A 72,089-nucleotide genomic window follows, 5' to 3' on the forward strand; every position below is an offset into this window, starting at 1 on the left:
TTTAATTCATGTGGAAGTCCTGTAGCTGAGTTTGGGAGAGACTATGAGCCTCGGCAGCAGAGGGGAGAAAGGCCGGCTGTAACACCACCACGTTATTCTTTTCTAACTGTCACATCATTTATCAGAAAACATATGTACTCATGTTTTTAGTATGTTTGGCTTGAAAAGCTAAAATATAAGAAGATCAAATGGTGCTCTTTATTATTGTGTTGGTTTAGTTTCCCGTGTCTTGGATGGAGCCCAGCTGTATGTGGCCCTGGGCCTGTGGTCAGAGTGTGTGTTGGATAATCCGGCCCAGGATGAGGCCAAACTGACATGGGATTAAATGTCTGTCACATATTGAGCCTAATTTAGAACATCATCCATAAATATTGAATAATAACAATAATAATAAGGGTCAGAAGATGACTTGTTGGAATGAAAATGAGCTTGTAGTTTGTCTGCTTTAATAATGTGACTGGAAAAGGTGAACTTCAAATATGTCCATTTCTTTCATTCACCTTTAAAAGTGAAGCCATGTTGTTCCTGAAGGAAAACACGACTTTTTCATGTTTTATGATAATGTACAACTTTAATGTGAAACATTCAGAGTTTTTTCTCTTGTTTGTTTGAAGCTGCTTCCTTTGGCTTCAGCTGTTTGGAGTTTCCATTTTCTAAACTTCTACATTCTGAACCTTCTTCAGCTCTGAACAGATGATGAAACACTGAATGATTCAAGCTCACACTTTGTCTAATAAACTTACATCTTTCATTCTTTATACAGATTGAAGGGCTGTGGTTTGTCAGAGATCAGCTGTGATTATCTGGCAGCAGCTCTGAAGTCCAACCCCTCGTATCCCAGAGTGCTGGACCTGAGTTGTAGACTACAACAACCTGCAGGATTCAGGAGTGAGCAGCTGTGTGTTCTTCTGGAGAATTCACGATGTCGATTTGAATTCTGAGGTCAGTCACATGTTTTAGTTGGCTGAGATGAATATGACGTGAAAGTTGTGCTGACACTATGGATCAGTAGGCCCACACACCTCTATACAGGAAGTCCTGTTAGGCTTTTTTGTAGAACTTCTGATCCCTGATCCTCTGAGTCTGTCTCAGTAATAATGCAGAGTTCTGAGCTGATGTGGGTGAGCGGACTCAGGCAGCCTGACAGAGTTGATGTCTTCCCTGCTTGTCCTGATACACATAAACATGAGTATCTTGTCAGTGGTTGTTGATCATGGTCATGAGAATTTGCATAATTATGATTAAGGAACTGACCTCCCAGCCCATTGTTCCTTCAGTGGGCTGGTTTCAGTCATTATGCAAATGTACTGTTTATAAGATTGGGGAAACCTGCAGTCAGCTGAGACTGAAGAAGTCACCTGGATGATGACGAAACATTTCTCCACAAAACGCTACGTCCAGATGAACAGAATCAACTTTTGGAGTCACACCTGTTAGTGCAGCTCTCCTCTAGATTTTAGTGCTTGTTAAACTATTGATTAACCAATAATTGTGATTTTAGAAGCCTGGACTGCAGATCCAAGGTAAGATATTACTTGGAAAGGCCAAAGCAACCTATTAGAGGTATTTGCACTAACATAGAATAATACTCAGATTTACATCTTTATTGTCTCACAAAGGGTTAAAAAGTGAATGTACACAGAGAGGTTGGTGGTGAGATGGGCACTTCCAGCACTGTAGATGTGTTCCAGCTCAGTGTTCATGGAAATAATCCGGAGAGCAGGATTCCTTGATGAATGTCACATCTTCTTAAAGTTATAATCCACAAGGAAAACTGTGAAACTGTCCATCTGATATCTACTCATCCAATCAGGTGTTTGATCTCCAGCCCCACCTTATTATCACTTTCTCTCTCTTTCACATCTGAATAATCTTCACTTCACATTTCAGTCAGTTCAGATTTCATTAGCACATTAACTTTAGCATAATCCATTTTAATCCAAACACCTTTCTCTTTAAACTTTGTTTGTCAGTAACAGTATATCCAGTACAATCCTCTTTTTCACTGAGTCACACACATTCTGAGATCAGAGTGTCCTGTGTGTGCTCTCATTCACTCACACTCACTCTCATATGGCTGAAGTCTGTTTGTACACAGGCTGTCAGCTGGCCTGAGTTAGGCCTGTTTCTAAAATCATTATTTTATTACTTTTATTCTGATTCATCAAAGCCAAACTCAAACATCTTTATATTTACTGATTATCTCATCAATAATTAACAGTCAGTACATTCAGATATGAATCATAATTCAGTGTTTAACATATTATCACAGATGGACTCCACAGGAGATCTGCTTTATGAAGAAACTGTGAAAGTTTGTCCAACAGTGGGAAACATTTCAGAGAACATCTCAGAGAATATCTGTGAAGCAGAAACTAAACATAATAATAGAAGAAAAGCCAAATAATGATCCAAATCCTGCTCTGAGACTATCAGACAGTAAAGGCTTCCAAAGACTGCTCAGCTCTCAGACTTACTTAAAGATGCTGGTGCTGTCCACAGATCAGCTGACCTGCTGGGTCTCCATGATCAGCTTTGTTTCTTGGAGATAAAGGCTGAGCCCTTTAGAGCTTCAGTTCTCCAGAGCAGCAGGATGTCTGAGGTCTGCAGAAACACAAAAACACAGCAGCTAAAAATAGTTGTTCAAAGAAAACGAGGTGGGAGCTGCTGATTCCTGAGCTTTGATACTGGATTAGCTTCAGTAGTTATTCCCATCACTGCTGTAGGAGCTGCATTTAGTCACAGCTGATTGTCTTCTTTGAACAATCACAATGACTACTGTTCTAAAAAACAAGCACACAAAGAACCAATGAGAGTGAAGAACAGGATAAAGAGCTCCTGTGATGGTGGCAAAGAAATGAGCAGCAGACGGTCGTCTACATGTTGTAGCAGTTTAAAGTCACCAGGGGGCGCTGTCACGGCCACGCAGTCAGTGGGCTGCTCTGCTTATGCTATTGTTGGTGAAGCTGAAGTGAAAGCGAGTGTTAAAACAATGAAAAGTGTCCACTGCAGCCTCCATCTGAGCTTCTCATGTTCTTCGTCTTTGATCCTCCATGTTTGGGCTAAATGCTGCTGTTGCTCTCTTCCTGTTCCCGCCCACTTTATAACCAATCAGCATTGGAGCGTGCACAGTGTCGTCCACACTGAGCTTTGTTGTGAGCGCGTGGACTTGTCTGCAGAACATTTCCAGTACAATAACCAGCTGTGCATGTGCCCCAAGCAGCAGCTTCAAGCTCACCTCAAAGAAGTTTAACAGGAAGGACGACTCGTCCATCACGCGTCCAGCTGTGACCGTGTCCTCAGCAGAGTGTGACCGAGGCTTCATGCTAACACGCACACATGAAGCTAATACCACCACGAGCAGCTGCTCAGTGGATTTGGAGGAGAAATGTCTCCAGCTTCTCACAGGCAGTATGCAGAATGTGGACCTCCACAAAGACTGTGGAGAGCTCGTCCCAGACTCTAAATCCACACTTGTCTGCACAAAACTTCTCACACGTTCCCGTCACAAGTGTCTTCTAAGTGAAGCTACCAGGTTCACGTCCAGCTCTGTTTATCTGGGGCTGCAGTAGATGATCCATCCTCACAAAGCAACACAGACACCAGATATGCAAACACAGCATCATACAACACAACCAGGAGATCCAAATAATTTTCTCTGCATTTCTGTGGCTGCTGGAACGAAGCTGTTTAAAACCTTGTTGTTCTGCACTTTGGAACCTGAAGAGGAAACTGAACCTCTGTACAGAGGGTTCAACTCTGAGGATTCCTGTTCAGTTTTTTTTATTTCACACGGCAAAACTTGACAACTTTATGATAAATGTACAGCTTCAATGTGAAAAATTCATTTTTTTTCTCTTGTTTGTTTTTGTTTGAAGCTGCTTCCTGTTGGCTTCAGCTGTTTGGAGTTTCCATTTTCTAAAATTCTACATTCTGAACCTTCTTTCATTTTTTATTCAGATTGAAGGGCTGTGATTTGTCAGAGATCAGCTGTGATTATCTGGCAGCAGCGCTGAAGTCCAACCCCTCGTATCCCAGAGTGCTGGACCTGAGTGGAACCTACAACAACCTGCAGGATTCAGGAGTGAAGCAGCTGTGTGTTCTTCTGGAGAATCCACAATGTCGATTTGAAACTCTGAGGTCAGTCACCATGTTTTAGTTGTGTTGAGATGAATATGACGTGAAAGTTGTGCTGACACTATGGATCAGTAGGCCCGCAGACCTCTATACAGGAAGTCTGGTTCTGCTTTTTGTAGAACTTCTGATCCCTAAACCTCTGAGTCTTTCTCAGTAGATAATGCAGAGTTCTGAACTGATATGGATGAGCGGACTCAGGCAGCCTGACAGATTTGATGTCCATGTCTTCCCTGCTTGTCCTGATACACATAAACCTGAGTATCCTTGCAGGTCAGATCTTATCAGTCACACCTGTTAGTGCAGCTCTCCTCTAGACTGTAGTCCTTGTTAAACTAGGATGATTTAAGAAGCCTGGACCGCAGATCCAAGGTAAGATATTACTTGGAAAGGCTAAAGCAACCTATTAGAGGTATTTGCACTAACATAGAATAATACTCAGATTTACATCTTTATTGTTTCACAAAGGGTTAAAAAGTGAATGTGCACAGAGAGGTTGGTGGTGAGATGGGCACTTCCAGCACTGTAGATGTGTTCCAGATCAGTGTTCATGGAAATAATCCGGAGAGCAGGATTCCTTGATGAATGTCACATCTTCTTAAAGTTATAATCCACAAGGAAAACTGTGAAACTGTCGATCTGATATCTACTCAGCCAATCAGGTATTTACATGCCCTTTACTGATCTTCAGCCCCATCTTATTATCACCCCCTCTCTGTTTTACATCTGAATTATCTTCACTCCACATTTCAGTCAGTTCAGATTTCATTAGCACGTTCACTTTAGCATAATCCATTTTAATCCAAACACCTTACTCTTTAAACTTTGTTTGTCAGTCACAGTATATCCAGTACAATCCTCTTTTTCACTGAGTCACACACATTCAGAGATCAGAGTCTCCTGTGTGTGCTCTCATTCACTCACACTCACTCTCATATGGCTGAAGTCTGTTTGTACAGAGGCTAACCTCAAGAAATCACATGATAGGGTGGGGCTAGGTTTCACAATGGGCTCTCCGCAACCTTGGCTGATTGTGACCTACACCCATTTTCACACCTTGGCTCGTGTGATTAGGTAGAGGATCAACAAGGGGGTTCGTGACCCCCTTGGCTGACTCTCCCACAGGGCTTAAATCTGGGACTCTCCACCATTTGACCCTAGAATAAAGAAGCTTCTTGGATGAGAGGTGAAACGTCTTCAAGAAATTTAAAGAAGTCCAGATGCCTTTTTTTCTAAGCTCTTTAGATGACTGTGAACCTTCACAGACACCTTATCAGTGTCACTCTCAGAGCTACCAGCCCTTTCCTAAAATCACAAAGCCCTTCATTGAAATCAATGATATCAAAGCTGGAATTAAATTAGTCCAACTCTTCTGCTGATTCAGCATCACATTCATCTTTTGTCCTTGCTCTGCATCCCCACCATGGACTTCATTCCTTTCCAAGCCAGCCTTGAGTGTCCTTTATTCAACTTATGCTCGGGTCACTTGGTGTTCGCTCGCTCTGTGGTAGAGTATCACTTCCTGTTCCTGCTCAAACACAGTGGTGTTTCTGAGTAGCTTATCTGCTTAGCAATTTAATTAAAAACTTTTAGATACATTCCATTTTCATAGTATAATCTTAACGTGCTTCATCTGAAGCACCCTTTCTGTGTACTCACTACCTAATTTATAGCCAAAGTATTCACTCACTGTCTCTGTACTGTTTCGCTAGCTTAGCTCGTAGCCGACTCGTTAGCACCATGGCTACTTCACCTGTCCCTCCTGCACTTTCTTGCTCATTGTGTCAGATGTTTAGCTACTCCTCGGCCTCCTTTAGCAGTAATGATACCTGTAACAAATGTAGCATATTTGCAGCTCTGGAGGCCAGGATTACTGAATTGGAGACTCGGCTTCGCACCCTTCATTCACCCGTAGCTAGCCAGGCCCCTGTAGCTGGTGCAGCCGAAGATAGCGTAGGCCCCGCTAGCTGTTCCCCGGCAGACCCCAAGCAGCTGGGGAAAGAGGGCGGCTGGGTGACGGTGAGGAGGAAGCATAGTCTTAAACAGAAGCCCCAGGTACACCACCAACCTGTTCATGTGTCTAACCGTTTTTCCCCACTCGGCGAAACACCCGCCGGGGGTCAAACTCTGGTAATTGGTGATTCTGTTCTCAGACATGTGAAGCTAGAGACACCGGCAACCATAGTCAATTGTCTTCCAGGGGCCAGAGCAGGCGACATTGAAGGAAATTTAAAACTGCTGGCTAAGGGTAAACGTAAATACAGTAAGATCATAATTCACGTCGGCAGTAATGACACCCGGTTACGCCAATCGGAGGTCACTAAAATCAATATTGAATCGGTGTGTAACTTTGCCAAAACAATGTCGGACTCTGTAGTTTTCTCTGGTCCCCTCCCCAATCAGACCAGGAGTGACATGTTTAGCCGCATGTTCTCCTTAAATTGCTGGCTGTCTGAGTGGTGTCCCAGAAACGATGTGGGCTTCATAGATAATTGGCAAACCTTCTGGAGGAAACCTGGTCTTGTTAGGAGAGACGGCATCCATCCCACTTTGGATGGAGCAGCTCTCATTTCTAGAAATATGGACCAATTTATTAAATCCCCCAAAATATGACTATCCAGAGTTGGGACCAGGAAGCAGAGTTGCAGTCTTACACGCCTCTCTGCAGCTTCTCTCCTCCTGCTACCCCCCCAAAAACCCATCTCCATAGAGACTGTGTCAGCTCCCAAACAGACAAAAAACAAACTAAAAACCTGCAACAAACAACTTAAACATAAAAAATCACAAAGAAAGAACAATACAGTATCCACATCTGAACCAAAGAGTAAAACAGTGAAATGTGGATTATTAAATATTAGGTCTCTCTCCTCCAAGTCTCTGTTAGTACATGACTTAATAATTGATCAACAAATCGATTTACTCTGCCTTACAGAAACCTGGTTGCAGCAGGATGATTATGTTAGTTTAAATGAATCAACACCCCCGAGTCATTCTAACTACCAGAAACCTCGAAGCACAGGCCGAGGGGGCGGTGTGGCAGCAACTTTTCACACCAGCCTATTAATTAACGAAAGACCAAGAAAGACTTGTAATTCATTTGAAAGCCTGATGCTTAGCCTCGTCCACCCCAGCTGTAAAACTCAGAAACCAGTCTTACTTGTTATCATCTATCGTCCACCTGGCCCATACATTGGAGCACAAATTGTCCACATTTCTGAAATATTTCTGGGTGTAACTGTTACCAAAGTGCAATTTAGACCTGGTCTGTGGTTGTTATCTAAGTGATGTCAAGGTTCAGAATATTGAGGGGAAATCCAAAAATAACCACAGATCCAGCCGGGTGCAAATTAGACGGCATTTTAATGAATACACATGTGTGAGTCCGACCGCTGTGCAGATTTCAGCGTCGAACTAACTACTTTAGTCAGAACAAAGACTTTATAGGGTTGGCAGTCTTCCTGTTACCAGGCAGACTCAAACAAAGCATACGTCACTCCAAAACCACAATGACTTTTAACATAGTCTAAAACAGAACATCTTCTTCGGGTCGAAGCCAGGTGCTTCCTCTCAGCTGTCTTCGCTGTCGCTTATCTTCTGGGACATCTGGTGTACTTCCTGGAACAGACTACCACGTACGCACCCAAACTTTGCAGTTATAAACTCTTACCTAAATGAGTCTATCTAATATGTGTGTGCGTGCATGTGCGGGGGCGCGTGCGTGCTGTGTACTGCGTACGTGTCATGACCTCTCTCACTATATGTGTCTGTATGTGTGTTTATGGGTGTCTCGCCCTTACATGCTCTCACATCTCACCCGTTGCACTTCTGACCTTTCACCAGAACAGAGGCTCATCCTTACATATAATAACCTAACTGGAACTATATATGTAATCTACTGAATAAATGTTTTAATCAAAAGCCTCTACTAAAAGCTTCATACAGTTTCATATCCTACTCACAGTACTTGCATTCAGAGTCTGCTTTCAGTTTCACCTCTGCAAAAGCATGCCTTGCAGACGTGTTTCCTGTCAGCCTGCAACTCCGTCTCTCACCCACTGAAGACTATGTGTAAGAATATAAAAACATTCAAAAGCCTTTAAAATTATAGATTCAACTCAACAATTTAAAGTGGTTCTTCTGGACTTGTAATAAAGACTAATATAATACCCATATATTTGAACATCTGAATGCATCTAAATGCAACATCACTATTAATAATGAAATGGTAATGATGATTATACTAACAGCAGCAAATAATAACAGTAAAATATTCCTACTCCTCTCAGTGATAATCATCAATTCTACTAAAACAAATACAAAATAAAGAAATTTGACACATTTTGTTGATATCAAAAGCACACTGAACAATTCAGTGTTGTTTTACTGCTGTTCTCTCTTCACTTCTTCTCCTCTGATTCTCTCCACATGTTGCTCTGCATCAGTGCTCAGTTTCCTGACAAAAACAAGATTAAATATTGCTAAATATAATAGTATGTCATTACACTTCAACATAAGTGTTTTATCTGTTATTTTTCAGACTGAGTCACTGTGACCTGTCAGAGAGAAGCTGTGAAGCTCTGTCCTCAGGTCTCTGCTCTCAGACCTCTAATCTGAGACAGCTGGACCTGAGTAACATTAACCTGAAGGATTCAGGCGTGAAGCTTCTGTCTGAAGGACTGAAGAGTCCATACTGTACACTGGAAACTCTCAGGTGAGATCAAGCATTTTTCTTTCATCAACTGACAGAATTAGCAGATTAATAATAAGGCAGCCCTGTAATAAGAGGAGAAGTGGAGGTGTTTTGAAGGGCAACATACTCTTATGTTAACAAGACAGGAAGTAGTTCCTGGGAACTGCTTCCTTTGTTATTGTCTAAGTAGAAACATGATGGTAAAACAGTGATGAGTTTGCAGAGGTGAATCCACAGCACACAACACAACAATGCTGTTGCGTGCTGAAAGCAGACTTCTCACAGATTCTGAGACTGCAGGTTTCATCACTGTCCAACCAAAATTCACTGAACCAGCAGCAAATGAACGTCCAAAACTACGCTTCATGTTTTAAAAAAACAGATGAGTGTGTGTCTATATGTCAGGTTGGGTATCAGACGCCACCTCTCTGGGGACATCTCAGGCCCTCCAAGGTTTGGAGGCCTATCTCCCCCCACCACTTCCCCTGCCGGTGGCGGATGCCCTCAGACATCGGTGCATTGGTGGTTCTTTGTGTCCGGGGATGGGCGCCCAGGTACACACCGGCTCACTCCTTGGCGGCTGCTTATCAGGGCCTGGAGCCTGGGGCTCGCTCGGGCCACTTCGGAGGCGGGGTGCCCTCGGCCTCTCGGCCCAGGGCTCGGTCACTCAGGCACAGCTGGCTGCCGGCGGAGCTCACGGGCACGTCACTGCAACCCCCCCTGGCCTCTGCTCCGCGGCTGCTGAGTGACCCCTCATCTGGGACTCTCCTCAGCTCTTTCTGGGATAGTGGCGCGGCTGCCCCTCTGTTGGTCTTCCTTGGTCTCTTGTGTTCTGAGGGCCTCTGGACCAATGTTCCCTCTAAGCTGCGCACGTGCGCAATTGCGCACTGCTGGCACGGTCTCTGCGCACAGAAAATCTGCGTTGCGCACAAAAAAAATCTAACCTGAATTGAAAGTAAAATTAAAACTTTAACAATTCTGTTTTGCAGTGTTAGTCAGTAAGTGACTGGCTGCTCCCGTATGGGATTAGAACGATGCCACCTTATCCTATAGTCCAGCCAATAATGCGATTCACATTCGTATATACGCAGCCAATCAACGTGGTTGACAGGCTATGACAGCGTCCTTATGTGCCGACACCGGTGTTTTAGCTAGCAAAGCGGCGTGGTTGATGTGGACTGAAGCCACATTAATGACAACGTGTACAACCATTGGAGATGTGAGCAGGACAGACGGAACAATTGACGGAAAAAGTCTGGACTTTATACCAGTTTTTAAATTGTGTTGATAGGACACGTGAAACCAGAGTTATGATAAAAATATCTGCAATGTTTGGTTTTCTTCCTGAATACTATCGTTGTTTATATTTACTGCGGGAAGAAATGGTAAAAACGGCGTTTTATAAAGAAAACGCTCGAAAGCACTCTCCGCCTGTGAGCAAAAACAAAACCAAAAACCCCCCCACCCTTTCCTATTGGTCGAAAAAACTACCGTGTCGACCAATCAAAAAATGATATGGCAACGTGGCATCTAGTTGTTAAGAAACGGGGGGAAGTTTTAGGAGTGACCGCGGTGTTTTGAGATGTGAGAGATTTGAGACGTTTAGCGCAAATCTTGTGTAGTTAGTGTGTAGTTAGTGTGTAGTTAGTGTGTAGTGTAGTCAATAGTTTTGTTGTGTGTGTCAGAACAATGAGGCGGCTGCTGAATGTTACAGGTGTTACAGCAGTGATACATCTCCTGTTGTCAGGCCTGCAGGTATCAGGCTGGTGTTCTCCTTCATCTCATAGTGGACAGAAATTATTTTTTGGAGTGGCACAAATAATGTGTGTCGCATCAGATCTGATGCAGAACAGCTGATTGTTCTGTAAATAGTTTGAAATGTTTATTTAAAAAAACGCCTTGGCTGCATTAAAAAAAAAATAGCTGCAAAAAACTTTGTTGTTTGCCAAACTGAGTTACTTTTTTGAAGAAGTAACTATATAATTAATTGCCCAGTATTGGTCATTATATGCTGTATTTGGCAGACAGAGAGTTGCAGACTCTCTCCCAGACCACAGACTCATTATACAAGTCAGAGCTTTATGAAAAAAAGAAAGAAAGAAAGAAAGAAAGTTGTGTTTTCAAAATTGGAGTTAAAGTTATTTTTACTTCCAATAGTGTTAACATACTACACAGGTCATGAACAAGATTTTTTACATTTTCATTGTAAGTGGGCTAAAGCGGTTAATTAAAAGTAGTCTAACATAAATGTAAATGCTGTAATTTGATTATTTTAATAAACCATGTAACTTGGATGGATTCGATGCTGGCGTGACCACAGTGCACACGTCTGATGTCGCTCACAGTGGTCCAAGGGACGCTCAGGGAGTTTGTGTGTTCGCTCAGACACATGGAAAATTAGAGGGAACATTGCTCTGGACGTCTGGAGTTTTGATCTCCTCCATACCTGCGTCATGCCCTGGAGGACGGGGCAGTGGCCCCCCACACCCTCTAGCAGATCATTACATGAAGGAACCTTTTAAAAACAAGCGCGTCCATGCTCACAGGTGTACACACAGGTGATCACACACACAAACTACACCCTTTTTGGCTCTTACCTCAAAGCACACTGTGTGCTGTCGATCTTACGTGCTGCACAATAATGTTTAATATTTAGTATTTACTGTCATATTCCCATAGATCATTGTGATGTTGTTTATTACTGCTTGCTTTCTTCTTTCTTTCTCAACAGGTGATCCAGGTGATCAATATATGTATTTTTTTTGTCTGCTTATTCTGTTGGTTTTTGGTTTTTTGCCCTTTTTTCCCCGTCCCTCTTCCCCGCTGTTTTTCTTTCCCTCTTTCTTTCTCCCCTTTCTTTCCCCCAGTCAAGTCTGTCCCGTATTCAGCAAGTGAAAATAAAATAAACAATAAAAGGTGAATCAGATGGACCATTACGGCAAGGCTGGGATGGTCCATTTGGTAAAGTAAATCCGTTGGGCATCTTTCTTCGCCTTTAGACAATAATTCTGATGGCAAAAGAACCAAACGGGACAGGTTTAAAAAAAAAAAAAACAAAAAAAAAAAAAAAACAGATGATCAGGGGGATTTGTGTTTACATCTTTTTTGTGTAATCTGTTCACCTGCTGTTTCAGCTGTTTGGTGGTTGTTGAGATGGTTTTGTGAACTTTTAGCTGAGATTCTGACATTTCTGTAGATACCACACATGTCTAATTACTTTGTATAGCATGAATGGCCATAACGAGGTTTTTAACAGTAACAAAAGTTGTAAAACTTAAGAAAATATAGTTAAAAGTCCAAAACCTTCTACGTCTGGTCGCTTGTGGTAAGGAGCAGATCAAACGAGTAAAGAATTAGGTTATAATTATAAATGGGTTCAACAGCACATTCAGGTCTGTGAGACTCATTCAGACACTGAGCCGTGGCTCTGTGCTACATGCACATATTTCTGCATCTCTGCCATTCAGACACACTTTATATATAGTTTATTTTATGTAGTATTCAATACTGAACTGTACATTTAGTCTTTTTAAAGACAGCAATTATTATTCAGTGTTTTCATAAAAGCCTTATTTTTGTCCATTTACTGCTGTTAGGAAGAACACGTGAGGTTTAAGACCTGGACCAGTTTGAAACATTTTGTCCTCCACAGTGGAAAATGGGTGGAAATAAAAATGGGTCTCACTTTAGCCAGCTCCTACTTTTATCAGTTCTACTCTCAGCGTCTCCTGTATATCTCCTATATAAATGTTGCACTCAGCTTTGTGGTCTCCAATATCACTGAAATGCAGCCAGATGCTGCTCGTTTTGCCTTTTCACTCTTTCCTGACACGCTTGCATTTCAATACAGCTCCCCGTTTCTCTGTGTACCTGGTCTCTACCACTACCCTGCTGTCTATGGGACATTTTCGTCTTCTTTCACATAATGGTATGATCCCAGTCTGTCTCTTAGAGTGTTTGGCCACATGGTTTGCTCATCAGAATAAAATCTCAGCCGTGCTCACATTGATTATCAGCAAGCCTGAAAATTCATCAATATTTGACATATGAAATTATCTCAAGGGCTGGATTTGGCCCACGGGCCATATGTTTGACACCCCTGGTTTACATAGTTTGGTATTCAATGTACAAGTGAGTTAACTCTCAGCTAACTAGCAGACAAGCTAACTGCTGGGACTGCGTCTTTCTAACCAGAGCGTCAGACACTCAGACTGGTTTCCTTTGTGGATGATGATTTGTTCTCACACTGATCCTTCATGCTGATGCTGCCATCCACCCACTGCTCCTGGATTCCTCATCATCATCTCCATCAGCCCTCACAATACTCCACCTTCATCAGCTTCATGTTGAGGAGCCTGGATGGACAGTAATTCGTTCCATGGGTTATGGTGGGACATTGAGAGCTGAAGTCAAACAGCAGTGAGAAATGAAAGACTGATTCATTTCTATTTAGTCTTGTGATGTGCAGCTTTGTTCAGAGCATTAAGGCCCAGCAAAGATTACTGAGGTCACAGAGTCACTGATGAAACCTGTGTGCTTATAGAAACTGAAACCAGATGAACCAGAATAGAAGGACATTAAAATGAAGTGTCAGCTGCACAAAGGCAAAGCTGTTCAGTTGTTGGTGTGAGTTATTTAAATGGAGGATGGAGTCAGACTTTAAGCTGCTGGACTCAGTCACTATATCCTGTTCTCCTCATAGAACCTGGATACACAGACTCACCTGTGACACAGTGACACACAGTGTGGGCTACACACACATTAGAAAGTGGATCAGTCACACTTGTACAGTCATTTGTAGTGCTGGGCAACCATGAACACTTTGAATCACCATTAATGGCTTTGTTACAGCAACATTCAATCATGAATTCAAAAGTAGTGTATTGTATACTTATTTTAATAGTACTGCAGTATGAGAAGTGCAACATTCAGTGTGCAGATGTGAAACAAATCAGGTGCTTTCTAACAGCAGTATTCCCTTTAACACAGCAGCAGTTCAAATATTTCTGTCAATCTGAGCTGAAACATGAATCTAATCGAATCAAATATCAAATCAAAGTTCTTTGCCTCTGCCAGGACGTCAACATTTGATCTAGTTTGTTCCAAACAAAGTTCCCCTCAGAGTCCAGAGCCACCATCATAACATTATAACAGACACCTTTGATCAACAGCAAGTGAACATTTACAAATGTGTGTTTTCAGAACAGGAACCAGTAGAACTATTTTTCTGCTATCAGGCAGCAGCACAAACGCTCATCAGCTCATTTACTGTGCAGGACTTTGAGTGTGTGAAGTGTGTGTTTGTACTCATTTAGTATATACACAAACATGTCCTCTACATATTCATGCTGTATTTACACACACATACAGAGGCTGTTTGTCTCTCACACACAGACAGGACACTGAGAAATACATCATGTTACCATGTTATCATGTCACCTACAGCTGCTCAGTGTCTGAATATGAAGGATGGAGAAATTCATGCTAACTGCTGTTTCCTTTGACAGACTCCATGTTTCTGTTCACTCACTGAATCATCAGGTTGGAACCGACCAGACAGATCAGTGGCTTAAAGTCAGAGTTTACCTGTTTGATCACCATGGCAACAGAGTGTGGGTTCAGACTGGTTCTATGTTTGCAGTCTGGTCTCTGTGCTGAAGGACATCCTGAGTGGCCTCTTTATGGCCTCTGATCAGACTGACTGGAGCATGTGGAGCTCAGCTGCTCTGCTTTTGTTGTTTGGTTTGAAACATCAAAAAAAACCATTTTGATGGAGGCGTCATTTTCAGGACAGCATGCCGACAGTAGTTGGTTGACTTTTGAAACTTCAGCAGCACTGCTCTCATAACTGGTGCCATGATGGTCCTTTTAAACTGTGAGCCCTCCTCTAGGATTTTGGATGCTCACCTCTTCTTGATTGAATTTTAGTTTTAAAGTAGCTACGTTCCAACATTCCTTTTTAAAGTATTTTCTAAAAGGATTTTTGGCCTTTTAATAGATTGATTCATAATTAAAAATGAGTGAGGTTATTCATATAGTCCAATCAATTCATTCACCTTTGTGGTTTTTGGTCATATAGTTAATATTGAAGTCGGCTTTAAGGGACGATCGTGGCTCAAGAGTTGGGAGTTCGCCTTGTAATCGGAAGGTTGCTGTAATCAGAGTTCATTATGGTGTTCGTCCATACAGTAAAATGCATTTTTGTGATTTAGTCACGTCATAAAAGTGATGTATGTGGATGAAAGGCCAAACTGAACTCTGGGCTTCAAAGAGATTTATCAATTTTACGTAGAATTTATTGAATGTGAATTGAGTTTATTGAAAGTTTACCAAGACTCATTTTGGTCAGCTCTTCAGTAAAGTTGGTGGCTTAAATGTTCTTATCACAGACTTTGATGTTAACAGCTTCCAGTTCTATTGTACTTGAAAACAAACCACAGAAACTATATGCTACTCTAAATCAGAATCAGAATCTTTATTGTCATTGTCACATATAGAACGAAATTAAAAAGCTGAACTAAAAAATCAGATTTCGATACCTGAGATAAAATAGATCTCCCCTTGGGTTCCTTTTTTCAGCTCTGCATTCGTGGCATTTAATTTAGTGTTACATCTTTGCCATATTTGTATGAAAGATAATAATAATAATAATAAAAAAAGTTTTCCATGCTAAAACACACCTCCACCTGATGCAGTTCTCTCTCTGAACCACTAGATGTCTCTGTTATCCAAATGATTGAAGACATGCAGCACAGCAACCACAGCAGCGATCAGATCACACGTGTTCTGTTATTATGTATAAAGATCATCAGTGTATCTGGACTGCTCTGCTGCTGCTCTGTCCTTCTACAGTCTCTGTCTGACTCTGGCTTCAGACCCTCCTGGATTAAACTCACCTGGAAAGACTTTCAAACATCTCTGAATATATTTGAATATAGAATATATTTGATATATACTGTAGATATACTTATGAGTTAGATATTGCAGTTTGTCTCTTGTAAATACAGTCTGTGAGCAGCTATGAGGTGAATTATCTTTCTAGAAACTCTAAATGTTTTCACTCTTCTGTTGGTTTTTCATATATTTACACAACCTTAATATTGACACCACCTATCTCGCCTGCTTCATTTCTATAGAGCAGTTGAACAAGTAAAATTATTCAGCACATAAAAAAAAAGTGACATGTGGACTATCAGATCCAGAGGGACACACAGGGATGATGCTGGACTCTACATTGTGTCTGACAGTGGAGCTGTTCTCAGAGTTCACTCTGCAGCACTGACAGTCATCTGCACTTCATTCCTCTGTCAGTCACTGCTGGATGAAGCTCTCCTCTCCACCTCCCAGTAACATGGCCCAGTCAGAGCGTCTCTACACACAAGCTGCTGCTGCTTCAACCTCTCTGGATCATCAGGACACAGCTGCTCCTCTCTCAGCACACACACCGTCCTGTTACCATCATCACCTCCACCTGCAGAGAGAAGGAGGAAGAGCAGAGGAGATAAACGAGTGTTTCCAGACACTCTTCATCAGGTGTCAGTCAGTGATGCAGCACATCCAGTATAAAGAGCAGCAGGGACTTCAGTGCTGGGACTGTACTAGGACTCATTGTTGCTTCACTTTTTCTAATCTTTGGATTTTTATTGAAGTTGATGAAAATGTTTTTCCCTCCTAGTTTGAGTTTGGACTTTCATTCATTAGAAGAACCTTGGTGTGTCCACTCTGAGCTCTGTAGGAACCCCAACAACAAGCCCAACAATCCAGATGGACGCTTCCAGCTGTTAACTGGAGGAATTCCATCCAAACATCTGCTCTCACTAAATTCTTCCTCACCTACAGACTGTGTTCTTCACTGCTTTAAACTTGGAAATGAATGCAGTCATTGGTCCGCATGCTGCTTTGTTCAGAGAGCTGATTGGCTGTTGACAGTGTTACGTGTTCGAAATTGAGGACGAGAGTAAAACAATGATGGTCCAGAAGAGGTCGATCAAACAATTGATTTTTAATGAATACACACAGCGTGGGGAGACGTACACTGCAACACATCAGTTGTAAATCCCCACCCAAAAATACACTTCAGATTGCTTTTATAACATCAGGGTATTATGACGCCCCCTCATGCGTTTACAAGCACATAATTTGCATCTTAAGAACATTATTTGTCTCCTCTACAGATAATGATCTATTCTAAGAGATAAGTGCAGACACAGAAGTTCCCCTTTCTGGCATCCTCTTTCCAAATATGGTGATGATCTCAGGCCTTTGCTCAGCCTAAACATGTTAATATGTGATTCTGATAACCCCTGTAATACAAATTATAACATAATGCCAACAACTTCAATAAATACTTGGATGAAATGATAATTGATGCAATGATAAAGATGATGGTTATATACAGTTCAGCAGTAAACTAATTTCTTTAAATCTTACAACAGTGTTTGATCAGAGCGTGTCAGCCGTTACTATGGTGACCGTAAAGGTCAGAAACAGGAAGTGTTTGTGTCCAATCCTGAAGCCTGTCACCATTCTCCTCTCACAGCTTCACTGAGAAGCTGCAGCTTTACAGGAAACACTGGATCTTTGTTTCATACTGACTGTGTTTAGTACAATACTGCTGACAGCACCACCCACTCACTCCATCACTCTACTTACAGCAGATACTCCAGTCTGCAGTCTGGACTCTCCTTAAGATAAAAAAAATGCGTCACATCTGGAAGTTTCAGGTTGTTTCTCCACAGCTCCAGCTCTCTCAGATGGGAGGGGTTGGACTTCAGTGCTGCTGCCAGATAATCACAGCTGATCTTTGACAAACCACAGCTGGTCAATCTGTATAAAGAATGAAAGATGTAAGTTTATTAGACAAAGTGTGAGCTTGAAATCATTCAGTGTTTCATCATCTGTTCAGAGCTGAAGAAGGTTCAGAATGTAGAAGTTTAGAAAATGGAAACTCCAAACAGCTGAAGCCAACAGGAAGCAGCTTCAAACAGGAAACTGTGCAGAGTTTCAGACTATGTGTCCTGATGCAGCCAGTTGGATTTTGGAGATTTGAATCTCTGTTCTGTGACTAAGTCCTTGAATCATTTCTTCCAGTTGGTCCAACAAGACAGACTAAGTATTGGACATGTGTTGTGGCTCCATTAGGGGAGCTTCTACATGTGATGTGATGGCCCCTCTGGGTCTGTCAGATCACAGGACTGAAGAGAGCTCAAACTGGGCACACAGTTGTTCCAGTCTGGACCAAAGACTCTATACTGGAACTGAGGGACTGCTTTGACTGCACCCACTGGGACTTTTTAAAAGCAGGGTTCACACGCCTTTTTCAGGGTCAAATCCAAGCACTTTTTAAGCACTTTCCAGGTCCTTTTTCAAGCTTTTCCAGCACATCCACCCCCGCCAAAAAAAAAGCATGCATGTTTCAATTCGCATCACCTCAGTAAGACCATGTGAAAATTAAATCAAATCATCCTAGGTGAACTTAAACACCTTTGCTCCCCTTTTGTTAAGACATAGAAAAACGCACCACACATAAATACTGCAAAAGGAAACTGTTTCCTTATATACGCACATAGTGTATAAACTCAAAATGCATGATTCACTTAAAAATTAAGATGTGCAAATGTGAACAAATCAACTTGTTAGAGATATTCTTCTCCTGTTGAAAAAAGAAAAACGAAAAATAAAGAAATAAGTCTAGATATTGATGCTTCTTTCCTGTGTGACAAAAAAATAGGAGACAGATGTTTGTTTTTTAAGTTATTTCCCAATAAAACTGTTTTATTGCTAACTACATTGGTGTATGTATTAATGCTGAAGTCCTAAATGATCACCTTTAAAGTGTTTGTGCTAATAACATCATGCACAGTTAGACAGGCATGGAGAACAGCACTGACTGGGAAAGGCTTTGAACAGATCACATAGTTCAATTCAACATATAAGACTTTAAGAATGCACAAGCATCTACTTAAAATCTATTTAATTTATCATCTGTGATATTATTATGTACAAGTCCAGTGTATTTTGTTCATCTGCTTTAAATAAACAGGCAGCCTTAAAGTATGAAATATTCATATACAAATACACATAAATGTGTGTACTGTCTCAGTGGCTGATAGTGCCCCACAGGCCTCAGTGTGAGCTTGAAGACATTTATAATGTTTAAGTAGTTTAATGTGTAGGTGCTGACGATAAACACATTTTGAATGAAAGCCGGGGAACTTTGGTAGCACAGAAACAAGTGGCTATTCTTTGTGACCATATGGATCACTCATATTACCATTGTTTCACCCAAAGGCACCAAGTTAATACTCAAAAAAGCTGCAGCAATACACACAAATATAAACAGTACTTGGTGACAACTTTGCTTTTAGCCGTTAACCCTCTGGGGTCCAGGGTATAATTGGTCGTTTTTGACTACTTTTTATTTGGCCTCTATATTTCACCTTTAAAAACTGTTTATCTTGATAATCTGTTATTTACTCATTTTGACAGAATTTATCTAAATTCAGACAAAATTTAAAATACGAGTAAAAAGTGATATTTTTGACTGTAAAACCCACAAGCATGTTTAACAAATCATTTTCATAACTTGAAATGCAAATAGAAATTGTACATTTTTTAAAAATATGCACAAGTTTTGCAAACAACAAAGTTATATGGTACTATTTACCTAACAATGCAGCCAAGGCTCAGACGTTTTTCATATAACCATTCAAAAATATTTACAGAACAATCAGGTGCTCTGCATCAAATAAGAAGGCACACAAATTATTTATGCAACTCCAAAAAATAGCTTGTGTCACTATAACACAGATGAGAACAGCACAGGGATAAACCTGCAGGTCTGACAGCAGGTGTGTCACTCAGCGTTTACACTGCAAACTGCTTTGGTGGCTTTTTTGCAGCAACTGTGACGTTCACCAGTAGAACTGACACACAAAACAAAACAACAACTACACACTAACTACACAAGACAACACACTAACTTGAGACTCCAAACACGGGAAACGTCACAAATCTCTCAAGTATCAAAACTCTCTCTCTCTCTTTCGCTCTTTCTCTCTCGCCGGTCACTCCTAAAACTTCCCCTCTCTTCCCTAACAACCAAATACCACATGTTGCCGTATCATTTTTTGATTGGTCGACATGGTACATTTTCCACCAATAGGGAAGGAGTGCTTGTTTTCTTTTTCTTTTTTCACTCACAAGCAAAGCGTGTTTGCTAGCACTATAGGGCTTTGGAGCGTGAAATCACGGGAGGGGGGCCACGCCCCCTCGCGCCATCACAGTAGGCCAAAGAAAGCACACGGAAGCGTCAGCTATGGTTCGTACGTGCTGTGTTGCAACAATAGATCACATGATAGGGAAGGCAAGAAGCTAGAAAATGGGCTCTCTTTTCATCGTTTCCCTTCCTGGAGGCAACGGGAGGGATCTCATGTATCTGATATTACTAAACGAAGACGTCAGGCTTGGATTGCAGCGGTCAGATGAGCGGATATCGAGTTCTCTGCCATCCCCAATTTTTTGTTGGTTTGCTCGCGGCATTTTCTTTCCGGTGAGTTCTAAATAAATTCATATCTCTCTTAATAGGCTTTTAGTGTATTTCGAATGCACTGAGGTCATAGATAATTAGATAAAACATCGTAATGTGTGATGCTATAGAACCACGTCATGTTGACGGAGTAGCTGATTATTTGGCATTATTGCAGGCAAACCAGCATATGAAATATGAAACAGAAAATAAAAGTATGTTTATTTTTTTTATTCAAGATCTGTTCACATGTACTTAGCAAGTACATACACATGAAATGCAAACTATCTACATGGCAACGCACAGCTGGCAACCTCTGGCTGTATCTTGGTCATATGGTCAACATACTCACAAATTGGAGGCTTAAAAACGGCCAAATCTTGTACCCAACCATTTGTGAATTAGATGTGTGCCTCTAGGAATTTATAATTCTGAAAACGATTCGCCGTGTATGCGCTGACTCCACAGACAAGGTACGCGAAGATATCGGGATAGGACAACGGCGGCGGGCCGTCTAGGTTACCGCTCCACTGCCTTTTTTCATACGGGTCCACATTACCGATGCACGCTATTTTTTCCATGTACCGTCTCTTGGCGTCTGGGCGCAATCGTTCGCGATACAGCCCTTTGTCTTTTGCGCTGATTTTAAGCGTGGTTCTGGCAGTCCTGCTATCAACACAGTGTGTTTGTTTTGATTTGTGGCCTTCTGACATGGCGCCGCGATCCCACAATGCACTGCGGCGTGACGTCAACTCCAAAGCCCTATCCTTAGAAAATACCGTTTTTATCGTTTCTTCCTGGAGTAAACGCCACTGTTTTATTCAGAAAAAAACAAAACACCGGTTTTACGTGACCTATCAACACAATTTAAAAACTGGTATATAGCTTGAAATCCGCATGTTCGACCCAAGTTGAAATGGAGACTCTGGGTCGACCCCAGAGGGTTAATCAGAAAGCCTTAAGTTAGCTAGTTATGTATCGGGCTAATGTTTAAAGCTTTCACTTGAGTAAATTAACTCATATTACTGCTAAGTAATGTTAGCTAAGTTCACAGCATATTCCATAATAGCGCTGCCATACTGCATCACAATCAGTGCATTTCAATCATTTCTCCAGCGAGTTTGATAGCAAAATAATAATCATAATTTTAAAAAATAGCATGTGTAACGTACACGTACTGGAAAATTATTTACTAGGACTCACCTATCATGCGACTGGAGAGCGCAAACTCCGCCATTGTTGTTTTCCATCAAACACTCATTAAAACAGCAACCTACAGGTATGTTAGCGCACTCATCGGGCCAAGGGAGGGGCGGGGCCAGATGAGGCTTCCAGGGCACAGGCTGCAGCCCTGTGAGCCTAAGCTGAATAAACAGTTAGCAAAAATGATCCATAGATGGCCTGAAATCCCCCAGTTAGCAGTTTGGTAGATAGCTATGACATGCTAATCCCATCCAGCAGCTGTATTCTACCTGTAAGCTGATCCCTGCTGAGCCAAAGCACTTTTTCAGATACAAATTACAACCTTTAATAGAAACCTATTGGTCAGCATCTTATTAGCCTGCTGTTAGTTTCATTCCACAGAAAACTGAGAGAAACTAACAGAGTTGATAAAGAATAAAGAGAAATGTGCTGATTTAAAGCCTTTGAAGTGCTTCAGATGATCTGTGTCCACTTCTGTCCACTCATTCATTCATGTAAGCTTCTAATGCAGCTTTGATCTTCACAGTCTGCTTCATGAAACTCATTCTAACCCTGAATGTCAGAGTCTTCCTCCTTCTCTTTCCCATCATTCATGCTGGCAGTGGAGGAGATTTGGATGTTGGACTGTGTTTTGGATGATGTGTGTATGTTTGTGTTGGACTGCTGTCTGTAAAGCAAACGCACATTTTGCTTTGGATTTCAGTGTCAGACAGACTTTAAGGTGGAATGAAGAGTTGGAGAGTTTCACAGTGAATTATCCAGTGGAGGATTTTTCTTCTTCTTTGAAGGTTTGAAATGTGAACATTGTTCTGCTACAGTCAATGGACTAAACCAGAGAAGAAGAAAACAGACTTTACCATGAAGATCCTCAGTGTGGATCAGTATAATATCAGCCTGATGTCTGCAGTTTAGTGTCACATATTCATCTCAGATGAACAACTTTCACATCATATTCATCTCAGCACAACTAAAACATGCTGACTGACCTCAGAGTTTCAAGTCCACATCCGGGACTCTCCAGGAAACCACACAGATGCTTCACTCCTGAAGCCTGCAGCTTGTTCCAGCTCAGGCTCAGCTCTCTCAGATGGGAGGGGTTGGACTTCAGCGCTGCTGCCAGATAATCACAGCTGATCTTTGACAAGCCACAGTCCCCCAATCTGTATAAAGAATGAAAGATGTACGTTTATTAGACAAAGTGTGAGCTTGAAATCATTCAGTGTTTCATCATCTGTTCAGAGCTGAAGAAGGTTCAGAATGTAGAAGTTTAGAAAATGGAAACTCCAAACAGCTGAAGCCAACAGGAAGCAGCTTCAAACAAACAAGAGAAAAAACTCTGAATGTTTCACATTAAAGTCAAGTCATGTTTTTCATTCAAGGAACCACATGACTTCACTTTTAAAGGTGAAGTGTGAAAGAAAGAATTTTCATATTAATGATCAAGGAACTGACCTCACAGCCCATTGTTCCTTCAGTGGGCTGGTTTCAGTCATTATGCAAATGTACTGTTTCTAAGATTGGGGAAACCTGCAGTCAGCTGAGACTGAAGAAGTCACTTGGATGAGTGACGAAGCGTTTCTCCCACTGAAAATGCTACGTACAGATGAACAGAATCAACCTTTTGGGATTTAACCTGGATATTAATATCAGCTTTTCTGAGATCAGAGCTGATCCACACAGCCTCTGTGCTGCTTTCATTGGGCCCTGATGGAATATGTCTGATGTGTCATGTAATTAATATATCCTTAGTGCTTATTTTCTTATTATATTGTTTTATGTACTTTAATAATGAAGGTTTGTAAAGCAAGGCCACTTTTGACTCACAAACTAAGTGCTCAGCCCAACTGAAAAACAGGAAGTTAGTGTAGAGCTGTACAAGCATATTAATAAATACAGGAAGTGTGGAGATACAGAATTTCTTTTATTGCTGCCTGCATTGCTATAATTGCATTAATAACATTCTTTTACAGCATCATCCCATTTAATAATATTTCTTTATAGTATTGATATTGCCTTAAAGTTGTTTAGTGAGGATGTTCATTTAAGGGTCCTTTTACTATGATGACTTTTATTACAGGTATAACCGGAAGTAGTTCATACACATTGCATAGTGCTTAGTTAGAGTTGATGTTCTCTTCATTAAAGGTTTCAAGCCTCACTGGCGCGATGTCCATGTGATACATGCTGAGGAAGATGAGAGCATAGAAGGATAACTGCAATACATGCTTACAATACACATAATCTAGGAATGTGCCAGGCCTCTGAGGCCTTAACTCATTTTTGTGTCTCACTGTACTTTTGTTCTCCTTGGCAACAGATGATTAGAGGTAATAATTAGACCTTAGAGACTTTGCAGACGTAAGGTTATTGCCTTATATGGTAGGTGTTAGTAAAATGAGAAATTCTATGTCTGATTATAGCCATTAAAGATGTACAAGATGTACCATTGACTGTAAACGATGTATTTTTAATCTGTAATTGACGTACGTGGGGGCGTGAACCCCAATGCTATAAAATCATTCACAAAGTGTATTTTTGTCAGAAGACATGGGCTGATGTTTTCTCCTGGCTGTTAATAAACTCACGTTTGATTGCACGTTTCTGGGGCCTCCGTGGTTTGTTCGCACCGTTCTACACTGATTTGAATCCCGACAGAAGCCAGACAGAAAAGAGGAACTTGTGCCATATAAGGAATGTTTGTATCAAAACTGTGTGACATGTAAAGTACCAAAATAATACCTATATGAGACACAGTTTATGATTCTAATGTTAGAGCTCTTGCAACTGACGTTTGGGCTGTGCAGGGCTCTCTCTCTTCCGGAAGATGATTGAATAAAAAGAAATATAAATGTTTTAACACACTATAAGTCGGTTTTCTCTGTTCTGTCATGGGGACAAAAGAATCGGGGTTTAATAGTTACTGATGTCAGTGATCTCTCTGTGCACAGTCTGTCTCACATCTGGAGACCCCCTCGTTACACATGTTGGTCCATAATTCAGTCTAGTATAATATAATCATTGAAATCACAGTTATCTCCTTTTTTTATATCAGAAGCACACAAGTCCACGGTGAAAGGAGTGGCACAGAACACCGTCCTTCAGACCTCGATAACAAACCGAGGTCAAAGGTCAAAAATGTCATCCAGGCACAGTTTCTAACAGTCAGCTGGCAGCCGTCAGGGCCTGGAGGTTCATCACTGTTTAGGTGATGATGCTGTGATGACCTAATCTCTCCTGGTTGGAGCTCAAAGGATCAAAGATTTGTAAAAGGACCTGATGGCGTCACCATCTCATGGCAGACTGCTGAACATGAGCGAGCAGCTCTTTGATGGAGCCTTTAACGCACCACACTAAACTACTGCCACACCTCCTCTGATTGGTGGAGCCAACATTCCCACTGACATCACTTCCTGTCAGTTTCACTCAATAATAATTCATTCTTAACGGTTTTACTTTGTAGGTTTTCTTCTTCCTGTGTCCGTCAGCTCTTTGTTTCTGTAAACGTCCTTGTTAGACTTTGTTTTTAATGGATTTCATTCACCACATTTGAATTTAAACTCTTCCACTGGCTTTTAACCGATTCCCACACTTCACGTTTCGGTTTCAGCTGAACTCTTAAGTGTAGCATGTTTTTATTGTCACTGTTGAATCCATTCAGCAGATCCAGATCACTGAGATGTGATGCTGCTGACTGATAACTGCTTCATGAACAAACACACAGTTACTCTCACAGCTTCAGATTTTAGGTTTCAAGCCTCCATCTTCATCTCCATAGTTTAGACTTCGGGGCTCCTGCATAACCCCTCTCACGGCTGGGAATCCATTCAGCCGTCATTTGCCATCAGAGTCCAATCACTGAACAGCTGGACTGAATTCTGTTCATCAATGAATCCTGTTCAGTTATGATCATAATTATTTGTTAGGCTGGATATCTCTGGATGGTTTGATAGCTCCTTCAAGGACAGGGACTCCAGTCAGAGAGTAGGCACAGAGAGTTAGTTCCAGATCTACTTTAATGGCTCTTAATGGTGTGAACCAGAGGTAAGTATCATGGCAAATTACACACCAGCTGAAGGTAGTCAACAGTGATCACACAATTACCCCGAGACACACTGAACCATCTGCTGAAGTTTGATCTGCTGATGTAGAACAAACTGGGATCCAATGATAACTGTATTTATTTCACAGAGCAGTGGTGGCTGCCTCAACACACTGAGGAGACAGAAGGAAAATCCACTCACAGACAGATTTTATGTCACATTATGTGGCTCCTTATCTTGCTTTTTAATGATCAACACAAACTTCAGGAGAAAAACAAACACTGACTGTGGCACAGTGGTGCAGTGGTTAGCACTGTGGCCTCACAGCAGGTACTGGGTTTGAATCAGGCTGACTGAAGCTCTGAGTCATTTCCTCATTCATAAAGTCAAAGCTCAGAGGAGAGAATTCATTTGCAGACGTTTACATTTACAAAAACTAAAATCCCAGTTTGACATTAGTAAGAATTACCCAGGATGCCGTGCAGCAGTGTCAGTTTGTAAATGTGGAATAATTCCTTCTCCGAACTGTTTCTGTTTCACAGATTTCTGTATGCTGTGACCTTTGACCTACTAAAGAGAGTCAGCTGTGGACTATTCATTGTTGTATTTGATACTTAGAACTGTGAGGAAGAATGCTTCACAGTTAATCAGGGTCTCCTCTCTCTGAATTAGGAAAGGTAGTCAGGCCACTTGGCACCCCATGGAGGGCTGCGGTGGGCCACGGGCCATACGTTGAGTATCACTGTTTGAAATGTGTATATTGTTCTGCTGCAGAAGAAAACAGACTTTACCATGAAGATCCTCAGTGTGGATCAGTATAATATCAGCCTTATGTCTTGTGATGGCCAAACCCATGGCCACACTCTAAAAGTCGGTAACTCTTATGTATTCTATATTTCTTCATTTAAAATAATTTTTGGTTTGCAGTATTATTCATTGGTTGTATTTGTAAGCGCACACATTTAGTTAACTTATACCAATTCATTTCTTTGCTTTGTGATTATGACTAATCTTTGTTTCTTACCATTTCTCACCTACCATGATCTTCTGAGTCTTCTGACAAAAGATGGTGGCCAGGGTTTAAAGCAGTTAAATACAAAGACGGGATAATTGGACCACAACACCACTTCCTGCTGAAGGGGGAAAATGTGTATATCTTACCCTTGTGTGTCATTTCCTGTTTAGGTCAGTTATGTTTGTTTGGGCAGTTGTTTGGTTTGTTAAGTTCACAGTTTTGTGCCTGAGTTTAGTTGTTTCTTTGACCTCTTTTATGAAGTCAAACATTTATTGGTTTGTAAATATAATTTTTGTGGGTTAAATAAACGAAAACCCAAATTTTTCTAATAATTCCTGTGACTCCTCCTGCTTTTATAACTCGGTCCATCACATGTCTGCAGTTTAGTGTCAGCACAACTTTCACATCATATTCATCTCAGCACAACTAAAACATGCTGACTGACCTCAGAGTTTCAAGTCCACATCCTGGACTCTCCAGGAAACCACACAGATGCTTCACTCCTGAATCCTGCAGGTTCGGGTTCTTACTCAGGTCCAGCTGTCTCAGATGGGAGGGGTTGGACTTCAGTGCTGCTGCCAAATAATCACAGCTGAACTTGGACAAACCACAGCCCTTAAATCTGAATAAAGAATGAAAGATGTAAGTTTATTAGACAAAGTGGTTGAAATCATTCAGTGTTTCATCATCTGTTCAGAGCTGAAGAAGGTTCAGAATGTAGAAGTTTAGAAAATGGAAACTCCAAACAGCTGAAGCCAACAGGAAGCAGCTTCAAACAAACACAACAAGAGAAAAAACTCTGAATATTGTGAGATTATTCTGTTATCATATGTTACCTTATATATGTAATCAAAGTAGTTGAATTATAATACTGCTGTAGATCATATTATACCCCTTAATATAGAGTGTGTGATCAGTATGTAGTTTTAGTTTGCATTATACTTCTGACTTAAAAGAGTGTGAAAATCATTAGATCTATTGGACTGACCTGTATTACTCGACACTGTTGAATGTGTTACATGGTTTCTTGACATCTCATACTGCTGAATCATGAAGAGAATGTTGGGTGCAGAGGGCCTTGTACTGATAAATGGGAGAAACAGACTACATTCCATGCCCCCACCTTTACCGAGAGCATAAAAACAGGGAGGCGAGGTTATAACTTAGGCGCCGTGTGAGAGAAAGAATGTGAATGTTTAGGGTTTTTACGACTAGGTGGGGGCTACTAGAGGCTATAAAAGGCTGAGTAACCCGTCACCATTTTGAGACTTGCTGTGACCCTCTGCAGGCAGGTCTCCCCATCATGATGGTTCTTATGCTCTTAAGTGTTGAATTATATGGAAATAAAATATTGTTGATTGAGCATTTATACACCGAGTATTGTCCTTCCTTCAGCCCAAAGATCAAAAGAACTGGGAGATTTTAACAATATATGTATAATAAAAACATGAAAAAGACATGAAAAAGTCGTGTTTTTCATTCAGTGAACCACATGGCTTCACTTTTAAAGGTGAAGTGTGAAAGAAACGGACATATTTGAAGTCCAACACCTTTTTCCAGTCACATGATTAAAGCAGACAAACTACAAGCTCATTTTCATTCCAACAAGTCATCTTCTGACCTGGACTAACAACACTGGTCTCTATGTGCAGCTGGCTGTGAGAACAGTGCTCAGGGAGCGTCTACAAAGTGCAACAATGGAAGAACATCACACACTAATTTGCTTCCAGCACTTTCACACAAAACACAGGCCAGCTGTCTCTGTTCCGTGTTTTCATTGTTGGATAATGGAACAAGTCGATGCTTAAAGAAGAATGAATTCACATGTCAATAAACATTTTCATCAGCATGAGCAGGACAATGAAAGCAGGAAATACCCCAAAACTGCCATTTCTCATTCTACAAAATCAACAACTGCACATGAATTATACTTCATACACAGACCCTGATTGCTCTGAAATCTCACTGACAGCAAATAGGTAAAAAGGAAAGTCCAGACTGACAGTCTCTGTGGGGTTAGGCAGTGAACTGCTCACGCTGCGTTCAAGTGCATCACAAACTAATGGAATTGGATCCAACTTTGTGAAGCAGATTTCTTCTCAGCTGCTGTTTTGAACATTTCTCATTTCTTCATGAACTGTATTAAACTCTGTAAATGAACTGAGAACTATTTCTACATTTGAAACTATGGATTCATTTTCCTATTCACCTCTGTACGTTAGTGTATAAATGAATGTTAGACTGGCCTCATGGAAACACTTGGACTGGTCTCAGCTGCCTTCTTTCTGTAGTCAGTCCAACAGAGTCCTTTCTCTTCTCCTGCTTCTGTTTAAAATCCTGTCACAGAGCCTGAATCCTGCTTTGTTGTCATGTTTGGGCCTGTGTTAGGCTGCTCTGTGTTCCTCTGCTTTAACACACACCTCACCACAGCAGCTGTGTGGGTCGTCTCTGTAGCAGCCATATACCATTAACATCACCACAGCTCCTAACTTCACTTTTATTAGCTTTGACATTCATGTCTTTCTTTTCTCTCTGTTTCCACAGAAGCTCAAAGTCTCTGCAGCCTGTTTTTATCTGTTATCATCAGATCTTTAACAGCCTCATTCACATCCCTCACACACTCTGCAGCCTCATCAGTACTGACTTCATCTTCACTGACTGATGGAGCACAACATGAACCTGTGGAGGCTGAAACACTGTCCTGTCAAACATCTCCCCGTCACCACTCCACTTCTGTCAGCCTGTAAATGAACCCTGCTCAAGTCTGTCACTTCTGTTTGGAGCCAAAAGGAAAAACTGTTGTTGAGTCGTTTGGAAAGACACAACATTTCTGAAAGCACTCAAACTTCTTCACATTTGTCTTCAGACACATCCTGAACATTTATGAACTAAAGAAAGTTTCAAACATCAACCAAAGATCTGAAATATAGAAAAACAACAACAGCCACAGTCAGTGAACTCACCTCAGAGTCTCCAGTCGACAGTTTGGACTCTCCAGTCCAGCACACAGAAGCTTCACTGCTGAATCCTGCAGGTTGTTTCCACTCATGTCCAGCTCTGTCAGATGGGAGGGGTTGGACTTCAGAGCTGAGGCCACAACTTCACAGTGAGTCCCTGAGAGATCACACTGAGTCAGTCTGTGATGATAGAAAATATAAAATGTGTTATTATAAAATCAGAAAATCTGCATTATAAACACAGACTGAATGTATATGAAGACAAAACAGAGTGACGTCATAATCTGATGAACATCTGTATGGGCTCAAAATGTGGTCATAAATATTTTGTACTTGTAAATCAGGATTTGTATGTGTAAAAAGAATTTGTGTGTGTGTAAAAAAGATTTGTATGTGTAAAAAGAATTTGTATGTGTGTAAAAAAGATTTGTTTGTGTAAAAAGAATTTGTATGTGTGTAAAAAAGATTTGTTTGTGTAAAAAGAATTTGTGTGTGTGTAAAAAAGATTTGTTTGTGTAAAAAGAATTTGTGTGTGGACTTGGCCAAAAAAAAAACGTGTGAATCTCTGAAAGTTACAAGTACGAATTTTGACCCTATTTTTCTTCCTTTCATCTGATTGTGATTGACATGACATTGACCAAATGTAACAATCCAATCAGAGAACAGATGGGTTTGGCTGTCGCAGGGGCACTTTTTTGAACTGCAGGTCCTTGAAGGGTGATACAGTTTGAAGCTGGAGGATCTCTATATAAATATCCGATAGCAGCTAGGTCCCCTAACTTTCAGCAGCTGTTGAAAGGATAAAGTTGTGGTATGTCAGTGGTTAGAAATACCATTATCACTTTAGGATTAGTTTAACACAAAGTCAGGGCTGACCCGGGACCATTGCTGTGAGTCACAGTGCGCAGCATAAAAGTCCTTTCACATCGGACGCAGGATGTGCTGCTAATGCTAATTGCTAACTAAAAGCAAAGGATCCAGAATTTGTTGCGCTGGCTGCTGAGCTCTGTGGGTTTTTGCAGCAGCTCTACCTGTACTAGATGCACCTGCTCCTTGTCGTTTCTATCTCTGACTTTATGTCCTCTACAAGAGTCTCTGTCTTTTTTGCTAGTTCGTCAAATGTTCAATAAAAACGTGTATGGTAATTCATAACGAAGAAAGCTTTGTAGTGAAGACTGCCATTTTCAAAACACTGCCCCCCCGCGGTCCGCAGCGCTGTTGAAAAGGCTGTGGAAGTCCTGTATTAAGCACATAGACCTTTGACACAAAAATCACCAAACTCGGACGACCACAGACTGTTTTCCTTCGTGGTGATGAAGGAAAACGCTGGGTTGGCATGTAAAAGGGCATTTATTCCCTTCAAGGACCTGCAGTTCAAAAAAGTGCCCCTCCGACAGCCAAACCCATCTGTTCTCTGATTGGATTGTTACATTTGTGATTGACATGACATTGGCCAATCAGATGAAAGGAAGAAAAATAGGGTCAAAATTCGTACTTGTAACTTGCAGAGATTCACACGTTTTTTGGGCTAAATCCACACACAAATCTTTTTTACGCACACACAAATTCTTTTTACACAAACACAAATTCCTTTGCTTACAATAAAAGAAAGAAAACCAAAGTTTCACAGAGTTTAAGCACACCCACGCACACACCTGCATCCTGAGGTTTGTCATGCAGGATTAAAGGAGCCAGGCTTTGTTCACACAGCTAGGATTGTATTTTACACTGACCCTGGGTCAGTATAAGTATCATACAGTTTAAACGAAGCACTGAAACTTGCACATATTTATTACAGATGCACTGAAGCTAATCGGGATATTTACTGTTAATCTGTGGCTGCGATTAATCACTTTACTGGAAACTTTATTAACTAGTAACTTCATCAGTCATGACAGAAGCTAATATTTCTGTCCCAACATCGTTTAAACAGTAACAGCTTTACTACAATATAAGCTAACGTTTACACCGTAACTTTAAGCTAGCACCATAAAGACGGTAAAACACGTAATAATATCTACAAATACATCTTAAAGCTGTTATATTAGCACTCGGTGTATTACTAACATAACCACATTAACATTATTGACACTCGCTGACTTTTAATAGTCATTCTATAAATGCTGTCCGTTTAAATGGTCTTACCTGTAAACACTGCTGTATCCACCGGATTCCAGCCAGAGTGGATCCTGGAGTCTTCCCACGCTCCTGTTAGTGATCCTTTTTACACACACACACACACAAATTCTTTTTACACATACAAAACTGATTTACAAGTACAAAATATTTATGACCACATTTTGAGCCCATACATCTGCTCTTCACATCTGTGCTTCAGCTCCTCTTACTGTGTTTGACATGACACAACGATTGAGTTCCTCTCAGACCTGCAGACTTTTAATGAGAATCTTTGTTTGGCTTTAATCTGCAGATGAAGGAGGAAGATGGTGTCACATTTAGGCTTCCATAATGTCCACAGTCTGTCACTGAGATCTGATCCAAAGTCAGAGTGAAGACACACATTTGGACTGTTTCCTGTTTTGACTCCAGAACATTTTGAATGAGTTCAGCTCAGTGAAGAGTTCCAGCTGGAAAGATGATCTCTGTTTGCTACCTGCTGTCAGGTACGACTGTTCACGTCCACACGCAGGAAAAACCTGCTGACTGTTACCAAACGGAGCAGAAATCTCATCACTGGACAATAATGATGAATGAACTCAGAGCTGCTGATATCAGATCTGATTTCAGGGGAACTAAACACAGAAATGATTGGCTCATTTTAGCTTTCTGAGCCATTATCTGCTGGTGTGTCGCTAGTTGGCAGAAAATGATTTGTATTCCTGTTCAGGGCTTCAGTGTTTATGAGTCCAGATCCAGGTGACAGCAAGTCAAACTGATGTTACCTGTCTGTGTCCAGCAGCAGCAGAGAGCACAGCTGGTTCACCTCTGAGCCTCACTCTGACCCACAGCTCTGTCACTCATCAGTACATCACACTGTAATCACACTAAACCAGAGTCTTCCTCAGCACCTTCATCCTCACTCACCATGTTTATGCCACTAAACTCTGTGTCTGTAGTCAGAGGAGAAGCTCAGACGGTGACTGTTCTGGATATTTGTCTCTGTTTGTAACATCAGAGTTCACTTCACTACAAAGAAGCTCTTCATAGATTCTTATTTCTCTCTAACAGCAGCGTCTGAATGACCAACAACAGCAGCAGCAGATTTAAAATACTGACCCCTAATGACACAACACAGGTACTACATGTAGATGTGAGTCTACAACACAGCGTATGACTACTAATGCAGGATCATGCTAAGTGCACACACACAGATAAAATATAATTTTTTCTGAGAAAGTCAAACTAATGATGTTAATGATCACATCTGGACTCACCGAGCCTTTCTGCAGTTCCTCACAGCTGGAATCAGTCTCAGTCGTCCCCAGACTGATGTGTTGTACTTCTGCAGGTCCAACTCATCCAGAACCTCCTCTGACATCTGCAGCATGAAGGCCAGAGCTGAGCACTGGATCTCAGAGAGTTTCCTCTCTGATCTGTTCTCTGACTTCAGGAACTCTTGGATCTCCTGATGTACTGAGAGGTCGTTCATCTCCATCAGACAGTGGAAGATGTTGATGCTTCTGTCAGGAGAGATTTCATCACTGTTCATCTCCTTCAGGTTGTTGATGACTCTCTGGATGGTTTTTGGACTGATCTCTGTCTGACCCAGCAGACCTCCTAAGAGTCTCTGGTTGGACTCCAGACAGAGGCCATGAAGGAAGCGAACAAACAGGTCCAGGTGGCCATTTTTACTCTGGAGGGATTTAGACATGACTGTCTCAAGAAATACATCAAGTGATGATTTGTCTCTATAATCACTGTCATTTAAAGCAGTAGAAAACCTCATTCGAAAGGGCATACTTTTTTCTCTGAGGAAGTTCTTCAGCACCTTTCTCTTCCTGTTGGTGTGACAGTGGAACATGTAGACTGCAGCCAGAAACTCCTGAATGCTCAGATGAACAAAGCAGTAGACTGGTTTCTGGAAGATCACACACTCTCTTTTGAAGATCTCTGTACAAACTCCTGAGTACACCGAGGCCTCTGTCACATCCAGACCACACTGCTCCAGGTCTTCTTGGTAGAACATGATGTTTCCTTTCTCCAGATGTTCAAACGCCAGCCTCCCCAGCTTCAGAAGAACTTCCCTGTCAGCCTCCGTCAGCTCCTGTGGACTCGTCTCATGTCCCTCATGGTACTTGTTCTTCCTCCTCTTTGTCTGAACCAGCAGGAAGTGTGAGTACATGTCAGTCAGGGTCTTGGGCAGCTCTCCTCTCTGCTCTGTAGTCAACATGTGCTCCAGAACTGTAGCAGTGATCCAGCAGAAGACTGGGATACTACACATGATGTGGAGGCTCCTGGATGTCTTCATGTGGGAGATGATTCTGCTGGACAGCTCTTCATCACTGAATCTCCTCCTGAAGTACTCCTCCTTCTGGGCGTCAGTGAAGCCTCGTACTTCTGTTAGCCTGTCGACACATGTAGGAGGGATCTGATTGGCTGCTGCAGGTCGGGAAGTTATCCAGACGAGAGCCGAGGGAAGCAGATTCCCCAGGATGAGGTTTGTCAGCAGCTGGCTGACTGATGACTTCTGTGTGACATCAGACAGCAGCTTCCTGTTGGTGAAATCCAATGAAAGTCTGCTTTCATCCAGGCCGTCAAAGATGAACAAAAGCTGAGAGACAGCCAGCTTCTCTGCTGTGACCTTCTGTAATGTTGGATGGAAAACATGGAGCAGCTGCAGAAGACTGTACTGCTCATCTCTGATCAGGTTCAGCTCCCTGAATGAAAGCAGAACCACCACACTGACATGTTGGTTCTCCAAGCCCTCTGCCCAGTCCAGAGTGAACTTCTGCACTGAGAAGGTTTTTCCAACACCAGCCACGCCGTTGGTCAGAACCACTCTGATGGGTCTCTGTTGGTCAGGTAAGGCTTTAAAGATGTCCTGGCACCTGATTGGAGCGTCATGGAGGGCGTCCATCTTGGAAGCTGTCTCCAGCTGCCTCGCCTCATGTTGGGTATGAACCTCTTCACTCTGTCCCTCTGTGATGTAGAGCTCAGTGTAGATCCTGTTGAGGAGGGTTCTACTTCCTGTTTCATCACTTCCTTCAGTCACACGTTCACATCTCCTCCTCAGACTGATCTTATGTTCATCTAAAACCTCCTGCAGACCAACATCTGCTGAAAGAAAGAAAAAGAAAACTCTTCAATGTCTGAACAACAACAAGAAGTCCAGTTTTCAGAAATGAGTCCATCAGCAGACAGATGTTCAGTCTTACTTTGTACACAGCTGCTCTGACTGGCTGTCTGCAGTCCAGCTCTGCTTCTGGATCTTTCTCCACACTGGGGACAGGAGGAGTCTCCTGATGAAGCAGACTGGTCCCAGTATGAGGAGATGCACTGTCTGCAGAACCAGAAACATATCCAAGATGAGCAGGTTCCCCTCCAGCATAAACTCTAAGCAGCTAAAACAAAAGTGTCCCAGCTTTCAGTCAGACTGTACTCGGAGCCACATTACAGATGTGGTTTCTGACAGCTGCTCCAGCTGCAGGATCAAACACACACAGGTCCAAACATCTTTGTCTTTGCTGATTCTTTATTATTTAACACAACATGTAGTTCTTGTCCCAGCTGAGCATTAGTATTGCAGCCTTTAACATTAGCATTGTTAGCATGTCTCCAACAGAAACATGGTCAGAAACTGTTGACAGGGTCCAGCATGCAGTGGGCCAACCATATGTGTCCAGTTTTATGTTAATCTTTCAATTTAATTAATTTAATTTGTTTATTTGTTATTGTCAGTGACTATCAGTGACTCCAAATTATTTTGGAAACTTGACAAATTTCTGTAATATATTATTTTGTGACATGGACTGTACAGAAGGACAGAAACATGGAACAACATTAGGTTCCATAGGTGGAACTATTGATGTCGAGTCAGGTGTTCCCCACTTTCTTTGGGGACTTTTGCCCACTACTAATCTAGAAGGCAAACCAAGTGCACTGTGTCTTCATCTAGGACTGTTTGATATAACGATATTTATCGGATGACGATATAAAAACGTCTATTGTTTCATTTTACGCTATCGTTTGTTTCGTGGTGTCGTAAAATAAACTGTTTACGGCAATATTTTTTCATTATTTTGATGGTCACTGTAGTGGATATATTAATTTCCTAAAGTTCTCTCTTTCTCTTATATTTAATATAACCACACTACAGACGGACAAGCGACTGTTTTTATGCGTTGTCGTTAGCAACAACGATGGTAACACCATCGTGTGTCCGCTTGTTTATGTTCCACATAAACCTTTCACAATAAAGCTCAAGATCCTGTTGGGACTTTTCAAAATAAACTGAATCACGTGAAAGAGCAGATTATTTACGGATGAGAAGCAAAAAAGAGCCGTCAGGTGCTAAAAAATAAACCTTAGACTCAAATGTTAGAACAGGCTTTTCCTCGCAGCACGCCGTGTAATAAATACTCACAAAGAAAACGGCGGCCTTATGTCTTAAAACTTATGTCTAAAAATGTATCGTTTCATGCATCAGTTAAAACACTCGACTCCAGGTGCATGACGCCCAGCTGGAAACACTTCACGCAAGTCGAGCTGCCCGACATTCACAGAATTTACAGAACATTTTTGTGATTTATATCGTTATCGGACGATAGAATCCTTATATTGGGATATGAGATTATGGTCATATCGCACAGCCCTATCTTCATCGCTCCTGAACTTTACCAGCATTTGCAGGGATTTCATCTTTGTTATTGTGGCAACATTGCTGGAGCCCGTAACATAATGTCAAACCACACAACAATTACAAGGAAGGAGGAGAGGTAGGAAAGACTAAGGAAAGGACACAATCAAAGGGAACACTAACAAATCAGCTTCTGTACCATCTCTGGGTTCTCCTGGTGACCATGTCCACACTGGCTCCAGGAGCCCCTTTTTATATATTTATTTGTGTGTTATTTATGTGTGTGATTCTTCTCTTCTCATTATCTTTGTCCCATCTGTATTTTCAGACTTCCTCTCCTGCCTATATAAACATGGACCCTTTTAATAATACAGACCAAAGGAATAAATGGCTCTTATATCGAGTTATATAACTGTGTGTCATGTTTCCAGTGCACGGATTTATCTTTATTTATGCAGACGCACTGTGCACTGAACCCGTATTCTGGGGGATTATTCTCTTTATTCTCCAATGTACAAAAAGATCTGTGCCAGACTTTGTAAAGTTGGAGAAATATTCACACATTAATTTTATTCCATAATGTAAAACTCATAATTAAAACATCATTACAACACCAATCCCAGTAAAGGTGATGATGCACTAAATGTCACTTTAGGAGACTTATCCTCACAGGACAACATGACACATTATTTACATTTCTGTCAAAGCTTCTTTTTGTTACTTTCATCATGTTTGTAATGAGTCATATTCATGAAGTGGATTAAAAGAAAATCAAACCAATCACGTAAAACTATTTCAGGTGATCATTCACTGCAGTCTTCTCCACCTGTAAGATAAAAGTATGTGAAGCATTACTGACACTACCTGCTGTGACGTCTTTGTGCAGCAACTCTAAACATTTGTGTAACTGCTGATCGTTCACATCAGTTTGAGTTAGTTGCTGCTTGTAAAACAGTTTATTTTTCTCTGACGTCCCTTATAAGAACAACTTGTTTGCTTTGTGTCATCGTTTCACTTTCTCCTGAGACTCAGCTCACATACACCATACTGCCAAAAGTATTCAGTCTCCACTGAATCACAGACTTCAGGTGTTCCAGTCACTTCCACAGCCACAGGTGTATAAAACCTGGGCATGCAGACTGCTGCTACAAACATCTGTGAAAGGATGACTCAGGAGCTCAGTGAACTACAGCGTATGACTGTGATAGGATGCTACCAGTGCAACAAGTCCAGGTGTGAACTTTCCTCACTGCTACATATTCCACTGTCAGCTGTTAGTGGGATTATAACAGAGCTCAGCGATGAAGAGTTACAATCACAGAGTGGGGTCAGTGGATGCTGAGGGACACAGAGGTCGCCGACTGTCTGTAAATCACTACAGACGACCAAACTTCACATGGCGTTCAGATAGCTTCATGAAATGTGTTTCCATGGCAACCAAGCTGCATCCAAGCTTTACATCATCAAGCACGATGAAAGCATCTGATGCCACTGGACTCTAGAGCATGGAGACGTGTTCTCTGGAGTGACCAACCACACGTCTCCATCCGGCAATCTGATAGGCTGATAGAGTCTGAGTTTGGTTGGTGGTTGCCTGGACAACAGTACTTAAATATAAAGTTCTCGTCCAACATCAGTGTCTGAACTCACAATTGGGCTTCAGGAAGAATGAGGGCCTGCATCCTTCAGCGGACGCATTTGTAGACCGATTACATCACAGCGATTTGACAAAGGCTGTCTAAATTCGAAGACTCCTCCAAGTGCGACCGACAAATGTGTCCTCCTTTTCCCCAGATTTGAAGGATGGGATGGGTGTAAAACCTTCATGGCCCAACCTATCCCAGAATTCATAGCGCGGCCCAGTCAATTCCAGTTTCCAACAATGGCGGCAGCTACTTAATTTTAATATTACCCTTATTATTCTTTCTGGGTCACAAAATAAACATTTAACATATTTTCAGGCGAGAATGTAGCTGTGTAAACCTCAAATATCTGCTCAGTTTATCAAGACACCACATATTTGTAAAAGCGCTCCAACGTTTTCGGAGACGTCTGTTACCCACCAGCTCAATAGCTAGCCGGGGGCAAGGCTCACTAGAGCCGGTGAGAACACCGGACTCCCGGCACATCGTTTGCAAACCCCCTGCGGTCTTTCGCTACTCAGGTTAAACATGATATATAAGTCACTTAGATAACTTAAAAATGTTATTGTTTGGCTTTTTTTAGTATTTTATTTGTTCCTGAGTAAATCGGTTTGGCTGAGATTAAAGTTATAGTTTATACACAGCTGAATAAACGTCAAACAGAAAACTGATTAAACAGAAGTGAGATGCTCGAGAATTTAGTCCAGTGTTCTGTTATATTTTACATAGCAAGGAGCAGATGGCTGAGTTTATTAAATTCCACCGAAACAATCTGCAAATTTCATTAAAAGTTTAATAAACTATCATCTACTCTTTAAGGTATGTGCTAACTAAAAATAAACACTTTAAGCTGTAAGCTAATGATAGTTATATAAGAGGGGATGCTGCTGGTGCAATAAGCTCTACGTTTTACGTCCTGTGGATGCATGATGTGATTAGTTGACTACCAAAATAATGGTTTGTGGCAGCCCTAATGTGAGTGATTGACCTAAATTGCTAACCAGGGGGCAGTGGATGAAACAGGTGGTGGGTGGGGTGCGAGGGGTCAGCTGTGATGGCCCTGGTTTACGTGAGACAGGAGGATCTGATGATGGCCTCCAGGGGTGGCAGAGGTAAGCCAATGATGATTTGGGGTTGTAAATGACCCTCTGTGCAGCCTTCATGTTCTCAGTTGTTGCTCCTGAGTACAAACACCAGGCAGCAGGAGAGCACACTCTCCAATGAGGAGGGTAGAAAGCCAGCAGCAGCTCCTGGTCCATTTTATTCTTCCTCAGGACACAAAGGAAGTGCAGCTGCTGCTGGGCCTTTTTTACCAGGGCGATGGTGTCAGGAGAGGAGGGTGGAGCTGTCTGTGCCTCCTGCAGTCCATTATTACTTCTTTGGGTTTTAAGGATGTTCAACTTCAGGTTATTCTCTGAGCATCAACGGGACACGTTCTCTACTAGGGCTGTTCGATATAACCATCTATGACGATATGTAAACGTGTATCGTTTTATATTATACACTATTGTTTGTTTCGTGTTGTCACAAAATAAACGTTTTATCTTTTCATCATTTTGATGGTCACAAGTTCTCGCTTCCTCTTATATTTAAAATAACCACACTACGGGCAGACAGGTGACGGTTTTTATGCGTTGTAGTTAGCAACAACGATGGTAAATCCATCCATTTGTTTATTTTCTACATAAACCTTTCACAATAAAGCTCAAGATCCTGTTGAGATTTTTCAAAATAAACTGAAATGATGACAAACAGAAGGAGCAGTCAAAACAAATGGAGGACCTTATTCCTAAACAAGGGGCTACCTCTGTAGCACGGACGTGGTTTGGTTAGGAAAGGTCTGACATGGCCCAGAAAACTGTACGATGCAAGTTATGGCACAAACCGATCCCAACCACAGACTCAAACACAACAAACCTCTGCTACCACCAACAGAAGAATCACATGAAAGAGTGTGGACAGAGTTTACGGATGAGAAGCAAAAACTGAACTTATCAGAGCTCTGCTGATCAAAATATAACTTAAGAACTAAAGACTGCTAAATACTATTTTAGGAAACTTGCTCTCAAAGAACAAATTGACAGATTATTGTGATTTTCAAAAGTCTTTTAGTAATTATTATTTCTTAATGAGTCATATTCAGGAAGCAGATGAAAAGAAAACAAAGAGACGAGACAAAAACATTTAACTTAACCATTCGCTGCAGTTTTACTCATCTATAAGATTAAAGTATGTGAAACATTGCTGACAGTATGATGGTTAGAGGGGCCGATGGCGCGATATGGCAGCCTCGCTTCTGTCAGTCTGCCCCAGGGCAGCTGTGGCTACAACTGTAGCTGCCTCCACCAGTGTGTGAATGTGAGAGTGAATGAATAGTGGAATATATATATGCAATCTATTATTATTATTATTAAAAGTACATGTGCATGTAGGCTCGATGGCACCATCATTCAGAAACAGCTCTGAGTCCCTCTGTGACAACCACCCAGGACCACTAATGTGGAGGTGTGGAGCAGGACGACGAGGACAGGTGGAAGAAACTAAACTGACATCAAAGAGTTCATGTTACTAACAGCTCACCTCTCTGCAGCAGACACAGGCTGGACCTTAAAATGAGCAATGTGACCATTAGACTGGTCACTCCTTAGGGACACACAGCTGGGTTCAGGTTCATGTTTGCGTTTAGTTCCTCGTTTCTTCCTGTGAATATTGATGGAGCAGTGATGTGAGTGCTGAGCTGTGGCATGTATTAAATGCATGTTTGCACTGCAGTTTCTATCCAACAACATCAAGCAGTTAAATCAAAGAGTTCATGATATTAACAGCTCACCTCTCTGCAGCAGACACAGGCTGGACCTTAAAATGAGCAATGTGACCATTAGACTGGTCACTCCTTAGGGACACACAGCTGAGTTCAGGTTCAGATCCAGCAGGTCTCTCATTGATCCTGTCAGAGAAGAAATGGTAAATGGCCTGTATTTGTAAAGCGCTTTACTAGTCCCTAAAGACCCCAAAGCGCTTTACACATCCAGTCATCCACCCATTCACACACTGGTGATGGCAGCTACGTTGTAGCCACAGCCACCCTGGGGTGCACTGACAGAGGTGAGGCTGCCGGACACTGGCGCCACCGGGCCCTCTGACCACCAGTAGGCGGTAGGTGAAGTGTCTTGCCCAAGGACACAACGACCGAGACTGTCCAAGATGGGGCTCGAACCAGCAACCTTCCAATTACAAGACGAACTCCCAACACTTGAGCCACGATCGCCCCAGAAGCAGTGATGTGAGTGCTGAGCTGTGACATGGAGAAGAGTCATGGACAGTTAGAGATGGTCATCTCACCTCTGAGCTTTGGTCTGGCTCTCATGTTCCCCACACAGAGTGCTTTTAGAGGGAGGGACTCCCTCCTCTCTGTCCTCACACTGATCCATGCTGCTCAATTCAGCTCACACACACTTTCTACCTTCACCTGCAGAGGAAACACAAATCAATCATGTGCACATCAACTGAAATCCTCCTTTCCATCATGTGTGCTGTCCAAATATCAGCTGCTTCTTTCCTGCTTCATCTCAGTGTCAGCTGAATGCAGTCAGACAGCAGTGTGAGGCAGAGGAAGCTGCCATCAGCTGCTCTACTATCAGTCCACTAGAGGGAGCCTGAAGCACACACGATGCATTCACTGACACACACTGATTCACTGCTAATAAGAAAAATGAGAAGTCACAGTTTTTGTCTGTAAGTGTGTAAATGTGGACAAAAGTGACAGGAAGGTGGAGGAGGCAGACTTTCACAACAAGAGTTGTTTTCATTTGCTGTTGCTCGCTGGTTTTTCTTACTGTGTAGTTTTAATTTAAATGTGAGGAGATATTTAGGTGTTACTGCTCCTTGTTCAGTACTGCGTCTCCTCTAAAAAAGCTGCAGGCGGCAGAGTTAAAGATGGTCAGATTTTCATTAGGAGAGACACAGTTAGAAATGAGTGTATCACAGGGACAGCTGAGGTCAAACAGCTGGACACAGAGACAAACATCTGTGCTTTGACTGAAACCATGTCTGTGTACAAACAGACACCAGTAAATGTTGTTTGGTATTATTACATAGAAATACACTAAATAAAAGTAATGATAGTTTGAAAATTCATCAATGTTTGATTTATTTCATATTTATTTCTAACTGATAACTGATTTCTAATTATCTGTTCATGTTTTCACTAATTTAATATGTTTGGTCTAATGAAGTCAGTCTGACTATCAAACCCAACAACCTTTGTGTTGTTGTCATAACTACTTCCTGTTGAAGCAGATCCAATATTCATAAAAAGGATTTAATCAGACAGAAGCCAACAGGTTTAATTCAGTTCTTACTACATCTGTTCATCCACCTGCACTGTAATAATAAACACCCTCCAACAGCTGCTTACACTCAAACAGATGTGTCAGTCTGACAGCAGGTACTGTGGACCACGCTCAGGCTGCAGGAGAGCTGATAGAGCAGCTTCACTGGTGGCTCCTCATCTCTAACCTACAGTAAAAACATTGAACACAGAAGAGCTGCCCAGTCCTGTTCAACAGTAAGAATCTGCTTGTTGGATGTGGTTGAGCAGAATATCTGTGGCCAACTGAGGTGTTTTAAATACGCTGGAGAGACCCACTAAAATATGCTGTGACAATGTTAAACACTTATTCTGGACTACAGCAATAGTTTTATATGATTCAAAGTTCCTCTCTTTCATTGGGCCCACAGAATAAAGATCCCAGCAGGAGAAACACTCCACTCATCCCTGAACCTGAACCAGGTCTTTCTCCAGATACCAACATGACAGCATGTTCAGCAGCTCTCTGTTCCCTGACACAGAAATATAATATCAGCAGCACATTTTGGATTCTTGTGTGTCTGTGTGAACAAACTGTGAACAGTTATTTCAGTTAAATCTGATTGTAGATCCCAGATCCTGATAAAATCTAACAGACGTGATTGTGGATCTCAGACCTGAGCCGAACATGTTTCTGTTCTGGTCCTTTGATTTAACACAGCAAAGAAACACAGTCCCAACTAGGGCTGTTCGATATAACGATATATATCGGATGACGATAGAAAAACATAGTTTGTTTCGTGGTGTCGTAAAATAAACTGTTTACGGCAATATTTTTTCATGGTTTTGATGGTCACTGTAGTGGCTGTATTAATGTCTTAAAGTTCTCTCTTTCTCTTATATTTAATATAACCACACTACGGACAGACAAGCGCCTGTTTTTATGGGTTGTCGTTAGCAACAAGGACGGTAACACCACGGTGTGTCCGCTTGTTTATTTTCCACATAAACCTTTCACAATAAAGCTCAAGATCCTGTTGAGACTTTTCAAAATAAACTGAATCATGTGAAAGATGCAGAGTTTTACGGATGAGAAGCAAAAAAGAGCCGTCAGGTGCTAAAAAATAAACCTTAGACTCAAATGTTAGAACAGGCTTTTCCCCGCAGCACAACGTGTAATAAATACTCACAAAGAAAACGGTGGCTGTTACAACTTATGTCTAAAAATGTATCGTTTCATGCATCAGTTAAAACACTCGACTCCAGGTACGCGACGCCCAGCTGGAAACACTTCACGCAAGTCGAGCTGCCCGACATTCACAGAATTTACAGAAAATGTTACATTTTTGTGATTTATATCGTTATCGGGACGATAGATGTCTTAATATCGCGATATGAGATTTTGGTCATATCGCACAGCCCTACTTTACAAAGTCCTCTGCTGTCTGTGAACACAGGTGACAACTTTAAATCAACACTGTGTAACCAGTTTAAATGATCTAAGTGATTAACAGACAAATGAAACATCTGTGGTGGCTGAAATGACAAATCCACAGACAGCAGGTCTGGTTTTATTAATTCTAATGAGCTTTTATTTGTGTTTCTGTTTCACTTTGTGTTTTTCATTTAGTGTTTTCCAGAGTGAGTTTGCGTCTTTCAGATTAGATTTTATTTTTTATTTATTATGTATTTATGGCCTGTCTGAGGCTGCACTGATTTAGATTAATGCAGATTTTATAATAAAACCTAAACTCTTTGAAAGCAGTGACTCACAGTCTCTGAGACATCCAACATCTAAATAAATATGCCTGTCAAAGAATAATAAGGCAACTTTTTCATTTTTAGTCTTTTTTCTAGCCAAACTAAAAAAAAAAACCCCACTAACAGGACTGTAAAATATTTAGTTTCTCAAAATCATTTCATTGATCATTCTGACTAATGTATATTTATTTTTTGTGTTTAGTTTTTATTTCTATTTCTAATCATTTTTGACGTAGTTTTAGTTGTGAGCTGAGTTTTAAGCTGGGCAGACACTTTTTCAATCACGCGATTCAGCTCCTGCTCAAACTGCACGATTAACTCGGGTCTGATGCGACCTGAGTCACACTGTGCCTCCATAAAATGAAGGTTATAACAGAAAATCTGTCGCTCGCTCTCCCTCACACAGACACACACACCATCAACTTTGCTAAATTGCTCATGAAAAACATGATCAGGCAGCTGTGATTGAGCAGCAGTGTAGATCCAACTATTTTCACGGTTGTTGTGGTCGTGATAATTTTGTGAAACCACATCGAAAAGGCTCGGATGAGCTTTACAAAGTTCTACAAGTTGTGCCTCCATCACTTGTGTCCAGATCACAGCTACACAGCCGTGCTGCTCCGTCTTTTTCACCGACGTTTACGTGTTTGCGCGTGCGCAGTGTGAGAACCTGCTGTGACACCCTCACGACGAAATCATCACGACCAAGCGGGAGCTTCTCGTTACCCCACGTATACTACACGATGCACGATGAAGGACAAAATCGGGCCGATCGCCAAAACGGTCGCACGACTGAAAAATCGGCTCAAAATGGGCCAAAAATCGCACAGTGTGAGCCCGGCATAAGTGAACTGAACTTTTGTGTTTTGTAACACTTCTTCTTCCTGTTGGGGCGGAGCCAACAGTTTGTGGCGCAGTACAGACCGCCATGTTGAATATGTGTCTAACACACATCAATACTAAATATTAATTTATAAACTACGCTCTGCGTCTCCTGCTGCCCCTGTGAATATAAACACTCGGAGCTCAGAGGCTCTCCGGCCGAGCTCAGGACTCATACAGCGTGTTTAGTCGGACTCCCGGAGTCTGATCACACACACAGAAAATGGCGGACACACTCGGCCTCGTTAGAAAACATTACACACTGACTTTAAAAAAACAAACAAAAACACACAGTTTGTTGTCTGAAGAAATCAAACATGAGCTGAACAAACAGTAAAGTTCCTAAAGACAAACTGTTAAAGGAGGAAACAAAGCAAACTTACAGTTTCTTCACACACCAACAACAAGCTCCACTCCACGAAGTTCAGGAATGCGAAAGTAAACTTTGAGTAGGAAGAAAACACCCAAAGAGACGTTTGAGGACACTCGGGAGCATGAAACACTCTGTTGCGTTCAGGTGCACCTCGGAAACTCCCTTATCTCTGGCAGGCTGTGATTGATTTCTGCTTGTTTTCTTGTTTAAAACACAAACATGTATCACCACTTTGTTGTTCTTCTTCCTGCAGCGTTTAAATATTTCAGCACTAAACTGATGTTTGTTCAAAGCTCATTTCAACCTGTTGAAGTCATGAATGAAAGTGCAGACTGAGAGTGGATCACATGATGTTTAAGGTGTGTCATGTGACATGTTCAGTATTGTCACACGTGTCTAGATCGTCCCTGATATCATAACTGCTCAAACACTGATGATTATATTTGAAGAATTATTACTGATGGCAGCAAAGTTTGAATGGAGCTCTCTGTCTGTGCTGATTTGTCGCCCTCTGGAGGTCAAAACACAAACTGCATGATGTCACTGTAACCACCACAGTGACAGGAAGTGTTTTTAAATGATGAAACACTGAAATGATGCTAACGGCTGTCGTTAGGCTCACTGATAGCAGTGCTGATGTGTTCATGTCAAACACTGGCTCAGGTCAGACTCCTTCATCCTTCTCCAGCATGAGGCCGCCCTCAGACACACAGGAGCTCTGACCTTTGACCTCCTGACTGTATTGTGTTAAACGCTGCTGCTGTGCTACATTTGTCATTTCCTGCTTTCACTACCATCCATGTCAAAGCGCTGAAGTCATCTTATCACTTTAATGCAGTAAAATAGGAGCAGACGTCACTGATCACGTGACTCTGAGGGATGTTTCCAGCACCTCACTGAATCTGAGCCATGAAGATTTAAGGCAGCTCTGAAGACAAAGCAGGTCTGAGCCTGTGTTAGCAAGCTGTACCTAATAAAGTGGCAGCAAGGACTCAGTCAGTAATGATAAGAGCCAGCAGGGGGCAGCACAGAGAGGTGAAGCATTGTCAGAGAAGCAGGCTTACATCAGACTGGTCATATTCCATCATCTATACCTGAAATAATCATCAAACACACGCAGAGCAGAAACATGTGGCAACATCTGGAGCTCAGTCTCAGTTTGATCCTCAGAGGTTTACCTCAGTCCTGCTCCTCTGCTTCCTGTTTACAGCGCACACATCATGCTGTGTACTGAGAGTCATGTGGTCAAAGCCAGGCCCTGGTACTCTGACAGAGAGCGAGCACAGTTATCCTAATGTGTGACATCACTTCTAACCAGAGAGCATTCAGCTTTCACAGCAGCCAACATCCTGTCACACTGAGCATGTGCAAACACAGCTTTGTGTTCTGGCTGTTTCCTTTTGTTTTGTGCGTGTTTATTTTATCTGAAAACAGGAAAAACTTAAAATGTCAAAACTCTGCTTTTCATAATATAAATATCATTAAATAACTTTAGCAAACTTCCATTGGACTCTTTACATTTAATGTTATAAAAAATATATTTTATTTTTTTTCTGCTGCCCTCAGGTGAATGTATGGCTATTCACCCTATGCAGCGAGCTTAACATAAGAGGAGATGGTTCCAGGAACGACAGGACACGTCGCTTTGTCCAAAGAAACCCAATAAAGCAACAACAGAGGGGCAGAATATTTTTAATAATCTTAAAATGTTAGTCTGACAAATGTGCAGCAATTTAATTAATTTATTCTCTTTAGCTGATAGTTTGTGGGGCCCAGGTAGACTGTATAACTGCATCTCTACCAGTTTTTCCTGCACTCCAGCCTCCTCTGTGCCATGTGAAGGGATTTTCCTTAATGCAGGAGAAATTATCTCCACGAAAAGAAACAGGTTCGGCCATCGCACAGTGGAGCAAATTCTCTTCTTTAATAAAAATGAAAAGGGTTACATTAGACGCATCATGTTTTTAATTTGCAAGTTCATAAACTCCAATATCTGACAGAATTCCACTTTTTGGAGTTGTCAGTCATTATGAAGCAGTTGGTTTTATTTTGTGGATTCAAGCTGCTCTTCATATTTTTGGCCACCAGATGTCACCAGAGAGGACTGTGTTGAAAAGCTTCGAGTAATGAACCGTTTTTCAATACAAGCTTCAGTGCTTCAGAAAGCTTCATTTGGCCATCACTAGGCAAAACGGTTAAATTATAGAGTTTTAATACTGTTTCTGCTAATATCTGAAGTAAAAGAGACAGAGAAGCCGCTATCACCATTTAAAGACACAAAACGAAACTCTAGCATTGGTCAGTAAACTGAAAAGTAAGTAAAAAGGAATTAGTGACGAAACACACTGAGCAGGAGCAAACAATCACGAAACACAGCTCACCAGCTGCAACTACTAAGATGGATCTCAAGCACCGGAGATCACCTTTCTCTGGTCTTAAATACCTTTAATTGCTGATGGGTGTCAGCTGTAGAGAAAAAGGTGGCACCTAAGGCAGGAGAGATGGTAGGACACGCCCACACAAGCAACTGCAGGAGGCAGTAACATCTGACAGCTGCCATGTGTCACAGCATGGATAATGAAGCCATCAAACTTCACTCAGCTCCAACAACACCATCAGTGTTTGATGTCCAGAGGATTCATCAGCTTTAACCATGATAGAAGCAGGAAGTTAAGATGAAGATGAACCAGGTTGTGACTGAAGGACAAAGCTGAAACATACAGATGTGTGGAAAAATAAGCAGCAGCAGCAGCCATGTTTGGAGGCTCACTTCGGATGTCATCAGTCCATCAATGGGCGTTATTAGCATTTATCAGCCCGATAACTGTGGCTCAGATTGGCCCTCCTGCATCTCAGCTCAGTAGGTTGTTATCACCAATTGGTGAGCCGGATCGCTGTGTCACTGTTGGAGGGACGACGATGAATCCAGATCCAGTACAGACAGACTCCAGTTTGATACAAACCAGTACAAAACTGGAAGCGGTTTTTATCTTCTTTTATTTTTTTACACGTGGCTGCTTCTAATGATATCCAGCTAGAGGACAGCATTACAGGTGTGTCTAAACATTAAACATCTTAATGGTGTGGAAAATTACTACAGTAATTTATATTATGATTTAATTTTTTTTTTAAAGTACTGGGCTGTAGTGGTGCTTTAAATCAGTGCAGATGTATAATGTAATGTAACATGTTGATAATGGTTGTAGTGGGCTTGTAATGTAAATGTGATTAAATGTGACATTAATGGTGACGCTGCATAAACCTGATCAAACAGTTCTATTAGTGGGTCTGTGTGATCAGCATCAGTGGGTTAAGGTGAGGCCTTGACTAGTAGAACCTCATGTTGGTGTCTGACAACACATGAGCCAACATCAGACTCCGAGCGCTACGATGCTAAAGATCAGAAGATCCAGTGTGACATCATCGTTACCTGGCAACAGCAGCCCTCAGCCCATCTGACTTTATTGGAGGATATTTACAGCAGCAACACTGTTTAGTTTGATATGACGGATTAACAACATGCTGTGATATCCAGTTCATCTGTAATAGATACTGGATCTAATCAGTCAGCAGATATTTGATCAGCTTATTTATAACTATACTAGAAACAAACACAACTGTGTTGGTGATTCATGCAAACTTGCATATCAGCCTTTGAAGGTTTTGTAGTATTGAGAACAAAGAGGTTGTGTTAGGGCTGAAAAGCCCGACTTGTTCTCCTCTGCAGGTCATCAAATGCACCACAGAAGTTTGTATTTGCACAGCCTGTATATGTTTGATGGCTTTATTATTCTCTGTTCAAAGACAATAAATGTGGAAAATGTCTCATGTAGTATCAGCTTCATTTAAAATGACTGCAAACATTTAGAGAACATGTGCTGCTGTTTGTCCTACATTTCAACACTGAATGAACCCTGAAAACGTGATGGCAGGTGGCAGATTGGAGTCCACATGAAATATCGGCTGTATGAAGACTGGAAATAGAGATGATACAAATATGCAGCCAAACATTTGTGGACATGGATAAACTATCTGATCCAAAAAGCAGGAAGTGACACAGCTAGAAAATGAAAGTGTGTAACAGCTGAAGTCAAATGTAATGCAGAGTTGAATCTGCACTTGGATCCATGTGTGAAAGGTCCACATGTAGGGATCACATGAGTCCTGATGTTTGTCAGTGCAGCTTGATAACTCCATCTACTGTGGGCTACATATACTGGGCTGGTAGCTCCATAGTGTTGCAAAGAAACTATTCAATCTGCAAATTTAAAATCAGAGGCTATTCTAACACAGGAGCCATGTTGAGTTTAGATCACAGCGACCACCGGCAGTCTGAAATGGAATGAAGCCCATTGACAGCCAGCAGGTCTAAACAGGAACGCAGCCATTTGTATGCGTGGCAATGATGTGGCTGCAGCTGACACAGGATTGGTTCAAACTAAACATCATTTCACAGAGTTCACAAATAAACTCACGTTTTTATCTGTGAAGATGATCATAAAGTAGAATTGATGGTCCAGCAGACAACAGCAGGAGGTTTGAGCCCTTCTGATGCAGCAGAAACAGGATTTGGAGGAAGATGTTAATAGATTAGAAAGAATTGTACACTGTGAATCAATGCAAGTCTTTCTAGATAGACAGATCTTTAATAATCCCTCAGGTAGGTTCCTCTGGGACAGTCACAGATAGAGACACCAATTCTGACGTCCTTTGAAAGTTTTCATCACTCGTCATGTACACAGATGTTAATTCTACATATTCCTAGTACTGAACTCTAAATCAATATGAAGAAAATGCTCCTACTAATCTGCATATATGTTGATATCAAATCCTTTTCCAGCACATGGATAAATCTCTATAAATCTTTCAGTCTGATCAGAATGGGCACAGTGTTGTTATTGCAGCACTCCCTGATGTTTGAAAAGCTAAATGTCCATTTAAAGTGCTCGTGTGTAGGATTGTGTTTCCTTCCTTTGTGCAGTTCTTACAGTAAACATGTTTGAATGTTTCCTGTTCCCCTGATGCTTCTTCCTGTTGGATAAAGTTGGTTTGAATAACATGTTCTTATAGGTTTCAATGAACTTCAAACTGGGATCCACTTACAAAACTGTCTCATTTTATTGGAACGATCCACATTTGCATCCATTCACGGTACATTTGACATCTGAACACGTTTGTACACATGATGAAAGGACAGATGGTGTTTGTGTGTCCTTCTTAAACTTAGTGTGAATGTTTCATCATGTAGAACTACTTAGAACAAAGTCTGTGGGAACATTTGGAGAACACGTTTAGGAAAGTAACATCCTGGTAGAACATTTTCTTAAAGCAAAGCAGAGCTGCAACATGACTGTGAGGATTCACAATAATAAAGTCACAATACTTTATTATTATGAAGACTAAAGTGCAGCTTAATGCTGCCAATGAATACACATGTTCTTTGTGACAGCATGAGCACAGCTGACATGCACCACACTGACCCCACTCGCCCCATTTCTTCATCCACTTCTTGCTCTTGTGCTTGAAATGAGACGCAGACGCAGCAAAAGTCAGAGGCTCTAAAATCCACAAAAAGGGGGCTTGTTAGATCAGGATATTGATGTGATCCATAGAAAACATGGATAATACACCACTTTATTTGAAGACATCTGTAGCACTGCCTCAGGATGTTTCCACAGACTCCTCTGTGCACCTAAAGAAAAGGTCAAAGGTCAGCAGCACATGTAGTCTGGACAATTCTTCATTTACAAACAACAGTCGCACAAACTACACAATTATTTTCCTCCAATTAGGACTTTTCACTTGCAGAAATGGTCCTGTGTGATTTCTAGGCTGTGATATAAAAACTAGTTCCTAATGGCAGCGATTCACTCAGTAAACATGTGTTTCCTTCACCAACCTCACACACAGATCCAATAAGATCAGGAAGTGGGCAGTATAGTACAATATGTGTTATTTTGTACTGTGCTGCCCAAACTAAAGATCTGCTGAAGTGTTGGAAATGATTCAGATGTTTATTTTGGACGATACAGCAGAAGATCAGACATGAAAGTGGAGATAACACAGAAGACCTGCAGCAAAGGGTCAGAGGTCAGACTGGGCCACTGGATTCAACAATGAGCCAATGATCATCAAGTAGTGACTAAAGCAGAGCCCTGACGTTCTGACATTTATCACACAGTTAGAACAAATGTCTGCTGATGACTTCATCTCATGAAATGACTGATAGATGTCAATTCATTGATCAGCTGAGCTGCTGCTGCTGATCTTCATCGTGCACAGAAACATTCAGCTTGTTTCAATCAGTAAATAACTCCCACTACTCCCAGTTTGAACTGTTCCCACTCAAAATGCTGTCAGAACAATGATCATTGTAGAACTTCACAAACATCACGTGTTGTTTTCCACACGGAAGATCAGCAAACATACAGAAACTTCCTGTTGCCACACACGGCCTCTAAAATCTCTTCCACGCTTTCTGTGTGAAGTCCACTCTCTGTGTCGGATCCACAGGAAACAACAAGATCTTATTAACATGGTTTTCAATGTGTCTCCTTCCAAAAAGTCCAACCAATGAACAAATGTGTATATTTGTGGAGGCCGAACAAAAGCATGACACATTTGTCTGTTTCTATAAACTGGTGTCAAACACAAATATGAAGAGTTTCATTGACAGACTCCAAAATGCCCCCGCAGTGAATCACAGGGAAATCCTACAGTGTGCAGAGAATCTTAATGGCTCCAACATCAACACATCCACAATGTTGGATCCAGTTCTACCTCACAGAGTTACTAAGACACACCCTCTGCCAGCATTACAACAGCTCCACCTGCTTCACCTGCCTCCTCAGCCTCTGTACACCTGAAGAGAAAAGAAAGGCTCCAAAAGCTCAAATCTACAAAGGATTCATGAAGTTTCATCCAACAAGAACATGTTTGCCTTCCACAGTGTGCTGTTAGACACCACTGTACCTCTGCCATTTCAAAAAGAGCAGCTTGGGAACATTTTGGCTCCAAACACTTTGTGTTTAAGTTCCTAATCTTTGTTTTCTTTGTGAACAACATCTGGAGCTTTTTGACTCATAGAAACATCATTTTGTTCTTTAGATGACAGCAGATTGGGACTGAATAATCAATCACTATCAAACCAATAAAGATGCTGATTTTACAGGAACTTTGTTGGAGAAGCTGGAAAGACATGAAACTGGTCCCAAACCAGTTGATAGTGCTGATTATTCCAAATAAAGCTGTTTTCCATTTGAGATGAAATGACTTTCTGTCCTGATATATAATAAAGATGTTAGTTGTTTTTGAGCCCCTGTATTAAAAGTAGATCCAGTTTAAAGTCAGCTTGAGTTTGATGTCTTTATGTCAAAGCTGCTCATGATGTTGAGCTGCTGATGGAATAAAAACAGGTAAAAATCTGCCTCAATATAAAAGCATGTAGTCCAGACTTAAATGTAGCCTATTGTTAGCTGAGGTCCACACACAGTGTTTGACAGTGTAAACTGTGTGAAAGGGCTGCTGGTGGAGCTCACTAGGATGAGCAGGTGACCATGTGCCACGAGGTGGAGAGCAGCTGGCCTGGCTTTGATTCTGACCACGCCCCCTTTCTCTCTCCCTCTGCTTTGCTGTCACTTATCTTCACTGCTCTGTCCAATAAAGCTGAAAAAGGCCCCAAATCAAAGAAATCTGCTGCAGCCTCTGAAATGTCTTCTGTTTCCTTCCCGACGGCTTTTTCACCGTCAGCCCATCAGACAGTCCAGCAGCATTTATGATGATGTCATGATGTTGAAGAGACTGCTATGGTGGCCTCCCATGACCCCCAGCCTCATCTACACTGAGATGCAGACATTTGAAAACAACTGAATAATAGTCCAACACAACAGTCTGTGTACAGACACACACTGAGCTTTCATAGAGTCAAAGGAGTCAATCAAACACAGCTAGTTGAGTCATTTCTTGTGTGAGTCTAAAGTGAATCTAGTATTTGAAAGTCCACTTCCTGTATTTGTTGTTGAAGACTTCTTCAGCTTCTTCTCAAGGACATCAGCTGCTTGTTTGGCAGCAGAGGCAGTTAAGAAGCTTCCTGAAAAACACTGAACAGTGAGTTCACTGTGGCATATGACAAATTCAGCTTTCTATGTGCAAATGTGTCTGTGTCAACCTTTCAAATGCTGTTGAATCCAAAACATCAGCGGCTCCTTGGCTGCTCACTTCATGCACTTCTGTCTTTGTGACAGTCCAATGACATCACAGCTGTTTCCACCCCCAGTGTCTCAGGACTGGACACCTTTAAACATGTGGAGGATCAAACAGCCGTCCAGCTAAACATACATGAAACTATCAAAGCTGACAATCATTCCAATAACATCTAATGGTACATATATATAGACACAGGACTACAAGGAAATGGCTCTCAGCATCTGGCTGTGGGAACAAATGATCCCTGTTTGTCTTCAAATTGTGTGCATGTTTTAGACGTGTGTCACATGTAGAAACACAAAAATCCCACAATGACACAAAGATGTGTTTGACACAACTGTGCAGCTGTAAGTTGTTTCTAATGATTCATTGAAGCTCTTCTAACATTCTGGAGACAATCAGTCCATGAATCTGTTCAACACCACAACAATTTGACTTCAATGTGAACGTTTGCCATTAAATAACCTTCTTCATCCAGCTGACAGCATCCTTCATTCTATGATATGAACAGTTCCTCCTGTTGATGACAAACCTCTGACATGATCTGCTTGAGGAGCTTTTTCATGTGAAGCTCTCTGAGCTCAGGGCTAAGTTGCTGTGTTTCATCTTTAAGAGCTGCTGCCTCCTCGCCGTTCTTCTTCTCCTAATGACACCATTTCTGCTTCAGATCTTTCACTGGGCCTAAAACAGATGAAGAGTAGATCTACTGCTGTTCACTGTTTGTGTCAATATGGAGAAATATGAAAGACAAACACAGCACATACAGAGAAATGTAGACAGAATGTGCAGCCAGTGCAGTAAATGGTCTAAATATCAGCTTGTTCAGTGGTGGTCGTCTTTCAGCCTTTCTTACCTTGGCCATGTCTCTGAGTATTGCACACCTTGTGCTTTTGGGCACTCCAGTGATGTTGCAGCTCTGAAATATGGCCAAACTGGTGGCAAGTGGCATCTTGGCAGCTGCACGCTTGACTTTTCTCAGTTCATGGGCAGTTATTTTGCGCCTTGGTTTTTCCACACGCTTCTTGCGACCCTGTTGACTATTTTGAATGAAACGCTTGATTGTTCGATGATCACGCTTCAGAAGCTTTGCAATTTTAAGACTGCTGCATCCCTCTGCAAGATATCTCACTATTTTTGACTTTTCTGAGCCTGTCAAGTCCTTCTTTTGACCCATTTTGCCAAAGGAAAGGAAGTTGCCTAATAATTATGCACACCTGATATAGGGTGTTGATGTCATTAGACCACACCCCTTCTCATTACAGAGATGCACATTACCTAATATGCTTCATTGGTAGTAGGCTTTCGAGCCTATACAGCTTGGAGTAAGACAACATGCATGAAGAGGATGATGTGGACAAAATACTCATTTGCCTAATAATTCTGCACTCCCTGTATACATGTTTTAAGTTTTCTACAGATAATGAAAAGTACAAGGTGGGAGAGATCGACCCAACGTGGTGTGCTGTCACACTCACGGGACGAACCACAAATAATGTAAGTGACCCTAGCACGGTAATTGGAACATGGGCAAGAAGTGGGCTCTATTATTATTGTGGGGAAAACACTCTGTTGGTTCATGTTCCTATGGGAAGCGTAGGGACATGTGCGATGGTGTGACTAGGAGCTCCGTTCATGCTTATTGGGAACCAGGTAAAGGCTATTCCACAACACAACACACGTACTTTAGCTGCCAGACGTAAGAGACATGGCCAAAAGAGGGACCCAGGGTACACTTGCTTATGATCCTCGCCTGAAGTCACCGACTTGGATAGACTCCATAGGAGTGCCCAGGGGAGTTCCAGACGAATACAAGCTGGTAAATCCGGTAGATGCAGGATTTGAAAGTATATTTCTTTGGGTAACCCCTAATAAGAATGTTGATCGCATTAACTATGTTCATTACAACCTGCTGAGACTCTCTAACCTAACCAGGGACGCCATGATGGGGTTCGCAGAACAATTGGGTCCGAGTTCGCCGATGGGAGTGCAAAATCGAATGGCCCTTGACATGTTGTTGGCAGAGAAGGGAAGCGTGTGTGTCATGTTCGGAGACATGTGTTGCACCTTTATTCCCAATAATACTGCCCCAGATGGCTCAGTAACGCGAGCTCTGGAGGGCCTGAAAACTTTGTCTAAAACCATGCATGAGCACTCAGGTATCGAAAACCCGCTGGCGTCCTGGATGACATCTGAAAGGTGTGGCTATGTCAGTGAAATGCTCATTGGCTGTACTTTTGGGAATACTGGTCATCGCTGGTTGTTGTATCATTCCTTGTGTCAGAGGCTTGTTGGTAAAGGTAATGGCAAGGGCTGCGAAGCCTGGCTGGGTTGAGGGCATCTACCAGATGAACTTAGAACCCATAGAGTGGGGCAGGGAGTGATACAACATGAAGTGTGGTGACATTCCTTTTTGGAATGTCAAAAGAGGGAATGTTGGGATTTAGAGATTCTTTTATTGCTACCATATAATCTGCCTTATGATGAATGCATTAACAACATGTTCTACAGTATTATTTTATCAGTAATATTTCTTACAGGGTTCATATTGCATTAAATATGTTTGTCATCACATTGACCTTTCTATTCACAGGTTGAGTTCATTCTATACACATTGCATAACTGTGCTTGTTTAGAGTTGATGTTCTATCCAAGAGGGTTTTAAGCTTCACTGGTGAGAGTGTCCAGGTGATACATGTTGAGGGAAGATGAGAACATAGCAGGTTAATTGCATGCATGCTTACAATACATAAATCTAGTAGCAGGCCTGAGCCAAGGCCCAAGTGTCTTCTGCTTCTTTTTGAGACCTGCACCAATTCTGTCTAGTGATTGATGACAAGGGTCAATTATTAGCTCTTAGAGACCCTGAGGCTTGAAGTTATTACCTTAAAAGGCAGGTGTTATCAAAAAGAGAAGTTATATGTCTGTTCATAGTTATTAGAGATGTACATGATGTACCCTTGTCTGTAAACAATGTATTTTTGACCTGTATTTGACGTGTACGTGGGGGCGTGATCCTCTATGCTATAAAACCAGAACTCAGTGTATTTTTGTCAGAGGAAACAAGGCATATGCTGATGGTTCCTGTGTTAATAAACTCATCGTTTGATTGCACTTTTCTGGACCCTCCGTCGTTTGTTGTCTGGTCTGCAGTTGATTGATCTCGCTTCACATCGTATCACACAGCTGTGCTGCTGCTGCTGCTGCTGGGAACTGTGATGTCAGCACATCTGGAACAATACGAGGTATCTGCTACCAGACTGAGCAGGACGTGAGACCTGTGGACTGTTTAAAGCTGTCCCTCCACAGGTCACTCAGACCTGATCCACACCTCAGTGATATTCTCTGACTTCCTCAGTAGAGACAGAAACCATTCAGATCTGGGACGATCAGCTGACTGATGATGTCACACAGACTGTGTTTTTCAGGAACAGTGATTCTGATGTGAGCCTGCTAGCTGACAGCAGACCTGATGAAACCACATGTTGACATCTGTGAGGACAGACTGGACTCTTTGACTGCACCTTGGTTCTCCTCAGAGGTCTGTACAGGAGCATGTCCACCCCCACTGAAGATCTCAGTCACTGTGAAACATAGAAACCTGCTTGTGTGGCCTCTGCCTCACATGTAGATGCAGCTACAGGTTTCTCTGTCAGTCAGACTGAAACAGTGTCCTGATGCTGCATCATTCAGCTCTGTGCCCCAGTCAGCATCACTGTGTCTACCAGTGTCAGTGTTTCTTTTCCTGTAACACTCAGCACAGGCTCAGCTGGTATCCAGTGTTGGACTTTCAGCTGCTGTGATAGATCCTCTAACATAGATCAGCTCTGCTACATGTTGTTAGATCAGTGCAGCTGCCTGTCATGTCCTGATGTTTCTCTGGGTCAGCAGCTTCTCCATCAGAGGTTCACATGGAGCTGATCCAGTATCTCCAGTAACTGTGTTCTGTGCCTCACTGGTTCATCCTTCTGTCTGTGTGACGTCAGTCAGATGTTAAACTCTGTAATCTTCACTGTGTCACAGAGTTCAGTGAGTCCCGTTATTCACAGGATCAATCAGATCATCAGAGAACAGCTGATCAGCAATCAGTGGTGCCAACAGCGCCTCCTGTGGTGAGAGGATGCAATAATGCAATGTAGCATTTTTACACTGAACACTTCCAGTCATGGAAACTGTCTGTTGGATCTGTGTGACGTTGCTTTCTTGTGTTGCTTTCTTGGTTAGAGTTCCTCACAAATGTCCAGATGATTCTTCTAACGAGGCGTCGACCATGTTTTCAGTTCTTTGGAAGAAAACATCGCCCTTTGCCATCCTTACTTTTCTTTGACTTCTTCAAATGCAGCTGAACTCCAGCTGGTATTTGATTGGACTCTGCAGCTGTTTCTGGTCATCAGTTCATTCCTGCAAACCTCTGAACCTGAACAACAATGATGCTGCATTGCTGGCTGATCCCAAAAGGTTGATTCTGTTCATCTGGACGTTTTCAGAAACGTTTGCTCACTGATCAGGTGACTTCTTCAGTCTCAGCTGACTGCAGCTTTACAACCTTACAAACAGCACATTTGCACAATGACTGAAACCAGCAGCACCTGATATATATGATACTAATATAATACATATACATATATAATCCATACTAATGATGAAGGAACTGAGCTCACAGTGTTCATTCAGTGAACTACTCAGTTTATTTTGGGCCTCAGAAATGCTCACTCTGTTTGTACATCACTGTCAGCAATAGACTCATTCTGCTGTGGACAGGAACACATGTGACATCACTTCCTGTTTGTTTGTGACTGAAGAGGAAGAAGTTTACAAGGAATCATTGAGAAGAGTTTCAAACATCAACTGATTGAATCCATGAATCTGAAAACGTGTTTGTGAGTGAAAGAGACAGACATGTACAGACTGAACTATCTGTTCAACAGTCAGAGTGTTTCTCTAACAGGAGACACTCTTTACACTCAGCACAGGGACACTGAGGCACCAGGATAGAACCTAAACCCAGGATAAAGAGTTTGAGTGAATGTGGTGTTGAAGGTGTGGAGGTGGATCAGAGTGTCAGAGGAGACTCTGTAGAAGGACAGAGTGCCAGCAGGACAGTCCACATACACTGCTGCTCTGTTAGAGACACAGGAGGAGGAGGAGGAGGAGGAGGAAGAGGAGATGGATGTTTGTCTGTTATTGTGCCAGACATGCTGAGGACCATCATCAGAGCAGCTCAGACTCCAGGACTGATCATTGTGTCCAAACACACAGTCACTGTCTCCTTTCCTTCTGATGCTTCTGTAACTCACTGATATAGAAACCTCTCCTCTCCACTCGACCTCCCAGTAACAGCGACCAGTCAGACCATTTCTACACAGCAGCTGAGGAACATCAAATCTGTCTGGATGATCAGGATATGACTGAACCTCCTCCACACGTGTCACCTTCCTGTTGTTGTCAGACAGTTGGAGCTTTGTGTTCACTGTGTTTGTGTCGATTGTGAGTTGACAGGAATCTGATGGAGAGAACAAACACAATCCAGCTGCAGTTATTGATCCATCATCTGTTCATTGATTGACACTTTGATGATGACTGCTGACATGATGAAGATGGTTGAATGTGTGCTGCTTTGTTTTCATGAATCCCATTAAAAACACACTTACACTTCCTCAGACCTGGTCTCAACCATCGGACTCCAGCAGGCTCCACCCTGAAAGGAGGAGGGGTCAGAGCAGCACAGTCAGCATGCACACATGGACATTACATGGCTCTCATACACACACTGTTACACACTGAGCTCAAAGCTCGGCTCCACTGTTTTATTCAAAGAAATCTACATTTATTTATCAGCACATTTAAAAACAGCTTGAGCCAAAGTGCTGCACAGAGTAGAGATAAAATAGGAAACATACACAGTAATTACTATAAAGACTCGTCAGAATTGAAAGCTACAGAGTACAAATGTGTTTCCAACCGGGTTTTAAAGATGTCGAGTGTTGGTGACGACCTGATGTGAAGGGCGACTGTTCCAGAGTTTGGCTGCAGCGATCGATAAAGCTCACCTCTGTTTTTACAGCTAGTTCTGGTCAGAAGCTGCTTATCTGCAGACCTGAGGGCTCGACTTGGATTATTTTGTTAAAGAGAGATAAGATGGAGCCAATCCATACAGAGATTTAAAGACAAACAACAAGATCTGGAAGTGGATTCTATGACGTACTGGTAACCAGTGGAAACAGCTGGAAAAAGCTGGTGATGGGTCGTCTAGCACAGAGCCACCGCTGGAACCAGACAATTCATGAGGGAGAGAACTGTGACAGCGCTGTTGCTTCACTTGACCTCAGTCGCTCTCGTCTGCTCCCTCGTAACACTGCTCTTTATTGAGGTTACATGAATATGCATAAGTTCATTAACATATGACGTCTTACACAGGTATGAACAAAGAGTACCAGTCTGTGCATAGTGTAGGTATGTGTGTGTGTGTGTGTGTGTGTGTTGCAGATGTGACCCTGTGACCCCAGAGTCTTTAAACCAGGGGTTTAAAGACCCTATGCCAGGGCTCAGCAACCTTTAACACCCAAAGAGCCATTTGGACGCGGTTTCGACGCAAAAGAAAACTCTGGGAGCCACAAATACTTTTTGACATCTAAAATGAAGATAACACTGTATATATTGTTTTTTACCTTTGTGTGAACAACTAAGGTGTGCTGCTTATGAAATCCATGAAGTGCAACAGAGAAAATTACATTTTATTTATGTAATTAACACATTTTTAACTCTTAAAGAAATATAACAAAAGCAAAGACACCCAGCTGAACTAAAATGATCCAGCAAACAAAAACTGTTGTGAGCCGCCACCCTTATATCGCTTTTGGGCTTTTGGAGCCTTGACCTGACTTTTAAAAAAATAATTGAAAAAAAGCACTATGTTACTAAAAAATGAAAATTAGATATTTTCAAAATTCTGCCTAAATATGTATTTTACCTGGTTAATGTGTGTGGCGGGGCGTGGTCTGCAGTGCCGCTGCAGGGGAGGCGGACGCACCTGAGCGGCACCCACAATCACGCCTCGCCACCTTTTACGTTTGTGCTCTCTCTGCTGTTGTGAGCTTAAAAGCTACAGCCGGCTGTATGCGTACAGCAACCGTGTGTGAAAAGTGGTCAATACAGAGATGCTGAGAAGCATGTTGATGGAAACATCGTCGGGTCTGCCGTGATATGTTTACAATGGGACTTCTGGTCCCGAACCTCTGCGCACAGCGTCTGCAAATCGGGGCTGTACGAAGTCACTTTCATCTTTACGCAGGACTGTAAGCTGTCATCTGTGAGGCGTGAGCGTGTTTGTTTGTAACATAGTTCACGGTGGAGAACAGCTGCCGACATAATGTGGATCCGAAGATCCATAATTGGCCTACCTGGGGTTGAAAGTCTCGATAAATGCTCAGTGTTTACGCGGGTATATCAGCTTCCACGAGTGTGACACTTATTATGAGCAATGAAAAAATAATAGAATATAATTTTATATTTATATTTCAATATTACAATAATCTTCCAATTTCGAAATACAAGTTTAAAAAAGAACTAAAATAAATAAAATAAACTTCAGCTAATTACTTTAAAAAAACTAATTTATTTTCCCAAACCACGCAGAGCCGCACTAAAAGGACTAAAGAGCCGCATGCGTCTCCGGAGCCGCAGGTTGCCGACCCCTGTCCTATACCATAAATGAGTAAGAGAAGGTACGACCTCTCTCATGACCCCAAGTTGTGTGCGCATGCCAGAGCACTCTGGAAGGCACACAGAGTCTTTACAGACTACTAAGGATCAAACCTCTATCATTATGCAATCCATTATCAAACTCTAAGCATATATGAGTAAATATTTCTAATCATAAATGACAATCAACAATATAAAACTTAGAGCTGGTTTTAAAAGCAGAATTTATTTCTTTCTCAAATGAGAAAGAGCTATCGAGAAACACTCCTAAATCTTTAGTTCTGAACTTTTCCAGTGGGCCAAGGTCAACATTATCTGCATAACTTTTTAACAATGTGAACAGCTAATGCTAACACTCTTTTCCCTAGCATTACAACAATCTGAGCTGTTAATGCTAAGTAGGCCGCCATTAGCACCTACATCTAATTTAAGGCAAATACGCATTAGAACCTAATGCTCATGTCGTTTTCTTTTGCTTTATAGCAATGTGAGCAGCTACTGCTAAATATACTGCTGTTATTAGCTAATGCTAATTTAATGCGAGTTAGCATCATTTGCATTATAACGATGTGAGGAGTTAATGCTAAGTATGCTGCCATTAGTGGCTAATTCTAATTAGTGGTGAATAATTATTACCAGCTAATGCTAATATCGTTGTCCCTTCCCTTTTAACAATGTGAGCAGCTAGTGCTAGGTAGGCTGATGCTAGCAGCTAATGCTAATTTGATGTGAATAAGCATTATATTAGTGAGGAGTTAATGCTAAGTAGACTGACATTAGTGGCAGAAAAATTTATCAGTGTCATCTAAATTTAGATGAATAGGAATTGGCAGCTAATCCTAATACCATATTTTCTTTACTTTTTAACAATAGCAGCAGCTAATGCTAACACTACTTACTTAATTAACTTCATTTAGCATTAGGAAGTTTATGCTAAATAGGCTACCATTGGTGGCTAATGCTATTCTAATTTCTAACAATGTGAGCAGCTAATGCTAAGTAGGTTGCCGTTATTAGCTAATGCTAATTTATCTGCTAATGCTAACAATGTTTTTTCTTACATTTTAACAATATGATTATTTAATGCTTATCCTATTGTTCCTTCAATTTTAACAATTTGATGTGTGTTACCATTAATAACTATAGCTACTTTGATGTGAATTAGCATTATCAAATAATGCGTACCACAGTTTGATATCAGCAAACACTGAGAGCATACATTGATAGACACCACAGCCATGCTATCATTACTAACACTGATAACAGCATAAATCGAATTAAATCGGGACTTGATGAGAACTGTCGAGTATCACTAGAAATATTATAAACAGTCGTCATACCACAGTTTGCTATCAGTAAACACCGACAGCATTCACTGTTAGCATACCACATCCATGTTAGCAGTGTATAAACGATAGTTTAGCATATATTAGCACAGGTATCAATAAAGGACTACTGTATTAAACACTTTTACTAACCTCAGGCAGATGGACAGGCGCTCTGCAGGTGGGATTGAGCGCCTGTAGTTGGTGTCTAGGCGGGCGATTCTGGGACCGACGCAGGACAGCAGGTCCTCAAACTGGGCGAGTGAAAGACAGTGATATCGCTGAACTCGGCCGTCATCCAGGCGCAGCTCCTGGAGCAAGTGGTGAAACTCACCAAACTGCTCACGCCTCTGGAGGACCAGACCCAGGTACGGCGAGGACGTCCTTTACGCTGCTGCTCTGCTCTCCACAGTAAATAGAGAAGGGAGACTCTCTTTTCAAGCGCTAGCTCGACAGCTGCCATCTAGCAATGATACCGTCTGGCACAACTTCCTCCCACATCCCTCCCACATTTCCGGTTCACGCGCGTGAGACGATGCAATTTTGAGGCGCGATGGATTTCTGTTGGACACGCGTTGAGGTGCGAATGTGCACGCGTCAAATTAGGGGCGTTTGGGGCGTTTTCGCCCGCGCCTATCGCGTTCGGTGTGAACACACCGTTAGGCCTCTCAGGTTTTGGGAATAGTTGTAGGCTCTGCTCACCTCACAGCCTCCGTCAGCACCATCAGGTTTGTTGGAAAGGCTGTCAGCTGTGTGGGGGAGCCCCCTTGTGGCGAGAGAGCACAGCTGCACTATTGAGCACATGTCCCAGTGATCAGAGTTTATTTGAGATAACACAGAGCAAAAGCCACCTGGCAGACTGACTCAGCAGGGGATGTCTATGTAACGCTTCCATTCTTCATGAATCACAGACGCTCAGAAAGGTTGGCTTTTCACGGTTTATTCTGCAGAAGACATACAACACACTCAACAGGTGTCTTCTGATGGTACCAGCTATTGTAGCTCCCTCACAGTGCAAACGCGCGCTGTGTTGACAGACTTACAATCTACTTCTTAATAAAGAAAAGATGGAAAATAATAATTTCTTCAATTTTACAGTCTGTCACACTGAACTTGTATACAAAAAGAAATCTTATTACTTATAAAAATACATTTCACAACCGTATAAAACAATAACAGGTTACAGAAATCTCAGTAAACAGTATCACCGGCTAAACATTGCCCTCTAGTGGAAAATTAACGGTAGCGCACTACATTTTCACTTGTTTGTGCTTTACAGACAAGATGTCCGTTTATCAATGCCCAAGTACGCGAGTAGGTACTCGCGTTCTCGGTGAGTACATACTCGCCGAGAACGCGAGCACGGACTCGCGATATGTACAATTGGAACACCTGCGTACGTGATGATGTCACAGGTCCGGAGTTTTTACTGCCGTCCCCTCCTAATTGAACTGTGAGTAACATGTTATGAAGCTTAACTTTAATCACAGCCAAACCGGTTTACCCAGGAACAAATAAAACACTGAAATAAACCAAACATTAACATTTAGAAGTGATCTAAGTGACTTATATATCATTTTTAACCTCAGTAGTGAAACCTCTATTAATAAAAATAGTGTACATGTACATACGTGTACATACCTTAATAAAAACAAGCAGGTGAGATGTTAGAACGCTTTTATTTCTATTTTAGTGGACACTCAATACTATAGACAGCTGCTGGGGTTTCTTTAACCTGAGTAGTGAGAAGACCGCGAGCAGGAGGGGAGTGTGCCGGGAGTCCGCTGTTGAGTTTTGGACGAAATGCATTCTGGGATATTTAGCTGTACCAAGTCCACACCGATGCATGCTCGATAAAACGGGCGGAGCGAGAACACATCCGGGACTTTTTCGCGTTCTCGGCTTGATGCGTACTTCGAATTGGAACAGTACTTGGTCTCTGACTGATGACGTATCACGAGTACACGAGAACGCAAGTACGCACAAGTACGCATATTGATAAATGCCCGATGACTGTTAACAGCTCACGTACCTGCAGAAGACATACAACACACTCAACAGGTGTCTTCTGATGGTACCAGCTATTGTAGCTCCTACAATGTAAAACAACATCACAAAAAGCACAGAAAAACAGTAAATCCAAACACATTTCCTGCTATGCGCAGCAACCACTAGGGGGCCGACAAAAGCTTACTGCCAAAGAGCATAAATACGGCAGAAACACTGTTTAACAGCAACCACCCTTTGTTTCGGTTACACAGTAACATCCTAACATCAATATAAACCTATATACATCGACATGTGAAACTCATGTAACAACATTCACACCAGAAATCATAAAAATGCCAGAGCCTCGCATTACAGAACTTACCCTCACAGTGAGGGGCGGAAGCCTTAGCAGCTTCTAAACGCTAGAGTGAGATCCGGTTTCTGGGTTTTCAAAATAAAATACAACAAAAAATGATAAAATTCACACTTAAAATAATAATTAAGACCAGGTAAGTGCATGTTTTTCAGATGTATTTTTAACTCCGTTACATCTACACACAGTGTGAGTCGTGTGCGTCACTAAAGAACTGTGAGTAGACGTGGAGCCCTGCCTGGAAAGGACAGTTTTAGTCTTTTATGCCATTTAGACATTTAGTGGATGTAGAAGTGCAATGTGTATTGACCTGTTCACTATGTGGCTAGTTCATGCTACTAATGCTACTTGTTATGCTACATACTTGCTAGCTGTAAGCTAAACCCATTTGGTGTTTTGTGATATATTGTTGTTGGGTGTATTGGCAGTCAGTGTCATGTACTGTAAGGGTTTGGGAGTAGTGTATGAAACTTGTGCATATAGGAATTCCCATTTGTAGTTCTGGTTAGATTTGAAGAAAGCTAATGAATCATAATTCATGACTCAGATGTTTATTACATTCAGTATTCTGTATATGTTCTGTTCACAGACCACACCCTCACCACTCTGTAAGCCTGCGGTTGCATTACTGTGTTGCTGTACTGTGCTGTTAAGCAGAGGAATCACAGTAAAGACGGTATAACCTTTATCAGTGCGTCCTGTGTGTTCTGACCGACACCCCAAGGTGAACACCACTGCTATTCAGCCAACGCCTATACAGTCCTGGGTTCAACCCAAATTAACAAGGTTAGAGCTCTGCAACCATCATCATCCTAGTTTGTAAACACTGGTTTCAGTCCTCCACCTGCCTGCCTGCTCTCCACCTGTGGGTCCCTGGAGCTTCAACCCACTGCTCCATCCCACTGAGCCTCCACTAAGCTCTGCCATGCCTTCCTCACCTCTGATTGGACAATAATTCATCTTCTCTGACAGGTGACGTGACCTCCACCAGCTCCACTCACTCAGTAACCTTCCTGCCTCTGAGTCTGAGTGACTGAAGATCCCAACAAGGAGAGCTCACCTGTCCCAGTTTTCACCTTAGTCATGTGACACACACATGTTTTCAGACTGCTCTTCAAACAGGTCACACATGATAACACAGTACGGACCAATAAAAGCCCTGGTCCTGGTCATGTGATGTATGTTGGCTCCAATGCAGGACGTTTCAGTGGCTCAGTTATTACAGGATGTTACCTGGTAAAGGTTTAACCACCTGGTGCTGCACTGATGTGTCAGCCATGTGATGATGATGAAGGTGTGCAGAAACAGGAAGTACGTTTCCTTTTCCCTCGGTGTCTTCAGATGCCCAGCATTGTTTTATTATATTCTCACAGCCTCTGACGACGACACACCTGTGCATATATCTGATGACATCATCAAGCTTCCTTCCAGAGAGCGATGGCGGGGCTGTTTTCAGGCCCTGCAGCTCAGGCGGAGCTCTTTGGTAACCTCCATGTTTGGTGTTTGGAGGCGGGTCAGTGGATGATGACATCATTGTTCCTGATAGATGTTACAGTGATATGTATTAACTCCAGGTTTGGGGAAGGGTAATTTATAATTACCAGTATGTAACATCATCTATGTTTCTATGTCCTGCTCAGTGAGTATGGACGAGTGCTGCTGTGTCAGTGCTCTTAATTTCATTTAAATGTTTTCACTTCATAATTGTACATCTGAAATAATTGTATCAATGTTAGCATTGATTTTCTGTTCACAGTGTTAAACATCCACACTTCTATAAATACTTTCTTTCTTATGTCACACTTAGGAAAGAAAGAAAGTTCATAGTTCACTGTTTCTCTTAGATAGTTGTCTCTTTTTCCTCTACTTGGTGCTGTGCTGTCAGCGTTACTCTTTTATTTTGATAGTCTACAGGCTGCTGTGCTGGCAGCGTTACTCTTTTATTTTGAAAGTCTTTGTCTCGTCTGTTAAGTTCAGTTTTACTTCCTGTGCTTCGTCAGTTAGATTTAGTTCAGCTGTGTTTCATCTCCTAATGACGTCGTGTGTGTTTCTGAGCCCTCTGTTCTTCATCATCGTAGCCTTCATCAGTGATGTCAGTGTTTCAGTCAGTGTTGTGTTTAATAAAGCTGCGTTTAGACTTCCTGTCTGCTGCCACACAGGACGTCATCACACTGAAGGATCTCCACAGACTGTAGTTCACGTTAACAGAAGCACCTGTGGCCACGCGCTTATTTTCCCACCACATGTTTTATTTGGCACAGACTTTATACCTGATGCTCTTCCTAACACAGCCCTCCCATTTTACTGTTCTGGGATCAGCATGAGGAGGACTCGACATGTGCTGACTGTAGTCTGTTTAAATGTGACTTTATCAGATTTACTTTATTAGACTTCATATTTCAGCAGGAGGCTGGAGAGGATGGAGAGTGTGCGGCATGACTACAGACCTGCATCTTCATAAATAAAGCCTTCACTTGCTGCTCCTTGTTACAATAATGAGTCTGTCTGTAAAGAATGTGTGTGATCGATTATTAACGTCCTGTTATTTTATGGACGCATGTGTTTGTGTGACGTAACAGTGAGCTGCACACAGAGGAGCAGCAGGTGAAGGCAGGACGTGGTGGTTTCAGTGTCCTGATTTAAAACTATGACCAGCCATGTGTTCCCTGACCTTTGACCCTCAGCACCACTGCTGCACGTTTCATAATGCTATCCTCTTGGTTGTAGACGATGCAGGTGTAGACTCCTCTGTCAGTAAGGTGGAGGTGACGTCTCCATCTTCTAGCTTCTCTGCATCCATCTGTGTGAGACCTCAGTAATACTGTACCTATGTAACATCTGTGTTTGAGTGTCCACTCCACTCTGACAGCATGATGAAGGTCAGCTGTGGTTTTAAAGGGCAGCAGGACAGACTCCTCCCCCTCTGTCACCTCCACCATGTGTAATCTGAGAACAGACAGACGTCAGTGAGTCAGGTCGATCCTCCATCATGTCCTCTGCTGTGTAACTCTTTGGTTTCAGTGTTTGTCTGACTTGGAGCTGAACTGCTTGTGTGTTGATGTGTGATGCTGCACAAACAGCTGTGCAGCTTTAATTCTCACACAGCTGGAAACAGCTGGGCACACTCACGGCTGACTGCTTCTCTCCAACAGAAAGCATGAACACAGAGATGATCCTTCAGACTGTGGTTGGAGTCCTCGTCAGCATCCAGAAGAGCTGCTGTGAAACCCTGAGTACTCATGACAGACTCTGATGGCACAAACACATCATGATTCAAACAGAAAGACAAACATGGAGCTCCTGATCCTCCTGCATGAGAACAAGCTGACATGAGCGCTGTGTCTGAGAGTGTCTCCCTGTCACAGTGACAATAACACAGCTGCTGCTCACAGTCATTAAACTGACCTGAGGTCAGCTGCTAGCACGTCTCTGTGCTCCTTACATATGAACCATGTGACCTCACATCAGTGCTGTGGATGACTGTAGTCATAGAAGAGTAGAGCTGTAGCAGGTGGTGTGAGGAGGAGGAGGAGGTGGTGTATTCTAGTTAACGCAGTACTGAAACACTCCAGCAGAGGGCGCTGTTAAGTCCTTATTGTAACACAGTTACTGTGTGCAGTTATACTTCATACATAATCTGCACTTATTTCAATCAGACATGCTGTCAGTAAATGATTGGTTTCTATTGATTCTACTTCTGATGGTGTGACTGGATGTAAACTGGTGCTGGAGTTCACCTCCATGTAACAGGTCCACACCTGAATCTGGACCCGGGGTGCCAGAGTGTTCAGGGTCAGATGGTCACGTGCTTCAGGTGCATGAGTGCTTCAGGAGCTCAGCACAGTGTGGAACATCCCATCACTGCTGCTCTGGAGCTTCACAGCAGCCCTGCTGATGTGTTAAATAAGGACATGCAGGAATATTATGATTTAAATGGGTCTGAGATAAAAACTTTATAACCTGCTTTATATTTATGATTCTAACTCTGCATTAAAACAACAAAGTGATCACAGACATGTTGATCTGTACAAAACAAAATGAACCCGGCTAAGTTAAATCAACCTTCTGTTTGTGGGAGAAATCCAAAACTATACTACGATGCACATCTGTGGGCAACAAAACACAAATATGTGACACAAACCACGAGGCAGCTGTGCAATATAAAATAATGGGGCTACATGAGCCTTAAAGTGTTTAGTAAAGCGCTCTGTTGGACTGGTGCTCATGGCCAGAGTTAAGTTACATCAAGTGTAGCAGATATTTGTTGCATTTCAGCTGATAATGCTTAGATTGATTCACTCAGTTCAATCTATATACCAACGTTCTCCTGTCTAGTATAAAGATTTGATAGTGTGCTGTCAGCGTTGGGGGTGAAATCAGCCAAGGCAGCTGTGAAACATCTGTTTCCATCTTGTTGAGTTCAGCTGTTTAAATGAACAAAGAGCAGCAGGTCAGCTGATCACAGCCTGTACTGAAGCTCACATTAGAAATCATTGTGAGCTGTGATTCTCTTCTCCATGCTGAGCCACTACAAGAGCTCTGAGGGTTTCCAAACCCTTTACCATGTAAGCAACAGGAAAGAGTTCTTTTTAAAATTCTCTTTCACTGCTTGTGTCCTATGGAACGGATTCACGGGAACAACTAGGATCTACATTAGAACAACATTTGGATTCTCATCTAATTATATTATATTATATTATATTATATTATATTATATTATTATGTTAAGCATCAGTTTGCATACAATTGCAATTGGTTACAATTTTCCTACAATGAGCTGCTTTTTACTTTCAGTACATTTCAGAGCCTTTAATTTTTATTAGAGTATTTTTCAACACTAGTATTTGTACTTCTACTTTAATAAATCATGCGTGTACTTTTACCACCTGTGCTGAGAGCTTTGCATTGTTAAGAGGTGTATTTTCTGGTACAAAGGGCATTTAGCCCTTGTATTTACACTCTCCAACATGGATATATGAAGAACATGAAGAAGGAACGGAGAGCTGAACGTGTCATGGTCCTGAGTCTGACAACTCAGTGTTTTGTGTTTCTTTATAATATTCTGTGTTATTGTTTATTCTGTTATGTATTTGGATTCGGTTTGCCATTCGTTAGGGTTTTGTTTTGTGCCTGCCTGCTCCCACTTCTCTGTGTTCCCTCTGTCTGTCTATGGTGTCACTGTGTCTGCTTGTGAGTCTGTCTGTTCAGTTCAGTGTCTTATCTGGTTCTATGTGTCTGTTAGTTTCCTGTTTTATTCTGAAGGTCCTTGTCTTATGTGAGTGTGTTTAGTTTACGTTTCCCCTGCCTCGTCAGTTGTGATTTCACCCAGGTGTGCTTCCCTCCTGTCTCCCATCCCCTGATTACTGCTGTGTGTATTCAAGCCCTGTGTGTTCTCCTGCCTGTTGCTGGTTCGTCTGTGTTATTTGGTGTTTTCTTGTCTGTGAATCTCCCTCCGTCATCCTGTGAATTCTCCCTGCAAGTTGCTTTCTCTCATGTACGAGTGTGTGCCTGTGGACAGCCCGACCACCCGACTGCAAATGATTGCTGTAATAGGTGTAGGCTGCTGGGGGATTCCCATGATGCACTAGGCATTTCTTCTTCACTCACTATGTGTTAACAGACCTCTCTGCACTGAATCATACTTGTTGTTAATCTCTGGCTCCTGTGATGTTTGTAAAGTGTCCATAAAAAGCAGACAAAGCAGTGATTTGCAGTCACTTGCATCCAAATTGAAGTAAAATCCTACAGAGACGACAGATCAAACTCTGAAACTGGAAACTTTCCGGTTTTTAAACACACATTTAAAATTTGATGACATTATTTCTGGATGTGTGTTTAAAGTCAGCTGTCTCTGTCATCAGTGAGCTGTAGGCTGCAGCAGAGTATGGATATATGATATTCATGAGTGTCTGAAAGAAACTGAGGACATTTATAGATCCTAAGACCCATTCAGAGTCTCCTGAACATGAAATCCAGCTTCATGTTCATCTTTCATCAAAGCAGGAACTGCTGAGCTCAGCAAATCCAGCTATTATTGACCTGGTTAGAGTCCCAATGAGGAAAGCAACATTTATTATGATGTTGATGATTCTCAGCAGAAAGGAAGAACCAATCAATGCTCAGATTCCAGTGAGACGTTTGAAACAAGCAGGGAAACTGGTGCAGATGATTAGTGTCACAAACAGCTTACAGCCAATGGGCTCTGCTATTTGTGGCCTCCTTCAGGCGGCCGTGCCGATCAGCGATTGGACGGATGCTTTCAGCTCTGCTGTCAGTGCTAACATGTTTATCATCACATTATCATTAAAGGGCAGAACCATCAAAAGACATTTATCAATATTCTGAACATTTGTTTCACAGCAAAATGAGCAGAATTAAAGAGCTTTTTATACGTTTCACTTTTCATCTGATCTGTCAAATAAAAAAGTTCACAGAGCCAAATTTAGTTTGTCAAAACAAAGAAATCCCAAATGTACAGTACATCTTAATGAATGAAACCATTTTAATAAAGTCAAATAGCTGTTTCCTGCTTTATACTCTTACTTGTTGTGTTAAAGGCTGTGGTTTCATCTCTCTGCCTTCCCTTGAACTGGGGACTCTCATAGAGGAGTGCCGGCTGAGTGTGAACCTCGGGCTTCCTCAGCTGCTACACTGCTGTCAGACAGGAAACCCTGCTGATGTCTGACGCCGGTGTGAGTCGTATATGGGAATCTGCCACTCGTCACCTCGAGCCTCTATTTAAATGGAAAAATGTGCGTCATGGTAGAAAATCATCCTTCATGTTTGGATCATTTCATTCACACAACATCACCTTCAATAACAGAGTCTGAATGAAGCTCAGGTGTTGATGCTGCTCCCTGATTGGACGGTTGGTTTCAGCTCTGCTCTCAGTCTTTACTGCACAGGTGAAGGTAGAAAGTGTGACTGGATCTATAGACTGGAAACAGAGAAACATGCTGAACATTTGAGGCTTTGCAGCAGAAATGTTCATGCTACAAATACAGCAGAGCTGATCTGGGATCAGTGTGTTCACACCTGCAGCTACAAAAAGGTTTCATGTCTTCACACGTCAGCATGTGAACTTTACTCTGACTCAGTCTGAGCAGTAAGACGGCATATTTTTAAAGTTAACACATCAACACACACAGAGCTGAGCCCCTCCCACCTGTGCTGCTTAAGGTGGAGCCCCGCCGCCTTCCAGGAAGCAG

At 41.9% G+C, this 72,089-nt stretch overlaps 1 protein-coding gene and 3 long non-coding RNA genes across 4 annotated transcripts; all 4 read right to left on the reverse strand.

Annotated features, from left to right (window-relative positions):
• Positions 1-16,142: 16,142 nt before the first annotated feature.
• Positions 16,143-22,705, reverse strand: LOC102081051 (uncharacterized). The gene is made up of 3 exons (XR_003217544.1): positions 22,541-22,705; positions 17,477-17,650; positions 16,143-16,295 (listed from the first exon to the last, which is right to left on the reverse strand). It is a non-coding gene; the product is annotated as an uncharacterized LOC102081051 (long non-coding RNA).
• A 963-nt stretch (positions 22,706-23,668) lies between these two features.
• Positions 23,669-34,772, reverse strand: LOC109199651 (NLR family CARD domain-containing protein 3; the record flags this gene model as incomplete). Its single annotated transcript, XM_025904434.1, has 4 exons — positions 23,669-23,738; positions 27,067-27,231; positions 29,573-29,746; positions 32,962-34,772. Coding segments are annotated over 4 exons (2,220 nt in total), but the record flags the coding sequence as incomplete, so codon positions are not given.
• On the reverse strand, positions 34,772-41,348 carry LOC109199655 (uncharacterized). The gene is made up of 5 exons (XR_002059964.1): positions 41,309-41,348; positions 40,797-40,913; positions 40,547-40,666; positions 34,903-35,027; positions 34,772-34,804 (listed from the first exon to the last, which is right to left on the reverse strand). It is a non-coding gene; the product is annotated as an uncharacterized LOC109199655 (long non-coding RNA).
• A 25-nt stretch (positions 41,349-41,373) lies between these two features.
• LOC112844795 (uncharacterized) lies at positions 41,374-45,415 on the reverse strand. The gene is made up of 3 exons (XR_003217545.1): positions 45,302-45,415; positions 42,384-42,484; positions 41,374-41,435 (listed from the first exon to the last, which is right to left on the reverse strand). It is a non-coding gene; the product is annotated as an uncharacterized LOC112844795 (long non-coding RNA).
• Positions 45,416-72,089: the final 26,674 nt, after the last annotated feature.

Source organism: Oreochromis niloticus, unplaced genomic scaffold, assembly GCF_001858045.2.
Source record: "Oreochromis niloticus isolate F11D_XX unplaced genomic scaffold, O_niloticus_UMD_NMBU tig00001623_pilon, whole genome shotgun sequence".
NCBI classification, from domain to species: Eukaryota; Metazoa; Chordata; class Actinopteri; order Cichliformes; family Cichlidae; genus Oreochromis; species Oreochromis niloticus.